General features: G+C 34.6%; 4 protein-coding genes across 5 annotated transcripts; 2 read left to right on the top strand and 2 right to left on the bottom strand.

Moving 5' to 3' along the window:
* Positions 1 to 15216: 15216 nt before the first annotated feature.
* LOC148771072 (uncharacterized) lies at positions 15217 to 16167 on the bottom strand. The gene has a single exon (XM_088817471.1). It carries the CDS (start codon positions 16165 to 16167, stop codon positions 15217 to 15219), a length of 951 nt encoding a protein of 316 aa, XP_088673597.1.
* Positions 16168 to 23155: 6988 nt separating this feature from the next.
* On the top strand, positions 23156 to 36997 carry LOC148771071 (uncharacterized). The gene is made up of 4 exons (XM_088817469.1): positions 23156 to 23264; positions 23407 to 23484; positions 23574 to 24209; positions 36810 to 36997. The coding sequence occupies exons 1-4, from the start codon at positions 23156 to 23158 to the stop codon at positions 36995 to 36997; spliced, it is 1011 nt and encodes a 336-aa protein (XP_088673595.1).
* A 7446-nt stretch (positions 36998 to 44443) lies between these two features.
* On the top strand, positions 44444 to 47760 carry LOC105972798 (uncharacterized). The gene is made up of 7 exons (XM_012997775.2): positions 44444 to 44954; positions 45208 to 45449; positions 45822 to 45944; positions 46088 to 46204; positions 46315 to 46488; positions 47007 to 47148; positions 47387 to 47760. The coding sequence occupies exons 1-7, from the start codon at positions 44663 to 44665 to the stop codon at positions 47560 to 47562; spliced, it is 1266 nt and encodes a 421-aa protein (XP_012853229.2). The 5' UTR covers positions 44444 to 44662; the 3' UTR covers positions 47563 to 47760.
* A 913-nt stretch (positions 47761 to 48673) lies between these two features.
* LOC105972797 (phosphoethanolamine N-methyltransferase 1) lies at positions 48674 to 53056 on the bottom strand. Of its 2 annotated transcripts, none has more exons than XM_012997774.2 (12): positions 52455 to 53056; positions 52197 to 52312; positions 51190 to 51327; positions 50959 to 51096; positions 50728 to 50871; positions 50349 to 50459; positions 50103 to 50244; positions 49708 to 49988; positions 49417 to 49578; positions 49231 to 49284; positions 49067 to 49141; positions 48674 to 48946 (listed from the first exon to the last, which is right to left on the bottom strand). In XM_012997774.2, the coding sequence occupies exons 1-12, from the start codon at positions 52468 to 52470 to the stop codon at positions 48848 to 48850; spliced, it is 1476 nt and encodes a 491-aa protein (XP_012853228.2). In that variant the 5' UTR covers positions 52471 to 53056; the 3' UTR covers positions 48674 to 48847. The 2 variants fall into 2 exon arrangements, with proteins under 2 accessions (XP_012853228.2, XP_088672944.1); XM_088816818.1 differs by having other exon boundaries at positions 52583 to 52667.
* Positions 53057 to 72089: the final 19033 nt, after the last annotated feature.

The following is a 72089-nucleotide window of genomic DNA, read 5'->3' as shown; positions in this document are numbered from 1 at the left end:
CACCCTCTAAGAGGGTGTTTGGCTAAGCTTATAAGATGTTTGTTAAGTGTATATTTTTACAGTTAATCGTACCTTTTAATTGGAGCCTTTGATGTGCTTTAACGATAATTGGTGCTTAAAATGTTGATTATTTGTATTTTAGGTATAAATTGAAGAATTGGAAAATTATGGGGTAAGAACTGCAATTTCGGAGAAAAAGTGGGCCAAAAATAAAAAAAAATCAAAAATCCGAAGATTTAAAGCCCGGACGGCCGTCCGAGTTTTAGCACTAAATTTGGCGCGGTCGTCCGAGATCACGAGGAGGCGCAGTGGAGGAAGTTTAATTACACAAGGAATACCTTCTTTTATTTTTTACACCCTATAAAGACCAAGCCAAACACACAATTGAGGATCTATCTTTTTCGACACGTAATCTAGGAGCAATAGAACGGAGAATCGAAGACGGAGAATTGACAAATCTTCATCAAAATTTTTCTTTTATCTATCTTTTCTTAATCTATTTCTTTTTATATTTTTATGATGTTTTTCTTAGAATACACGAGTAGCTAAGCTTTTAATCTAGGATTTTGTTGGAACCCTATGTGGTGATTCGAACCTATTTTTCTAATATTATGCAAGTTTAATTCCATGATTATTTCTTCTATCTGATCTTATTTAGCGCATGAACCTAGCTAATTTATGTTGCTATATGTTATTGTTAGAATTGATTGACAGATAATTAGAACAGGGATAGAAGAGCCTTCGAGTAGTTTTCACCGGATGAGTGTGTTAATTGCATGTATTATCGTAGACATACAGATAATACCTTAGGTAGCCGTTTACGAGACTTGTTATTTAATGTTTTATTCATACTTGGTTTGCAAAGACATATAGTGAATCGTTTATGAATAATAGACTCATAATACACGCGACAGCAGGTTATGAGTAATTTAGTGTCTCGGGTTAATAATCAGGAATCGTAACTTACATGATAAAGGTTTAATTGGGTATTGAATTATCGCATAGGGGGAAGATAAAATCCTAGATCCGTTTTTATATTGATATTTTCTCGTGATTATTTGCTTTCTTAATTAGTTTATTTTTATAATTGATTAAATCTGACAACTTTGCGTAGGCTGGATAAAAATCATAATTGTTAGAATTTGGTACTTAGGATTAGATAATTTGAGTATTCCCTGTGGGATCGACATCCGACTCTCACGAGTCCACTTTTACTACTTGTTTGTGATACGTGCACTTGTGTGTTAGGTATTCAGCCTAACAAGTTTTTGGCGCCGTTGCCGGGGAATACGGCTAAATTATCTATTTATTCTAATATTAAATTTGAGCAATTTTTCTTACTTCAGCCGTTTTACTTATTTTATTTAATTATTTTATTTTTTAGGTACTTTTTATGCGAAGAGAACACGACACGAACTTGCTACCTTTTGATCCCGAAATTGAGCGAACGTTTAGGCACGCCAGGAGAAATCAACGGTTAGCTCAAAACGTTCCCGCAACAATGAAAAAGGAAAATAATCACAGGGGAGATGACCAAGGACGCTTACTAAATGCGGCGGGAAATATCGTCAACGAGCAAGAGCAACAGCAGCTCATTAATCCACCACCTCGTCAACGAGCATTGCATGAGTACACCGTGCCGACACTCAATGGGTTTCAATCAAGCATCCAGCAGCCCCCCATTGAAGCCAATAATTTCGAAATTAGAGCGCGACTCCTTACTATGCTCCAAAACAATGGGTTGTTCAGCGGATTAGCTCATGAAGATCCGCATCTCCACTTGGTCAACTTTCTCGAAACGTGTGATTCGCATAAGATGAACGGAGTATCTCCTGAAGCACTGCAACTCCGTCTGTTCAAGCACTCTTTATAAGGAGCAGCCCGAGAATGGTTACAAACCCGTGCACCGCACTCCATCTCGTCTTGGCCCCAGCTAGCACAACTCTTCATGAACACATATAACTCCCCAACAAAAACTGAAAGAATCCGGAGAGAAATACAGAATTTCATACAAGTAGCCGGTGAGGCGTTATTCGAGACGTGGGAGCTGTTCAAACAATTAATTCGGAGATGCCCGAATCACGGATTTCAAGAATGGCGCCAGGTGCAAATATTCTACGATGGATTGCAAGATAACTCGAGGACCGTGCTCGACTCTGCAGCTAAAGGAATGTTCATGAGTTTGACCTATGACGAAGCATACGAATTTTTGGAGCGAATCGCTAGAAATAAATACATGCGGGCATTGGATCAATCAAATAGCAGAGCCATTAAGACAGGAGGAATTTTGGAGTTAGACGGGGTCACCGCAATCACTGCCCAGTTAGAAAAGCTATCAAAGCAAGTAGCAGCTTTGCAGACTCAACAAGTCCATGCAATCCAAGGTCCCGACCAGTGCTTAGAAGAAACAGAGTCTCTAAATTACGTGAATGACACCAACCGACAACAGAGAAACCCGTACTCCAACACTTATAATCCGGGATGGAAAGATCACCCCAACTTTGGATGGGGAGGAAATCAACATGGACAAAGGCAAGCACCACCTCAAGGTCAACCTCCTAGTTATTCACGGCCAGCTCCCGGTTTCCAAAATCCGCCTCAAGCTCCACCTCGAGGTGGAGATTGAGGCAAACATCTTAGCTCAATTTATGACATCCACTCAAGCCTCCATACAAAATTTGGAAACACAGATGGGTCAACTTGCAACCCAGCTAAATGCGAGGCTATCGGGAGCATTGCCGTCGAATACGGAAGATCCTCGGAAGAGCAACATCGAGCAGTGCAACGCTGTAAGTTTAAGGAAAGGGAGACAATTGGAGGAAGCCCCACGAAAAGAGAAGAGAAACACGGTAATCGAGAAGCCGAAAGTGATTGGGGAAAAAAAAGCAACTCACGAAGAACCACTATCATCAACAGTGAAAGCACGAGCCCCTCCAATTCCATATCCTCAAAAGCTTCTAAAGAAGAAACTTGATGCCGAATACCAAGGAATTTTGTAAAAGTTGAAGGAAATTCACATAAATATCCCGTTTATCAAAGAACTTCAAAAGATGCCAAAGTGGGTGAAATTCCTCAAGGATCTCGTGACAAAGAGGAAGAAATTGCAAGGGAACGAGATGATCCAACTCACGGAGCAATGCAGTGCAATTCTTACACGGCCCCTTCCACAAAAACTCGCCGATCCAGGTAAGTTCACTATTCCTTGTACTATAGGAGGTAAAAATTTTAGATCGCTCATTGATTTAGGCGCTAGCATTAATCTTATGCCTTATTCCACTTATAAAAATCTTGGGTTAGGTGAGATTGAACCAACGGCTATAACTCTTCAATTAGCCGATAGGTCTTTAGTTTACCCAAAAGATATTTTAGAGAATGTGCTAGTAAAAGTGAACAAATTTATCTTCCCTATTGATTTCGTTATACTTGATATAGATGAAGATAGGAAGATATCTCTTATTCTAGGGAGACCGTTTTTAGCCACGTTGAAAACTCTAATTGATTGTGCTAGTGGTGATCTTACAATGACGGTGCATGATCAAACGATCAAATTTAATGTTTTTTGTGCTAATAAAAATCCATGTGATTATACTGAGTGTTTTACTATTGATCTTATGGATTTTACAAATCATGAAAAAATTGATGTTTCGATCTTGGACCATGGGAAAGCATCTTTGAGTGCAGGAGATGATGGCGGAAAAGGGAGTCGGAAGGAGCAAGTGTATTTTGTGGACTCAATTTCAACTCCTCCTCCGAGAGATAGTCAAAAGAGTTAGGGTTTTAATGACGATGAACGTGCAAGGAGGATGTGGCCACCTAAACAACCAAACAAGCCTTTGAGGGAAGCGAGTAAAGATGGTCAAGTGACTTCGGTCACTTTCGCTTGAACAAACAGGCAGACAAAGTCTGGCTGAAGACTGTAAACATAGCGCTTCTCGGGAGGCAACCCGAGATTTCGTTTTTTATCTTTCTTTTATTTTATTCGTTTTTGTTAGTTTTTGTTTTTATTTTTATTTTTATTTTTATTTTTATTTGAAGCATGCAAACTAATGAAATAAGCAATTTTTTTTCAAGGGTCAAAATGCAATTTTTCACTTCACACGGCCGCACGAAAAAAGGCTTGAATCCCACACGGCCGTGTGAAAAAAACGGAAAAGCTTCTGTACAAATTTGGGTTGGGGCACGCCTGCGCGGAAAAAGTACTTAAATTTTGCACGGCCGTGTGAAAAGTCGGGGAAGCTACTGTACAATTTTGGCTTGGGGCGCGGCCGCGTGAAAAAAAAACACTATAATCTCGCACGGCCGTGCGAGAAACAGAAGGCTATTGCCCCAATTTAGCAATTCGCACGGCCCTGCGAAAAAGAATTCAAATATTCACACGGCCGCGCGAAACGAGGCAGTGGCGTATTAAAGAGGGGTTAACACAACTCCTCTCTCACACATCTCAACTCTTCCCTCTCCCTCTTACTTCGAACCCTAGCTTCACCTTTTCAAAATTTTCACTATTTTCTTGCAAAATTTCGCCTAAAATTCACAAACTACATACACATAACACTTAAAACACTTTGGGTTTTTGTTGATTTTTGCAGGGAGGGTCCAAGAAAGGTGCAAATTTCTCAAGCACTCATTCAACAAAGAACGCCCACAAGGTGTTTGACGATTTGCCCGAGTCAAGTTTGGGGGGAATTTTACACACCAAATCATCTCAAATCCCTTCCACAAGGCATACTCGACAACATGGGAAAAAGAGGACGAGACGAAGAGGGCACCTCGAAGGGCAAGGGAAAGGGAAAGAAAGCCGACCAAGTTCCAACTCCCGATGACGACGCATTTTGTGTTGAAGGCTCCAAAGCCCTTTTTGACAAACAAACGGTGAAGAAACTCGTAACGGAGCGCGCATACACAGTCACCTTACCGCAATTTGAACCATTGAATCAAGAATTCGTGCGACGAGGGTGGCACTCATTGCTAGAACCGGCGGATTCGATCAATTTTTCCTTAGTCCGCGAGTTCTATGCCAACACCCGTATCCACCAAACTTTGGATAGGAAGACGCGCACGGTTCGAGGAAAGAGAGCGGATTGGAGTGCCAAAGCCATTAACTCCTTCTACAGCATCCGACATGAGGCGTTCAATTGGGAACAAATGCAACTAGAGGTAACAAAAGATCAACTCGGCGAAGTATTATGCGATGGGCCCCTAATTTGGTCCGAATTCTCCAACGATGTGGAATACAAGTTGGAGTGGAAATGCATCCACCAAATAGGCAAGGCTTGCCTTACTTTCATATGCGGTAATCTCATCCCCACTCGATCGTGGACTCAAATGAACCATGAAAGGTGTGCTCTTGCGTATTACATTTTAAAGGGAACACCGATCAACATTGGAGAAATCATATCCGACGCTTTTGGATCTCCATGACCAACAACTCCAAAGGACTCTATTTCCCTTGCCTCGTTACCGGCTTATGCAAGAAAGCAAAGGTTCCAACCAAAACGACGGATATTGACACACAAATTCGGAAGCCGATTAGTAACCTTGCAGCTCGACAATTCAAAGCGCCCATCTATGGTGGCCAACAAATCGCTCCACCCGAGGGTCCAAGCACAAGTTCAGATCACCGTTTCCAAAGGCGAATGGAGCGGGAGTTGGTGATTACTCGAAATAAGTTAGCCACGGTGGAGCACAAAGTTAGCACAATCGAATCCCTTCAACGGTGGTCGGGGAAGATGCTCCAAGCTATTGTGCGCCATTTAGCATGTGGTACCCCCGAGTGCGCCGAACCAGACCTGGTGCCCGCACCGATTCTTGAGCCGGTACCCAAGCTATTGGAGGATGAGGAGGAAGGTGATGCTCATGAGCAAGGCGGAGGTGGTGAGCAACCCGACGATGGTCAAGACGATTAATCAGGTGTTTTCTATCCTTAAACTTCGTGCGAATCACATTGAGAGCAATGTGAATTTTAAGTTTGGGGGTGGTTAATTATTTGTTTTCTTTTATGTGCGTTTTAATTGTGCTTTAATTGATTGTTAGTTTGCATCTTTTAGGTTTTGTTTTAGTTGTCTTTTTATTAATTGTTTTCTTAAAATAAAAATAAAATAAAAAAGAAAGAAATTTTTGCTTGGGTCGATACATTGATGAATTATGATGATGAGAGATGATCAATGTTTGATGATGAGATTACTTGTTTTATTTTGATAAGGATTAGATATTTGTTTAGCTTTTGATTCAACGGAACGTAGAAACGAATTATTGCTAGGAATCACACCTTGCGCATTGCTTTGGTTGAATATTTTGTATTTTAAATTTGGAATTTATTTGTGCTAGATCATGCTTTGTTAGGTTTTAAAACTCACCTTAGGACATTTATGATACGAAGTATTGGGTAGTGAGTGATTTGGGATATGATTTGGGCCTTCTTTGAACCGTTTGAACCTTTCAAGCCGACCTTTTTATCAAAATTATCCTTAGAACCTTGATTTGAGCCTCGGAGAAAAAGTGTTATATTTCTTTTAGCCAATGTGTATAAGGTAGAATAGATGGAGATTCTTGAAAAATTAACCCTTGGAGTTCGGTCGAAATTTTTTATAAAGTCCTTAAAAAAAAAAAAAGAGAAGAAGAAGAAGAGACTAGAAGGGAGAAGTAAGGACTAGTTGTTGAATTGTTTTGAAAGCTTGATCCATTGTCTTAAGAGCAAAAGTGGAGACTTTTGAACTCTTAAGAATCGAGTTTAGTATAGTCCTTAGAGGTGAATTCATTGTTTCAAACGCCTATTTTTCAATTTTTAGCGTAATCACCTAAATTCAAGAAGGATAGCCACATATACCCATATTTACTACCTCGAACCAAAGAGCCTAACAATTGAAAGCCATAAAGTCCCAATGATCCCAATAGCTTAATGTTCAATACTAGTTGAGTAGAATAATTTGGTGAGTATTTGGAGTCAAATATATGCTTGTAAGTATAAATTCTTTCTATCTTTAATTTGCAAATATTGGATGCTTGAAGCAATTGTATGATTTGTGGTTTTTGGTGATGGTGAAGGACTAAGTGCTGTTGAATGTTGAGCTTGCGAATGCCTAAGAATTGTCATCATAATTACAAGTTCTGAAAACGTGAAGTTGATCAATTGATCTATGTAATGAGATGTTGTAGTCGAGTTATTTGCTTATGAGTAGATTTTACTTGAGGACAAGCAAAAGTTCAAGTTTGGGGGTATGTCAAGTGTATATTTTTACACTTAATCGTACCTTTTAATTGGAGCCTTTGATGTGTTTTAATGATAATTGGTGCTTAAAATGTTGATTATTTGTATTTTAGGTACAAATTGAAGAATTGGAAAATTATGGGGTAAGAACTCAATTTCGGAGAAAAAGTGGGCCAAAAGTAAAAAAATCAAAAATCCGAAGATTAAAAGCCCGGACGGCCGTCCGAGTTTTAGCACTAAATTTGGCGCGGCCGTCCGAGATCACGAGGAGGCGCAGTGAAGGAAGTTTAATTACACAAGGAAACTACCTTCTTTTATTTTTTACACCCTATATAAGACCAAGCCAAGCACACAATTGGGGATCATCTATCTTTTTCGACACGTAATCTAGGAGCAAGAGAACGGAGAATCGAAGACGGAGAATTGATAAATCTTCATCACAATTCTTCTTTCATCTATCTTTTCTTAATCTATTTCTTGTTATATTTTTATGGTGTTTTTCTTAGAGAACATGAGTAGCTAAGCTTTTAATCTAGGATTTTGTTGGAACCCTATGTGGTGATTCGAACCTATTTTTCTAATATTATGCAAGTTTAATTCCATGATTATTTCTTCTATCTGATCTTATTTAGCGCATGAACCTAGCTAATTTATGTTGGTATATGTTATTGTTAGAATTGATTGACAGATCGTTTTAATAATTAGAAAAGGGATAGAAGAGCCTTCGAGTAGTTTTCACCGGATGAGTGTGTTAATTGCATGTATTATCGTAGACATACAGATAATACCTTAGGTAGCCGTTTACGAGACTTGTTATTTAATGCTTTATTCATACTTGGTTTGCATAGACATATAGTGAATCGTTTATGAATAATAGACTCATAATACACACGACAGCGGGTTATGAGTAATTTAGTGTCTCGGGTTAATAATCAAGAATCGTAACTTGCATGATAAAGGTTTAATTGGGTATTGAATTATCGCATAGGGGGAAGATAAAATCCTATATCCGTTTTTATATTGATATTTTCTCGTGATTATTTGCTTTCTGAATTAGTTTATTGTTGTAATTGATTAAATCTAACAACTTTGCGTAGGCTGGATAAAAATCATAATTGTTAGAATTTGGTACTTAGGATTAGATAATTTGAGTATTCCCTGTGGGATCGACATCCGACTCTCACGAGTCCACTTTTACTACTTGTTTGCGATACGTGCACTTGCGTGTTAGGTATTCAACCCAACAATATTAAAAGAAGCTTATAAGATGTTTTAAAGATTATAAGTTCTTCTAAAGTGATTGGTAATTTTTTTTAAAAAAGATCTTTTTTTTTTTAAATAAGCTGTTGGAGAGCAAATAAGATCTTTTTAATGAGTAAAAATAGGAAATAATCTCATTATCCAAACACTCTAAAAATAATCCTAAAAATAAGATGTAACAACTTATCAGCTCTAAAAATATCTTATCAGACGTAAGAACTTATCAACTGTTTAAAATAAGCTTAGCCAACCACCCTCTAACTATATATGACAAACTGGATCTAGAGATCGTTGGCAAAGTGGTTCGAATTCGAATTAAATGATTGATACGCGTTTTCCTCACGTATAAATTACCGCAAGTATACAGTATCGCATTTTGCTGAACAGTGGTTCCGGATATCGATCCACAGGGACCTTGTAGATTCACATGCTGAGTAGTGTAATTATATTATCGTTATATTATCTAGCCGATCGTAAATATTTGGAATGGTGAGAAACCCTAATTTAAAAGCATGCAAGATCGTAAACATGCAAATATAGAATGTACGTAAATAAAGTAACGACAACTCTACGCGGGGGGACTTCGATTTAAAGGGGACTTCTAGGACCAAATCCACCTATGTATAATCAACAACGATCTACAAATCCGTTATCTAACGCCACATTCCTATTCGTTAACCCAGACGCTAATGTACTCTAACCCCCGTCTCCAGTGTAGTTAGAGTCTACCCACAGGTCCGACATCTCCGTTCAGAACCTGCTATTAAGAGAGCATTTAGGTCAAGTCCTTAAGGGCTACCCGAAGTGCATCACGTCTCCGTTTCCACACCCCGAGCTATGTTTTCCTAACTTCAAACAAGAAATCCTCTCTCGAGTTCATTCCTATTTAATATCAATCCGAGAGCTGATCAAACAATCAGAAGCATTTAATACAGGAAAACATAAACGAATTCGAAAAACGACAAATAGATAACAGAAATGACGATCGAAATCAATATATACAAGGCTTCATTACCCTAGAAGAAAATGTTCATAGTTCATAACAAACATAGTGTCAAAAGAATGTACAAAGGAAATGAAGAACAAAACGTAAAGAAATTGCGTAAGAAAAACCCAAGTCGAAACCCCCGTTGATGATTCCCGCGAAGAACTGTCGAAAACCGTAAAAAGTCGAAGAAGGAATGAAGAATGAAAGGGCCTTTCTATTTATAGTGAAATGCAAAGCTTCCTCAAGAAGCTTTGCAAAACAAAATATCTTTTTCTAAAGGCGTGCCTAGATCGCGATCTGGGTTGTTTGGATCGCGATCTGGCAGCCTCGGGGAAGTGCCTACCGCCATGCCAGATCGCGATCCAGAAATGTGTATCGCGATCTGGGTTTTCAACATTTCAGCACTGTAAGACCCCCCAGATCGCGATACGGATTGCTGGATCGCGATCTGGATCTTCAGCATTTCAGCACTGTAAACACCCCCAGATCGCGATCCAGAATGTCGAATCGCGATCTGGGTCTTGATTTATATTTGTTATGTGACAACCCCCAGATCGCGATCCAGAATGTCAGATCGCGATCTGGGTCTTCTTGGCCCCAAAATTGGCTTGAAAATTCGGTTTCGCTTTCAAATGGCTTCGACTCGGCAATGCACAGACCTCCCACTAGATTTCGGACTACACGAACACTGGCCCTTGGGATGGTCCTCGGTGGAACTCAGGAACAGGTCACGATACAGCTGGTCCTCTAGTGAAGTCACGGTGATGTCTAGGTCGTAAAGACTAATGGTGTACAACTATACCATAGATATCTCTACTCGATTATTGAGAACCACTTAGAGATTTCTAGGGTGAGGGAGTTCAGTGAACTTATCAACTTACGAGCACCCACTTAAGCATGCCGATATCGCAATACCGTTTATTGATGAGTTGCAGTACACATACACTAAGTGCTAGTCTCTTAATGGGAAAGGCCGATATCCTCATTGGTGGCGTAACCCTTCGACTAGGAACACGTTTAACAGTTATAATACTTAAGTAAATATCTCACGATCCTAACGATCAATTACTAGTACTTGTAATAAATGTAAGGACTATATCTATGCTTGTGACAAAGGGACAAAGATATAGAATGCCAAGGTGTTTTATCATTAATACGAAAAAGGTTTGTTTATTACAATTATAAATGGAAAGACCACAACCACAAGTTGGCTTGTTGGTCACCTACTCTAACATGTGCACGGGTCATAAACCCGCGGGTTCTATCAAAACCCGCCCTCGTCCCGTCAAACAACGGTTCTTGATTTTGAAGAACCAAACTTGTGGGTTTTCAACGGGTTTACGATAGGCGGGTCCATGGCGGGTTTGTAGAAGGACTCAACCTTTACGGGTCGAAACCCATTATCGTCTAAACCATTTTTGTTTTTTACATAATTTATAAGTTTTACCGGAGAATAATTAGAAACTAAAATGAATAACCTAAAATCTTAAATTGAAACCAAACATAAATAATATAAATGTCAAGAGTAAATAAAAATTAAAACAAGTCTTAACCATAAAATCCATTATAAAATTAAAAATAACTATTTCAGAAATTAAAAAGACAAAATTTAAATAAAATAAATACAACATTTTCAATCATAACCAACATCATTGAGCTTCATTTAACACCATTTTCTTTTTTTTTTTTTTTTTGCTGCCGTGTGTTGGCTGTTGTATATATATGCTTTTTTTTTCCTACATTTTCTTAGAGATTTTCATAATCTTTTTTTTTTTTGAACAGGAAAACAACTATTATATTAGGATTTCAAAACAAGAGTTTTGGTACAGAGAGTAGTTTTACAAGCCCGATGGTACATGTTATTACAGTCATTATATAAAATTTTGTTCAAAAAAGTAGGGCAGTTTTCAAAACTAAGTGTGGTATCGTTATTCATAGTAGTTCCAAGTTTTGCCAAAAAGTCTGCTGCACCATTTGTTTCTCTGTATCCAAAATCAACTTCGACAATGTCGAATAAGATTTTCATAATCTTTATAGGAATTACTTCCACAATTATAGTTTAGTGTATTTATGTATTTGATATACTAGAGATACTTTATTTATTCATTAATATTATTAATTTATTATACTATATAATGTAAACAAAACGACGTCGTTTTGTATGGCGGGGCGGGACGGGTTTCATGGGTATTAAAAAAAATTGAACCCGTCTTAGACCCAAGCTCACGGTTCTTCACCAGTTTAGGACCCAATCCTACGGATGGATATATCCGTCCGGTCCCAACGGGGCAGTTTTTTATGGGTTTGACGGGTGTAGCGTGTTTGATGGATCTGACTTGCTCACCCCTAAAGTAAACCATATCTCTTATAGGATTAGTACGCAAAACTTGAACATATGTCGTGATAGAAAATATTAACAATTAAATGTCATAAATTAAAGTACATCAACATTTTGATGCGGTCAGCATTTAACAATAATCTAACTCGAATCACCTCGAATTGATTCTTGAACCTGCAATAAATATTCAATAACCGGTATGATCTTGTGATAATCTTCTTCAATTTGGCGAAACAAGACGTTTCATGCGTAAGAGAAATACGAATTAGGGCGCCGGAGCCTGGTTCCGGCGAAAACCCTCCAATGCTTAAGTCAGTCCAGATTCAAAGAGAAGGATACCAGGAGAATACAAGAAGAAATATTCTGATGTGAAAAATGAAAAATTAATTATGTTTTGTTAATAAATTGAACTATTTATATACTGAATTTAATTATGGGCCTGAAATATGGTCTCGAGCTTTTAATTAATAATTGGGCACAAATATTATAATTCTCATACTTGGTCTTCACTAAACTTTTAGCCCAAATACTTCACATTTTACTCTTGTCCAACTAAAGCTTAGCCTAAAGTGTCTAAACCGGAAAAAATGACTGAGTATCGTCCCATAAGCCTTTGCAATGTTATCTATAAAATTGGTTCTAAAGCTACAGATAATAGAATCAAGAAAGTGTTGAGCGATATCATATCCCCTACCCAAAGTGCCTTTGTGCCGCAAAGACTAATTACGGATAATGTATTAGTGGCTTATGAGATTAATTACTTCATTAAAACTAATTCCCGAAAACGCTCTAATCTTATTGCTATGAAGTTGGATATTAGTAAAACATATGATCGCATTGAGTGTTTTTTCTTGAGAAACATTCTGTGTAGGTTAGGTTTTCCTATTGGTGTAATTGATCTGATTATGCTATGTGTTTCGACGGGTTTCTTACGCGTGTTTGTTCAATGGGTTGCAATGTGGTTCGATAGTCCCTTCGTGGGGGCTTAGGCAAGGTGTTAAGTGTATATTTTTACACTTAATCATATCTTTTAATTGAAGCTTTTGGTGTATTTTATTCATAATTGGTGCTTAAAATGTTGGTTTATTGTGTTTTAGGTACAAATTGATGAATTGGATAAATAGGGGGTCAAAACTGCAATTTTGGAGAAAATATGGGCGAAAAGTGAAGAAGTCAAAAATATGAAGAATTGTAGCCCAGACGCCCATCTGAGAAATACACTTAAATCTCAGACGGTCGTCCGAATTTCATATGTTAAAGAATAAAGTCTCTAGAATTGAGACGGCCGTTGTTAAGTGTATATTTATACACTTAATTGTACCTTTTAATTGGAACTTTTGGTGTGTTTTAACGATAATTGGTGCTTAAAATGGTTATTATTTGTATTTTAGGTGCAAATTGAAGAATTGGCAACTTATGGGGTGAAAACTGCAAATTCGGAGAAAAAGTGGGCCAAAAGTGAAATTATCAAAATTCTGAAGAATTAAAGACCGGACGGCCGTCCGGATTTTAAAGCTTATTCTCGCACGGCCGTCCGGATTGACGAGGTGGCGCAATGAAGGAAGTTTAATTACACAAGGAAACCCGCCCTATTATATTTTTGCACCCTATTTAAAGGCCAAGAGCACACAATTAAATCATCTATCTTTTATCTTTATCGTTTATTTTGATCTTTTTACAAGCAATCGAGGAGCAAGAGAACGAAGACGAAGACTTGACGAATCTTCATCCTAGTTTTCCTTTTTACTTTTCTTTTCTGATTTTTATGAATTTTCGTATTTTTATTATGCTTTTCGTTACGAACATGAGTAGCTAAGTTTTTATTCTAGAATTTTGTTGGAACCCTATGTGGTAATTCGAACCTCTTTTTCTACTTTTATGCAAGTTTAATTCTTCGATTATTTCTTCTATTTTGATCTTATTTAGCACATGAACGTAGCTAATTTATGTTGCTATTGGTTATTTTTAGAATTGATTGACAAATCGTTTTAATAATTAGAACAGGGATAGAAGAGCCTTCGAGTAATTTTTCACCGAATGTGTGTATTGATTGCATGTATTATCGTAGACATACAGATAATACCTTAGGTAGCCGTTTTCGAGACTTGTTAATTAATGCTTTATTCATACTAGGTTTGCATAGACATATAGTGAATCGTTTATGAATAATAGGCTTATAATACAGCGACAGCTGGTTATGAGTAATTTCGTGTCTTGGGTTAATAATCGGGAATCATAACTTGCATAATTGGAGATTAATTGGGTGAAGAATTATCGCATAGGGGGAAGATAAAATCCTAGATCCGTTTTATATTGATATTTTTCTCGTGATTATTTGCTTTCTTAGTTAGTTGAATTGTTTGATTGATTTAATTGACAAACTTGCGTAGGCTGGATAAAAATCATAATTGTTAGAATTTGGTACTTAGGATTAAATAATTTGCGTATTCCCTGTGGGATCGACATCCGACTCTCACGAGTCTACTTTATTACTTGTTTGCGATACGTACACTTGCGTGTTGGTATTTAGCACCCAACAGCCGTCTGGAATTATAGCTGAAAATACAGACGGTCGTCCGAGAATGAGTAGAGGCACAGTAAAGGAATTCTAATTGCACAAGGAAACTACCATCTTCTCCAAGTTTTCCACCCTATATAAGGCCAATTCAAGCACATAAATGGGGATCAACCTTTTTACGCAAATTCAAGAACAAAGAAGATCAACGAAGATTCAAGCACAGTTTTTCTTATTTAATTTATTTATTTTATTTTCTTTATCATAAGAATTAGAGTAACTAAGTCTTTATTTCTAGGATTTTATTTCGAACCCTATGTGGGATTTATGAACCCAATTATATGATTTTATGCAAGTTTTAATTCCGGATTATTTCTTTTACTTGTTTTATTAAGTGCGTGAAACTGACCACTTTATGTGCTTTTATGTTATTGTTAATCACATGAATCGGAAGATCGGGTTAATAATTAGAAATGTGGTAGAAGAGCCTTTGTGGTATTAACATAGAAATATAGTTAATCTCTTAGGTAGCCATTATTGAGATTTGTGCTTAATGTTGTGTTCTAGAATTAATTGCGAAGGAATACAATAATTGAATCTAGAGTATTAGAATCATAATACTTGCGGAAGCGGGTTATGATTAATTTAGCATCTCATGTTAATAATCCAAATTAAATACTTGCATAATTGAAGGAATTGGGGGAGTAATAATCACATAGGGCTAAAAATAAAATTTTAGGCTTGCTTTATGTGGTAAAATCTTCGCTTTTAATTGCTTTCATGCTTTTGACTTTTTTAATTTGCTTAATTTAGTTTAGTTAATTTAGTTTATTAATCCTCTTTCGGTGGTTCATAAAGTGTGCTTGCTCCCAATCGTCGTTTGTGGCTTGCGAAGTACTTGCAGCTGCTACTCATTCGGTCTGTGGCCCTCGAACTGATAATTGGGCGACCTGATTTGATAGGGTCGCTAATTGTGCTGAAACTGCGGCTAAAGGATCGAGCTGGTGGACTCCGGCCACCTTTTGTATACCACTTCGTTCGGACGGCCAATGGTAAGCATTCTCACACATTCGCTCGACAATGTCTCGAGTGTCTGTGAGAGTCTTGTTTTGCAATGATCCACCTGAGGCAGCATCGACTAAAGATCGGGCTGGTTGATCGAGCCCATTGTAGAATAACTCCATTTGATCCCACGGGTTGAATCCGTGTTGAGGGCATTGTCGTAATAAGTCCTTGAATCTCTCCCAAGCCTCGTGCATCGGCTCTTGGCTCATCTGTCTGAAGTTGCCTACATCTCTTCGTAGTTGTGCGGTCTTCGAGGGTGGAAAGAATCGTGCCAGAAAGGCTTGTGATAATTCTTCCCAACAAGTGAGTGATCCTGGATTAAGACTCAGAAGCCAACTATTTGCTTTGTCTCTGACAGAAAATGAGAATAGCTTCAACCGAATGGCATCATCAGAAACACCGTTAACTTTGATCGTGTCACAAATCTCCAAGAAATTGGCAAGATGGAGATTCGGATCCGCAGTGGCTGCTCCGGAGAATTGTTTCGCCATGACCATGTTGATTAGCCCCGTCTTCAGTTCGAAGTTGTTTGCGGCTATCGTCGGTTTCCTGATTCCCGAATAGTTCTCATTCACAGCTGGAGTTCGGTATTCTCGCATTGTTCGCTCGGGCGGTAGGTTCGGTGTTGGATGCTCGTGATCTCGTCCTGGCTCTCGATCGTACTCAAAGGCCAGGTGCTCTGGATTTCCTTGATCGTCGGCCATTGGTTCACTTTGTTGGTTGCGCGCGGCCCTTCGTCTACGAAATGTGCTTTCAATCTCGGGATCGTAAGGTATGATTTCCAAATTTCGACGCATGGGCATAAACAAAGTGATCGGTTAAAATCAAGGTAAAAATCGAAAGTAAAACATGCAAGAAGCTAAATTAATAATCAGATAATTGGTAACACTATCAACAAAGATAAAATCAAATTGGTCCCCGGCAACGGCGCCACAAACTTGATACGCGTTTTCCTCACGTATAAGTTACCGCAAGTATACAGTATCGCATTTTGCAGAACAGTGGTTCCGGATATCGATCCACAGGGACCTTGTAGATTCACATGCTGAGTAGTGTAATTATATTATCGTTATATTATCTAGCCGATCGTAAATATTTGGAATGGTGAGAAACCCTAATTTAAAAGCATGCAAGATCGTAAACATGCAAATATAGAATGTACGTAAATAAAGTAACGACAACTCAACGCGGGGGGACTTCGATTTAAAGGGGACTTCTAGGACCAAATCCACCTATGTATAATCAACAACGATCTACAAATCCGTTATCTAACGCCACATTCCTATTCTTTAACCCAGACGCTAATGTACTCTAACCCCCGTCTCCAAAGTAGTTAGAGTCTACCCACAGGTCCGACATCTCCGTTCAGAACCTGCTATTAAGAGAGCATTTAGGCCAAGTCCTTAAGGGCTAACTTCAAACAAGAAATCCTCTCTCGAGTTCATTCCTATTTAATATCAATCCGAGAGCTGATCAAACAATCAGAAGCATTTAATACAGGAAAACATAAACGAATTCGAAACACGACAAATAGATAACATAAATGACGATCGAAATCAATATATACAAGGCTTCATTACCCTAGAAGAAAATGTTCTTAGTTCATAACAAACATAGTGTCAAAAGAATGTACAAAGGAAATGAAGAACAAAACGTAAAGAAATTGCGTAAGAAAAACCCAAGTCGAAACCCCCGTTGATGATTCCCGCGAAGAACTGTCGAAAACCGTAAAAAGTCGAAGAAGGAATGAAGAATGAAAGGGCCTTTCTATTTATAGTGAAATGCAAAGCTTCCTCAAGAAGCTTTGCAAAACAAAATATCTTTCTCAAAAGGCGTGCCTAGATCGCGATCTGGGTTGTTTGGATCGCGATCTGGCAGCCTCGGGGAAGTGCCCACCGCCATGCTAGATCGCGATCCAGAAATGTGTATCGTGATCTGGGTCTTCAACATTTCACCACTGTAAGACCCCCCAAATCGCGATACGGATTGCTGGATCGCGATCTGGATCTTCAACATGTCAGCACTATAAGACCCCAGATCGCGATACGGATTGCTGGATCGCGATCTGGATCTTCAGCATTTCAGCACTGTAAACACCCCCAGATCGCGATCCAGAATGTCGGATCGCGATCTGGGTCTTGATCCCTTTTTGTTCTGTGACAACCCCCAGATCGCGATCCAGAATGTCAGATCGCGATCTGGGTCTTCTTGGCCCCAAAATTGGCTTGAAAATTCGGTTTCGCTTTCAAATGGCTTCGACTCGGCAAAAATACCTAATAAAACCCTGAAATAGAAATAAAATAAGAAACGCAATAATATATTCAAATAAAGCCGAAACTCGGACGAACGAAGACCAAAACTCGAAGATTTGATAAGCAAAAATCGTGCAAAACGAACACTTATCAATGATAACATATTCTCTTGCTCTAGCAAGTAAACTAGGGGTGTGCTGTTGGGAAGCGGACACGTGTACGTAGCGGAAAACAAAAATTTATGCGATTTAAACAAATTTAAAACACACAAACACATGCCCGATAATTGAAATCAATTAATTGAGTACCTTTGCGCTTCTAGCGAAGTTAAAAATAACATACATGCTTAATTACTTAATCGAAATTAAATCAACTAGCATGTTCGCATTTAAATCAAATAACATGCTCGCAATAAATCATGAATTTCATGTAAACATACAAATCATACAAATTCATGAAACATGCTACTAAAACGAATATGCGTAATTTTAATCTAATTAAAACATAATCAAACGAATACCGGATTAGAGAATACCTCTTGAAGCGTGAGGTAGGCGCACTAAGCAAAGCTAGATGCCTGCAAGAACCTTTTGATATAGTTAGCGTACAGTACGATCCCTTCGATTCATATATCCCCATTGAACTAGAGGCATTGGTTCATCGAGACCTCCTTAGTAGTTCAATGATTGTGCGATCGTTCTAAGTGTTGTAATCGTTACGTGCATGACTTAGAGAATCGAATTCTCTAATCATCACTTAGTCAGCTCTGGCCAGAGGCTTAGAAATTACAAACTATGAGAACACACAGGACATCCAAGACTATTCTAGCGAGCGAATCCCCGACTACAATGCACAGACCTCCCACTAGATTTCGGACTGCACGAACACTGGCCCTTGGGATGGTCCTCGGTGGAACTCAGGGACAGGTCACGATACAGCTGGTCCTCTAGTGAAGTCACGGTGATGTCTAGGTCATAAGGACTAATGGTGTACAACTATACCATAGATATCTCTACTCGATTATTGAGAACCACTTAGAGATTTCTAGGGTGAGGGAGTTCAGTGAACTCATCAACTTACGAGCACCCACTTAAGCATGCCGATATCACAATACCGTTTATTGATGAGATGCAGTACACATACACTAAGTGCTAGTCTCTTAATGGGAAAGGCTGATATCCTCATTGGTGGCGTAACCCTTCGACTAGGAACACGTTTAACAGTTATAATACTTAAGTAAATATCTCACGATCCTAACGATCAATTACTAGTACTTGTAATAACTGTAAGGACTATATCTATGCTTGTGACAAAGGGACAAAGATATAGAATGCCAAGGTGTTTTATCATTAATACAAAAAAGGTTTGTTTATTACAATTATAAATGGAAAGACCACAACCACAAGTTGGCTTGTTGGTCACCTACTCTAACATGTGCGCGGGTCATAAACCTGCGGGTTCTATCAAAACCCGCCCTCGTCCCGTCAAACACTGGTTCTTGATTTTGAAGAACCAAACTTGTGGGTTTTCAACGGGTTTACGATAGGCGGGTCCATGGCGGGTTTGTAGAAGGACTCAACCTTTACGGGTCGAAACACATTATCGTCTAAACCATTTTTGTTTTTTACATAATTTATAAGTTTTATCGGAGAATAATTAGAAACTAAAATGAATAACCTAAAATCTTAAATTGAAACCAAACATAAATAATATAAATGTCAAGAGTAAATAAAAATTAAAACAAGTCTTAACCATAAAATCCATTATAAAATTAAAAATAACTATTTCAGAACTTAAAAAGACAAAATTTAAATAAAATAAATACAACATTTTCAATCATAACCAACATCATTGAGCTTCATTTAACACCATTTTCTTCTTCTTTCTTTTTTGCTGCCGTGTGTTGGCTGTTGTATATATATGCTTTTTTTCCCTACATTTTCTTAAAGATTTTCATAATCTTTTTTTTTTTGAACAGGAAAACAACTATTATATTAGGATTTCAAAACAAGAGTTTTGGTACAGAGACTAGTTTTACAAGCCCGATGGTACATGTTATTACAGTCATTATATAAAATTTTGTTCAAAAACGTAGGGCAGTTTTCAAAACTAAGTGTGGTATTGTTGTTCATAGTAGTTCCAAGTTTTGCCAAAAAGTCTGCTGCACCATTTGTTTCTCTGTATCCAAAATCAACTTCGACAACGTCGAATAAGATTTTCATAATCTTTATAGGAATTACTTCCACAATTATAGTTTAGTGTATTTATGTATTTGATATACTAGAGATACTTTATTTATTCATTAATATTATTAATTTATTATACTATATAATGTAAACAAAACGACGTCGTTTTGTATGGCGGGGCGGGACGGGTTTCATGGGTATTAAAAAAAATTGAACCCGTCTTAGACCCAAGCTCACGGTTCTTCACCATTTTAGGACCCAATCCTACGGATGGATCTATCCGTCCGGTCCCAACAGGGCAATTTTTTACGGGTTTGACGGGTGTAGCGGGTTTGATGGATCTGACTTGCTCACCCCTAAAGTAAACCATATCTCTTATAGGATTAGTACGCAAAACTTGAACATATGTCGTGATAGAAAATATTAACAATCAAATGTCATAAATTAAAGTACATCAACATTTTGATGCGGTCAGCATTTAACAATAATCTAACTCGAATCACCTCGAATTGATTCTTGAACCTGCAATAAATATTCAATAACCGGTATGATCTTGTGATAATCTTCTTCAATTTGGCGAAACAAGACGTTTCATGCGTAAGAGAAATACGAATTAGGGCGCCGGAGCCTGGTTCCGGCGAAAACCCTCCAATGCTTAAGTCAGTCCAGATTCAAAGAGAAGAATACCAGGAGAATACAAGAAGAAATATTCTGATGTGAAAAATGAAAAATTAATTATGTTTTGTTAATAAATTGAACTATTTATATACTGAATTTAATTATGGGCCTGAAATATGGTCTCGAGCTTTTAATTAATAATTGGGCACAAATATTATAATTCTCATACTTGGTCTTCACTATACTTTTAGCCCAAATACTTCACATTTTACTGTTGTCCAACTAAAGCTTAGCCTAAAGTGTCTAAACCGGAAAAAATGACTGAGTATCGTCCCATAAGCCTTTGCAATGTTATCTATAAAATTGGTTTTAAAGCTATAGATAATAGAATCAAGAAAGTGTTGGGCGATATCATATCCCCTACCCAAAGTGCCTTTGTGCCGCAAAGACTAATTACGGATAATGTATTAGTGGCTTATGAGATTAATTACTTCATTAAAAATAATTCCCGAAAACGCTCTAATCTTATTGCTATGAAGTTGGATATTAGTAAAACATATGATCGCATTGAGTGTTTTTTCTTGAGAAACATTCTGTGTAGGTTAGGTTTTCCTATTGGTGTAATTGATCTGATTATGCTATGTGTTTCGACGGGTTTCTTACGCGTGTTTGTTCAATGGGTTGCAATGTGGTTCGATAGTCCCTTCGTGGGGGCTTAGGCAAGGTGTTAAGTGTATATTTTTACACTTAATCATATCTTTTAATTGAAGCTTTTGGTGTATTTTATTCATAATTGGTGCTTAAAATGTTGGTTTATTGTGTTTTAGGTACAAATTGATGAATTTGATAAATAGGGGGTCAAAACTGCAATTTTGGAGAAAATATGGGCGAAAAGTGAAGAAGTCAAAAATATGAAGAATTGTAGCCCAGACGCCCATCTGAGAAATACACTTAAATCTCAGACGGTCGTCCGAATTTCATATGTTAAAGAATAAAGTCTCTAGAATTGAGACGGCCGTCTGGAATTATAGCTGAAAATACAAACGGTCGTCCGAGAATGCGTAGAGGCCCAGTAAAGGAATTCTAATTGCACAAGGAAACTACCTTCTTCTCCAAGTTTTCCACCCTATATAAGGCCAATTCAAGCACATAAATGGGGATCGACCTTTTTACGCAAATTCAAGAACAAAGAAGATCAACGAAGATTCAAGCACAGTTTTTCTTATTTAATTTATTTATTTTATTTTCTTTATCATAAGAATTAGAGTAACTAAGTCTTTATTTCTAAGATTTTATTTCGAACCCTATGTGGGATTTATGAACTCAATTCTATGATTTTATGCAAGTTTTAATTCCGGATTATTTCTTTTACTTGTTTTATTAAGTGCGTGAAACTGACCACTTTATGTGCTTTTATGTTATTGTTAATCGCATGAATCGGAAGATCGGGTTAATAATTAGAACTGTGGTAGAAGAGCCTTTGTGGTATTAACATAGAAATATAGTTAATCTCTTAGGTAGCCATTATTGAGATTTGTGCTTAATGTTGTGTTCTAGAATTAATTGCGAAGGAATACAATAATTAAATCTAGAGTATTAGAATCATAATACTTGCGGAAGCGGGTTATGATTAATTTAGCATCTCATGTTAATAATCCGAATTAATTACTTGCATAATTGAAGGAATTGGGGGAGTAATAATCACATAGGGCTAAAAATAAAATTTTAGGCTTGCTTTATGTGGTAAAATCTTCGCTTTTAATTACTTTCTTGCTTTTGACTTTTTCAATTTGCTTAATTTAGTTTAGTTAATTTAGTTTATTAATCCTCTTTCGACTGTGTAGGGTGGGCTTGATAATAATTGCTAGGATTTAGCGTCTAGGATTAAATAATTAAATATTCTCTGTGGGATCGATATCCGGACTTAATTGTCCACTATATTACTTGTACGATACGTGCACTTGCATGTAGGTATTACAACCAACACAAGGCGACCCCCTTTCGCCATATCTTTTAATTCTTTGTATAGAGTCACTTATAGCAATGGTGCAACGGGCGACAGTGGGTGACTGCAAGGATTTCGAGTAGCTCCGACCGCTCCAATGGTCTCGAGTTTGTGTTTCGCGGATGATACACTAATTATTTGCCAAGAAAATGAGGATAGTGTTGGGACAATCCGACAAATTCTTCTCCAATATGCACGTGTTTCTGGCCAGGTGATTAACATGGAGAAATCGACAATTAGTTTATGTCCAGCTACACCACCGGAGACCCACAAATCTATACATGCTATCTTGGGCTTTCAAGTTGTGGGGAGTCATGAAAAATATTTAAGGCTCCCGGCGGCTTTGGGGAAATCGCGCAAGGAGGTTTTCCAATACTTGAGATATAGGCTATGGGACCGAATAAAGGGATGGAATTCTCATAACATCTCTAAGGCGGAAAAAGAAATCCTAGTCAAGACGGTCCTACTGGCAATCCCATCGTATGTTATGTCTTGTTTTCTACTACCGATTGATTTGGTTCAGGAGATTGAAGTCATTACGCGTCGTTTTTGGTGGGGGAATGACATGGATAAAACGACGCATTGGGTTGCATGGAACAAACTATGTAAACCGAAGGAAGATGGGGGCATGGGGTTTCGGGATCTTCGGTGTATTAATCCTGCTCTGCTGGCAAAACATGGCTGGTGACTTGTTACCAAGCCGGAGCTCTTACTGTCAAAGATTATGCGAGCTAGGTATTACCACAATGGGAACTTCTCGGCTGCGGTTGTGGGCCACCGGCCGTCAGCCACATGGCGAGCCATTGTTGAGGCCCTCGGCCATTTGAAAGAAGGTGTTTGGATGTGAATTGGGGATGGTACGAATACATTGGTATGGTGCGACCCGTGGATTCTCCATGATAACTGCCCAAAGCTTATCACTCCAAGGCCCGTGCACTCGGCTTTTCCTAATTTGGTATCGGACCTAATTGACAGAAATATGGAAGATTGAGGTTCTAGATAATGTTTGTTGGCCGGTGGACAAGCAACACATTCTTACTACTCCTATTGGAGGTGCGGGAACGAATGATCGAATTATATGGGGTTTCTCAATTTGGGTAATTTTACGGTTAAAAGTTGCTATCATAACATTATGCATGCAGTCGCCATAGTTTGCGGGTTGGAGATGACTTGTTCGGCTCAAAACAGTGGATTCCACTCTTATAACTGGAAATGGCTTTGGAAACTCGATGTGCCACCAAAAATTCGGGTATTCTTATGGAGAGCATGCATGGAAGCTTTACCGTGTAAAGTTGAATTGTTTAGGCGGAAGATTGTCTCGGGCCCGTTGTGCGATATTTGTGGAATAGAATCCGATTTCTCGCCGCATATTTTGCTTCACTATCATGGAGTTAGGCAGGTGTGGGAATATTTACCAATTTCTCTACCCACTAACAACATGAATCCCTCGGTTTGGAGTTGGGTGAGCAGATTGGCCCGAGAGCTTTCCGCAGAGCAGTTTCACCTGGCAGCAGTAGTTCTTTTGAGCATTTGGGATCGCCGGAATAAGTTGTTTCATGGTGATGAATATCGGACATTTGGGGAAATTGTGGGATGGAGTAGCACGTACATGGAATCATATCGTGAAGCTCGTTTGAGTCGTAGCATCGTCGACAAGCGGTTCCAGGCCATCTTGTGGTCTCCACCACCAATAGGGGCGATTAAAGTTAACATTGACGCGGCTTCTCCGCGAGGTAGTGATCAATATTACACATCTATGGTTGCTAGAGATTCACAAGGTCAAAGTGTGTGTTGGCAGAATTTTCGGCATCTTGGCCGAGTGTTACCTGCCGAGGGGGAAGCTCGGGCTGTTTTATAACCTACAGTTATGGCGTTAAGCTTCGGATGGCCTGACATTATTATTGAGGGTGATTGTATCCCGGTGATCGATGCGCTTAATGGCCGAGGTTCTTCATTTACTTCATTCGGCGCTATTATTAAGGTGGTTTTAGCTCGCTCTTGTCTCTTCTCTTCTATTTCCTTTTCTTTTGTAAGGCGTGATACCAATAAACTACCTCAAGGTATTGCTTCGCGTGAGAATTTAGATTCTTTGGAGGGTTGACCCTCCCTCCTTTTCTGGCCATGAGTGGCTAATATAATTATGTTTTTCCCGTCAAAAAAAGCTTAGCCTAATAATATCGAAGCATCTCTCATGGAAGATTGGGTGTTCATAGCCTTCCAATAAATAAATTAATTAATTAATTAGACTCCGATAACGGTCTTTAAATACAACCCCAATTAATTGATTCGAGCTAGTCTTAATTTCTAATTAATTATTTAATGTATCTGTTGACACCGAAATTTCGGTAAAAATCACCAATTAATGGCCAAATAAATCAGTTATTAATTGTGTTTCAAATCTAAGTTCATAATATATTTGGTCTTTATAAATGGATTAATCCTTAATAAGTAATAATTTTTTTTTATGGATTATCTAATTGGGCACAAATCTAGCCCAATAAATCAAATGGTAAGCATCAAGTCCATCGACCCCATACTACACAAGAAACCATAGCTCGTTCATATAAAAGGAGACTTCTGGTTCATGCAAAAATCAGACTCACACAGACACATACAGAACTCTTTGCTCAAGTCTCGAGCCTCCACCACTAATTCATACTCCCTCCTTCTCCATATATTTGACGTTTTCGCTTATTTCACACATATAAAGAAGCCTATTAATTAGTCTTTATTTTGATGTAAAATACCAAAATTACCCTTTAATCTAGAGATTAGCGTTTATCTATTTCTTCTCTCTCTCTCCATATTATTGCTAATTTATGCATGTATAATTGTAGACTCTTTGTAATCGCTCTCCTCACAATTTACTCTCCTTTAGAATAACAACAGACAACAGATAAAAATCCCCTTTTGTAGGCATTTTTTTAGCAACCTTAGTATTATTGGAGCAGTTGAATTTTTCGAACTTAGAAGAATTTCATTCGCGAGTCGCCACTAAAAAATCAAAACTAAATATTACATAATTTCATTCACCCGCTAAAAACAAAATATTAAATTTCAAATCCCGCTCAGAAGATCAGACGAAAATATTGAAACAAAGATTTTGAAACAGCTATTCTGAAAAAAACACTTTATTTTTTTTATAATCCCCGCTGAAAAACAGGATTAAAAGTTCCAATCTTTCACTTAAAAAATTTACAACCAAAATTATTCTATAAATATGGATTAACATTAACTTTCAAGTTTCAAAGTTAAAAAAAGAATGAGTGTACATTTAGTTGAAATGATTCCCATCCTGCAACAAAGTTTAAATCAAAATCTGTTGCATGTTTCTTGTTGGCGGGTACTTCTAAAATAGGGCTGAGATCTAAATTCATGGAATCTTGAAGATCGATGGAATCTTCAATTATTTTTTTGTCATCCAATAATTCCTCAATCTTTATTCTTCCTTCCTGCTGAATTTACAACATATTGTTCTTTGTTTTGATTTTCCTTTACCTTTTTATCACTACTTATGTTCAATGAACAAAAAGTGGGGAAAAAAAAAAAAAGAAAAGAAAAGAAGAAGAGAAGGACATTGATCGGCATCATATGAAGAATTTGAGAGATTGTCATTAATTTTACATTAAAACGACAGATAATTTGGAAAAAAAATCTTTGCTAAAACGTCAAATATATTGAGAAGGAGGGAGTACTATATTTGAATTCAATGTGTTCGTAATAGGAAATCGTTCATTCGATTCAAGAATAAGCTTTTTAACCCCTTGAATCATATTTAGTATAGGAGAGAACAATCAGGGGAATCGCAAAGATTGTAATCCGCATTTCGTTTGGTTAATAAATTCATTTGTTCCAGTATCATGATAAATTTAATAATTCATTAAATTAATAAATTCATTTAATAGATTTGCAGATTTAGAAAATTTGGGGTTTACAGTAGGGGTGGATTCGGTACGGTTGCCAAACATTTGGCTCACTACCGTGCGCCTACCGTACATTATGGTATTGAAAAATTTCATATCGTTACCGTACCAAAAAGTTCGGTATACCAATGTTGTATACCCTCATTATCGGAACGGTACAATCGGTACGTGGTACTCTACCGTATATAGTGATGTGTCAGATTAAATAACAAATGAGTTAACATGTATGTAAGTCTCAATTAAAAATAGTTCTAGTTACTCTAATATCTAATTTCTAAGAAGGCCCGAATGTATAATCATGAATAATTAACATAACTTGCTTCAAAGAAACAAGAATATAACCAAAATAAATGTAGTTTACTGAAACAACTAGGTATATCTTAGATACTTGATTGTACTTAATTATTAATACATACAATAAATACTTTACTAATACTATACATACATGTATATGTATGTAAAAAAACAGATATTCATACATCAAATATAATAAAATAGTTGGCAATAGGGAACATAAAATACAATTTAACATAATATTATATATGTCAAATTATAAGATTCAACTTGGTCGAAAAAAAAAAAAAAAAAAAAACCAAATACACTACCACTAACTTAAGGTAAAAATAATTGTTGCAATTCATAAGTTTCTAAGTAAAAAATATAATTACAAAAAACAATATTGAAGTAAATATCTTAATCGAATTATAAAATATAATTGTGGTACAGTACGGTATTACCAGGCCCGGCCCTAGGCTATAGGCAACTTAGGCCTTTGCCTAGGGCCCCTAACTTATAAGTATTATAATTAGGGCCCCAAAAATTATGTTTATTATAATTAGGGCCCCCAAATAAAAAATAAAATTTATATTTTTTTATTTAAGTAAAAAAATATTAATATATATGGCCTGAATTTTGTATAAATATAATATACTAATAACTAATTCTAATACGTGTATTTAAACTAAAATAAAAATATCCAAAATATTTAATTTTATATTAAAAAAATAATGTAAAGAACCCCATATTTACTTTTTTGCGGCTCCATATGGCTTTGAGCCGGCCCTGGGTATGAGCGTGGTATTAGAAATACAATACCACTATCGTACCATATTGTAATGGTACGGTACTGGTACCGTACTGTAAACAATGGTAACTGTTCTTTCGATAATTTTTTGGTATTTCTTGGTAGATATATCGTGGTATATGTCAATTAGCATTTTTTTTTCCAACCCTAGTTTACAGTATCAAAAAGAATGCCTAGCATGGCTACTTTACAAAGCAATGTGCAGACCCAAACGTACTAATCATCAATTATCCAAATCAAAAGAGACGTTTGGCCTTGAACAATTGGACTAATACAGAACCAAAATTATAAGTTGGTTCTTGACGTAATGTACAATACCTACAAGAACAAAATAAGTTGGGCCTTCAAATAAAGTACAACAACTAACGAATATAAGTTAGATTTCAGGTAATGTGAACGAACATTCATATACAATGTATTATGTATATATATTCAATTAAATTTCCATAAATTAATACATTTGAAATCAGTATAATCATATTAATTTAGTGAAATATTGAATTATTGATGAGTTAATAATATTAATTTATACATTAATTTGTGAAATAATAATTATTATTATTATTTTCAAAAATATATTTGCAAAAAGAAAATTATGGACGATCCTTCAGATGGTGAGATCACCCAAATTTTGATAAATCTAATCAATGAGTTGAATTATCGTAACAAAATGGGTATCAAAAATCACTCGAACTACGTACCCTAAGTAAAATAATTGATCCAAGTTTCTGTTAACGACTATCTTGTTTGAACCCCGGAGGAGATCTTTGAAGAAGATGATCCTGGCGGCGAAGAAACTTTTTAAGACAATCTCTAAGAGAAACATAAATATCAGTTCTGATCGTATATGTTTTGTGTCTTCGTTCATCCTATTGACCGGTTTATATAGAGTTAGGGTCTTTTTAGAGTCCACCTATAATAGACTTTTATCTTTCTTTCTTATTGGATATCTCTTCCTTGTATAACAAGTTTATTCATATTCGAAATTCATGTTTAATGCCCTATATTTTGAGAATCATATGGCAGTAGAAGATCTTTACTTTTCCTTTGTCCGGTCGGTGCGTCCTCCGAGTTAGGGGATCTTCTTATCCATAAGACACGAACTCCTTCGGTTACCTTTTCTTGGGCTATTCGCTTGGGATGGGCTTTCAAGTTGGCTCTTACCCTTTCAGTGATCTAGCTCTTTCAACATGATTTAGCCCGTTGCTAAATCACCCCCCATCATCTACTTCCTTCTAGTTGCTAGCATACCAAACAGCGTGGTTCACTAGGGACTAAAATGAAAATATTAGTTCTTTCAATTTCAATTACCTATACATACTATCGAGTGTCATAATTATGCATGAGGGGAAAAAAATATAACACTATCATTTGTGAGCCACTTATTTCGAGCGCGGATTTCAAGTATGCACATAGGTAATTCCCCGCCGCTCGAATGTGGCCAAGAGATCGTGGCCACATATTTTGAATTTCAAAAAAGCATTTTCTTTCTCTCCATGTATAGGTTATTAGATTACCTTTTCCTCTCCCTTCCGAGAGACCCTTCAATCGTATATCTTGAACGATCCAGATAAAACGCCCTTCCCATATAAAATTATGTTCATTCTCATTACATTTACTTTTTCGGCCATTGTTTTATTTCACAAGAGACCAATGTGTCTTCCCGGCAAGAAGATCATCTTCCGTTTGTCTTCTCCGGTGATCCTTTAACCCGAATACAAGACTCTCTTCCTCCTACCTTTTAGGACCCTTCTCCTCCTGGTATCCACATCTATTTCCCCTAGTTCTTTAGTCCTTTTACTATTTCTCTTAGATTACTCAATTTCATCTGGACAAAAGAAATGAGGCGTCAAGTTATTTCAATATCCCAAACTTTGAAACACAGAAAAAGGCATGAGATTAATACTAGCTCCTACCTAAGTCTATGAGGGATTTTGCAAAGAACTTACTTCCGATCGCGACTAGAATTGTAAACTTACCCGTATCTCCGAGTTTTGGTGGAAGTTGGCGAGTGATAATCGCGCTGCATTGTTCGGTTAAGGCTATCATCTCGTGTTCACCGAATTTTCATTTCTTAGATGCCATATCTTTCAAAAAAAATTACCCAATGAGGCATTAGTTCAAGAGCTCGAGTAAAAGGAATATTAATATGTAATTCATTCAATCTGTGTTTCTAGGTTTCTGATGGATGCTTGAGTTAATGCCATGAATTGAGCTAGGATCGTAGTAAGGTCTGCTCTTTGTGTCGGAGCTTGAGGTGGATTTTGGAATCCGGGAGCTGGCTGAGGTCTTGGTTGCGGTTGACCCTTGTGGTGGTGCTTGGCCTTGAATTTGTTGATTTCCTCCCCATCCAATGTTAGGGTGATCTCTCCATCCCGGATTATAGGTGTTGGAGTACAGGTTCCTCTGCTGTCGATTTGTGCTATTCACGTAATTTAGAGACTTCGTTTCTTCTAGGCACTGGTCGGGGCTTTGGACTACATGGGCTTGTTGGGTTTGCAGAGTTGCCACTTGTTTTGACAATTTCTCTAACTGAGCCGTTATAGTTGCGACTCCGTCTAACTCCAAAAGTTTTCATGTCTTCTTGCTTCCACTGTTTGACATGTATGGAGCCCGCATGTATTTGTTCCTTGCGATCCGCTCCAAAAGTTCGTAAGCTTCGTCATAGGTCAAGCTCATGAACATTCCGCCAGCTGCTGAATCGAGCACTGTTCTCGAATTATCTTGCAATCCGTCATAAAATATTTGAAGCCGGCGCCACTCTTGAAGACCGTGATTAGGGCATCTCTGGGTAAACTGCTTAAACTGCTCCCATGTCTCAAAATGAGCTTCATCTCATTCTTCCAGAACATTTTGTATTTCTATCTTGATTTTTTCGGTTTTAGTTGGAGAGTTGTATGTGTTCATGAAGAGTTGTGCTAGCTAGGTCCAAGATGATATGGAGTGCGGTCCACGAGTTTGTAACCATTCTCGTGCTTCCCCTTGTAGAGAGTGCTTGAAAAGACGGAGTTCCAGTGCTTCAGGTTATATACCCCGTTCATCTTATACGAATCACACGTCTCGGGAAAGTTAGTCAAGTGGAGATGCGGATCTTCATGAGCTAATCTGTTGAACAAACCGATGTTTTGGAGCATCGTGAGGAGTCCCGCTCGGATTTCAAAATTATTGGCTTCAATGGGGGGTTGTTGGATGCTTGACTGAAACCCATTGAGTGTTGGAACGGTGTACTCATGCAATGCTCGTTGGCGAGGTTGTTGATTAACGAGCTGGAGGTGTTCCTACTCGTTGATGATATTTCATTCCGCATCTAGTAAGTTCCCTTGGTCATCCCTCATGCGATTGTTTCCTCCCTCCATTGTTGTGAGAACGTTTTGAGCTAACCGTTGATTCCTTCTGGCTTTCCTAAAAGTCGCTCGATTTTTGAGTCAAGATGTAGCAGGTTCGTATCGTGTCCTCTTTACATAAAAAGTACATAAAACAAAAAAAATTAAACAAACATAAGTAAAAAAAAAAAAAAAAAAAAAAAACGGCTGAAGTAAGAAAAATTGCTCAAATTTGATATCAGAATAAATAGATAATTTAGCCGTATTCCCCGGTAACGGCGCCAAAAAGCTTTTGTCTTGAATATCTAACACGCAAGTGCACGTATTGCAAACAAGTAGTAATAGCGGACTCGTAAGAATCGGATGTCGATCCTACATGGAATACTCAAATTACCTAATCCTAAGTACTAAATTCTTATAATTATGATTTTGATCCAGCCTATGCAAGGTTGTCAAATTTAATCAACTAAATAATTAAACTAAATATGAAAGCAAATAAACACGATAAAATATCAATAAAAATGGACCTAGGATTTTATCTCCCCCCTATGCTATAAATCATCACTCAATTAAACCTCTATCATGCAAGTTATGATTCCTGATTATTAACCCGAGACACAAAATTACTCATAACCCGTTGTCGCGTGTATTATAAGTCTGTTATTCATAAACAGTTCACTATATGTCCATGCAAACCAGTTATGAATAAAGCATTAACTAACAAGTCTCGTAAACGGCTACCTAAGGTGATATATGTATATCTATGATAACACATGCAATTAACACACTAATCTGGTGAAAACTACTCGAATGCTCTTCTATCCTTGTTCTAATTATTAAAACGACCTGTCGATTCAATTCTAACAATAACACATAGTAACATAAATTAGATAGATTCATGCACTAAATAAGATCAGATAGAAGAAATAATCACGAATTAACTTGCATAATATTAGAAAATAGGTTAAAATCACCACATAGGGTTCTAATAAAATCCTAGATTAAAAACTTAGCTACTCATTTTCTCTACGAAAAACATCATAAAAATAAGAAAATACATATAATTAGAAAAGAGAAATAAAGGAAGAACTATGATGAAGATTCGTCATGTCTTCGTCTTCAATTCTCCATTCTCTCGCTCCTCTTGCTCTAAGATTGTCTAAAATTATCTCTAATTCGTGCTTGTCTTTGCCTTTAAATAGATGTTTGACTTGGTAAAAAGATCCGGATTTCCTTGTGTGATTAAAACCACAAAAGTTGTCTTCCGCGTGTTTTCACACGGCCGTGTGAGAATCAGTACAAATCTCACACGGCCGTCTCAGATGTCGAAGCTTAGTGCCCAACTTTTGCAGTTGGCACGGCCGTGCCAGAAATGAACTGTTTTTCACACGGCCGTGCCAATCCAAATTCAGCTTTCGATTGTTTTCTTCCTTTTTTGGCCTCTTTTGACCATTTTTTGCTCGTTTCATCCTTGAAACTCCCGAATCTTCAAATTGTATCTAAAGTACAACAAACCAATAATCAAGCACCATTAAATTGATAAAAGTTCACAAAAATCCTCGTAAGAAAGTATATATTGAGTGTAAAATCTACACTCAACAATATGCAAGTGACAAAACGAATTAAATGATATTATAAAAAAACAAGCATAGAAAAATTTGGTAGTATTATGTCTATTTTGAATATTTAGCTTATATTTGTTTTTGGTAATGATGGAACCCGCAACCAACCATATAGGTGCACTGGATAAACCTACACTCTCGTATAATAGCTTGCAAACCATACGAGAGACGTAAACCACACTAGACTAACCATGTGCGATAAGTTCCACCTAGCGACCGTTGGCAAGGGGATTCGAACATGGGTCAATTGAAACAGGCTCACCTGCTCCAACCACTAGGCCATCCCTTGCTGGAAGAATATTTAGCTTATATCTTATATTTTTTGGGGTTTATTGCATTTATCACCCATGTGTTTACTCTAATTGTTAAAAAAATCCACGTGTTTGAAATATTATAAAAAAAAAAAAAAAAAAAAAAAAAAAAAAAAAAAAAAACCTTAATTCAATTTTATAAGCAATCTACCCATTAAAATATACTATTTAGGAGGTTGTGAGCTAAAAAAACGTATAAGAAGAGTTTTGATTTCTTATATTTATAACACAAGAAGTTTTTAGCAATTTGGTATAACAGAGGGTTACTAAGTGCAATATAAAGTCTTCAACACGCTTTGTTAGCTGGCATGACTTGCAGTTGTTGGTTGATTTTTTAAAACTATTGAATCTCATTTCCTAAGTGTGCTCCCAAGATAAGAGTTCACTTTCTAAAGAAATTAGATCTTTAAATGAGAGCTCAAGTGAGCTCTCTAAGTTTTGTTCTCTCTCTCTTTTAAAATATAAATATTTAGTCGAATAAAAAATATGAGTACCGAATATTTTTTTTCATGTTTCAAGTTAGGGTAAATTACAACCACACCCCTGAGGTGTGGTCAAATTACGAAAAAACCTCTCATGTTTGGATAATTACAACTACCCCTCAACTATGAATCTTCTTACACGTCCACATTTATGGTGTCAAATTCAACATAATATTGTAGATTCTATGGAATGTTCTCTAGTTTGTACTGATTTTGTACAACAATGTAGTTTCTGACGCACCACAATCTGATATATACAGGCCAAAAGACACATCTTGTGATCATTTTGCTTCAAAATGTGGAGCTCAAATGAATAGGATAAAACTGGTACAAAATTGAGAATATTCCATATAATCTAGAAGATTCCACTAAATTTGGCACCGTAAGGGTGGACGTGTAAGAACACTTATAGTTGAGGGGGTAGTTGTAATTACCCAAACATGAGGGTTTTTTTTTTGTAATTTAACCATACCTCAGGAGGTGGTCGTAATTTACCCTTAAAGTTATTGTTTAGTAATTTCGTGCGTTAACGGTTTTAATTGTTTTACTTAGAAACCCATTTTATTGTTGATAAATAATTTTTAAAATATCAATTTTGATACCGTAAATATGTTTTTGTTGGTCAAGGACCTTCCAAAAAAACAAGTCCCATAATTTGAAGTTATCTTTAACATTGTTTGTAAATTAATTTAAACTAATTAAAAAAATAGATAATTGACGTATATGAAAAGTATCAAAGTTAAATTACATGGAACATCAATATAGTGATTAAATTATTATCCAAATTGAAATGTGAAGTGTTAGCCACATTTAGGGGTGAAAAGTAGGCGGAGTGGACCAGAAATGGCTTTTTCGGAAAATTTCCATTTTTTTTCGGAACTTAAAATCGGTTGTAATTTTTGTTTCACAAAAATTGGAATTCGAAAATCAATTCTGATTTTCAAATGCCTTAAAATTTGCGGAATTTCGAAAATTTCTGAAATTGCAATAATTTATAATCTCTTGAAACAAATTCGGACATAATGAGTATTTTCACAATGTTTTCCCTCTTTTTCGGAATCTGCTAACGAAATGCATGAAAATCCAAACAATAATTCAACAAAAATACAATAAATAAAATCATATGCAGAAAAAACAGTATGCAACACAGAGTATCTAATATATGTAAAAAATGCAACAAGTAGTTCTGATACCAATTAACTTTTTTAAGGTTTTTAGTTTATTTGGCACTTATTCTTATTTTTCAAATGAAATATAACATACATTATATTATGGAATTACAAAAATATTTCATAAAATTATATTATATATTTTGAAAAACAATCAAAATGTTCGTAACTAAAGTCGGTCGAATATCGGAATTTTCGGTAATTTTATATACAATTTCAATTCCGAGCCAAATTTTTTTTGGAAAAATCAAAATGAAAAATGCGATTCTAAATTCGGATATTTTTTAATCGGAATCGGCGTAATTCTAAAATTCCATTCCGACCCCTCTAACTACGTACATTGCATTTTTTATTTTTATTTTTCCTTTATTTTATTTTATGAGACACGTGTATATGAGGATGTTTTTTCATCCTCATATGTCTGATTCTTTTAAAATTATTAATGTGTGCTATTGAAATAATGTTTAGTGATGTTAATTATAAATGTATCAAGATTGCCAATACTAGCTTATCATCTAATCCAGTTAGTTAACTGCTGAATCTTTAGTGCATTAAATATTAAAATAATTAACAAGGATCATCCAATTAATTTGCTAAATTTAATGTTATCCATTTATCTATTCTTTTATTTTATGATAGAGTTTATTTATTATTTGCAGTATATATTAGACATCGTATATTAATGTACATTTTGGTAGAACTTTATACATAATGTACAAAATAATATATTTTTAGAAGTTAATTAAGGATAATTTAATATAAACTTAATAATTTATTCATATCTTGAAATTTTCTATTATACACATAAGTGTTTAAAAGAAACAAGATCCTTTTAACCATTAACGTGGACAAGATCCCGTATAAAGATTATATTAGTGGGTAAACATTTAAAATTTTATTGAATTTTATTCCAATATTTTATTTGATCATTCATATAACACAATAACTAGCAACTTATTTTATATAAAATTAATCATATATAATTTTATTTATTTATAAAACAATTAATAATGTGCAATTTTAAGAAATTAGAGGATAATCGGGTGGCAGATGGGTTAGCTAAGTTGGCTCATGAGCACAAAGAGAGGAAGCTATTTAAAGTTGTAAACGAACTTCCTCGTTATATTAGACCTATATTACTTCACGATAGGATTGGAATTCCTCAGTTTCGTAGATTTTCAAGAAGTAAATGAGGGCGCAAATTAAAAGCAAGGCAGGCTGGTGGAATTGGCAAGCAAATGCATTTTTACTAGCAACTTGGATGGGGGGTCATTCTAGCAATTCCAGCAAATATTGTGATAATGATGGTGAATAGGAAGAGCAGTGTTCGTCAGGTGATAATGGAAGTTGGCAAAGAAGATATTTTGGATAATTACATTAGTGGCAACAAATGGGGGCAATTATGCTATTTTCGTTTTTTTAGCTTTATTAGGCAGCTTTATAGTTTATTTCATTTTAGCCCCATTTTAGGGCCTTTTTGTATTAGAAAGGTTAGGGTTGCCCCAGACTTTTTATTACCATTGTAGGGGTACTCTTTTACCTTGTGTAGGCCCACAAGGTTTTTAACGAGGCCCCAAGTCTTTCGATAATAATGGAATAATAAAGTTTTTTCGGCCAAAAAAAAAAAAAATATATTTAAGAAATTAAATCTTAAATAGTGTAAATTATTCACTAAAGTAGTACGAATCACGTGTATTGCACGCGGTATTAAATAATGGGGTGACAAAAAATTCAAAATTTGATAACAAACATCTTATAAAATAATAGGCCTATTATTTAACGGGGAAAATTAGCTCGGGCGAATTGTAAAAAAAACCATGACAAGTGCATTAAATTAAAAGAGGTACATCCTATTTTTCTTCTTTGCAAATACACCCACTCATTCAAACTTAATTTGCAACTAAGGAAAAGTCATTTACATATACCAAAATTACCCTTAACTTCTTTTATATGCAAAGGGAAGTTAGCTGGAGATCCCTCAAAAATATTCTCTATAGCTACGCGCATTTTTTTCATTTTGCTAAAAGTCCTTGTGCGCCCCCTCTCTAACGGAATCGCTTAAGAAAACTAACAGTAACGGCGACGCGGTGATTTGCACAGCTTAATTATATTCATACGCAATTTCTTAGTTAAAATAGAGCGAAGAAAAACTAAAACAAGAATAGATGTTTCCCACAACATATACATAACCTACACAGACAACTTAGTTACACATTTTAGACAACTTATTTTCATAGCTTAGTTACACAGCTCAATTAAATAAGCTGAAGGACAAAAAATTAAATCTTTGGCCCGTACATTACCACCAAAATAACCATCACCATCACCATCACCAAACAATTCTTAATATTTTTTCGTTTTGGTTTCCATGATTATTAGGTTACAGCGGAGATGAATAAGTGTAACCAAAATCGTATGTAGGTTTGTTATCTTTACCTTATTATATTTGCTATATTTATTTCAGTTGCTATTCCTACTTCATTGTACTCACATGCTTCTGGTATTAAGACTCTCAGTGGGTCAAATTTCTCCGAATGGTATGAACAAATTCAATTCACCTTGGGTGTTATGGATTTGGACCTAGCGTTTCTTACTAAAAAACCTGGGGAAATAACGGATGCTAACAGTGAGGAAGAAGTTAAGCCTAATTGAAGCCTGGACCAGGTCCAATAGGTTTAGTCTTATGCTTATTAGAATGACCGTTGCTAATAACATTAAGACTTCTCTTCCCGAGGTTGACAATGCTATGGAACTGTTAACGGCTATTAAAGAACGCTTTAAATCAGCGGACAAGTCGCTAGCAGGGACACTCATGGCTGAATTGACTACCATATATGGCGGTGATAAGGGAATTCAGGAACACATCCTGAATATGACAGATAAGGCTGCCAAACTTGGAGCTCTTGGCATGAAAGTGGAAGAGTCTTTCCTTGTGCAATTTATCCTTAACTCACTTCCATCAAAGTTCGGCCCATTCAAAATCCACTATAATACTCAAAAAGACAAGTGGAATTTGAATGAGTTGACTAATATGTGTATTCAAGAGGAAGTGAGATTAAAGCAAGAAGAAATCACTATGCATTGGCTGCAACTCATGGAAATATGAAGAAAAAAGGGAAATTTGTGAAAAGTGGAAAGAAATTCGCACCAAACAAAAGATATGAACCTGGTGAAAGTAGTCAGGGTCATGGAAAGGCTTTTGTTGTCACCTGTTACTTTTGTAACAAAAAGGGACACATAAAGAAGGACTGTGAGAAACGAATGGCTTGGTTCGAAAAGAAAGGTATTCATCTTTCTTTTGTATGACATGAATCAAATCTTATTGAAGTTCCTTCTTACACTTGGTGGCTTGATTCTGGTGCTACAACTCATATCACAAATTCATTACAGGATTCCTTAGAACTCGGAAACTGGAGGAAAGTGAAAAGTACATCTATATGGGGGGAACCGTCTCAAATCTAAAATCGCATTTGTTGGCACTTATCGCCTCATATTAGAGACGGGTCATAAGATGGATCTTTAAAACACTTTTTATGTACCTTCGTTTTCTAGGAATTTGATTTCTTTGTCAAAACTGGATGTTTGTGGTTATTCAGCTTTAATTGGTTGTGAAAAACTCAGTTTTATGTTTAATTCAACAATAATTGGTTCTGGTATTTTATGTGATAAAATATATAAAATATCTTTGAATCGTGAGTTTGAACAATTATTATTAACCACTGATAAGTGTTCATTTTGCACGATTTTCACTTATCAATTCTTCGAGTTTTGGTCTTCGTTCGTCCAAGTTTTCGGTTTTATTTGTATATCTTATGTTTTTTTTTTTTGTTTTTTTTCATATTTTAGGTAAAGAGAAGATATTTTTGCCGATTCGAAACGCTTTTGGAAGCGAAGCCGAAAATCGAACCAAACACATGCAAAAGTGCATTCTCGCGGATTGTGGCAGTGTTTGGTATTTCAAGCATAACGATTGCATACGACCTCCGATTGAGCTGAAAGATAACTTCAATATTTACAACTTTTGTGAAATTCAAAATTGTCAAATTCGGGCTACAAAAGGGTCAAAACAGGGTTTGAAGTTGACGCAGACAGCCAGATCGCGATCTACTTTCCTGTATCGCGATCTGGGGGATCTTACAGAAGGTTTTTTCGTCAGGATCCAGATCGCGATCCACTTTCCTGTATCGCGATCTGGGGGTCTTAGAGAAGGTTTTTTTATCAAGAACCAGATCGCGATCCACCATTCCCGTATCGCGATCTGGCAAGGCGGTGCGCAGTTTCCAAGGCTGCCAGATCGCGATCTGGGCACAGAAATCGAGACCAGATATTTTTCTTTGTTTTCTTACAATAAATAGAAGGTGTCCTTTTCATTTTTAGAGCTCTCGGCCTCTTCTTCGATTTTTCTTTGGTTTTCGCCAGTTCTTCGCGGGAAGCTTCGACGAGGGTTTCGACTCGGGATTTTCATAAGCTTTTCTTTACGTTTAGTTTATGATTTCTCATGTTCTTCGTTTTGATGCTACGTTTGTAATGAACTGAGCGTTTTCTTTTAGGGAAATGAAACCTTGTGTATAGTGATTTTGATTTCCAGATCTGTGATCTATTTGTCGTTCTTTGATTCTGTTTATGTTTTCCTGTAAATCACCAAAAAAAATATTGTTGTTGTCATTTTTCTATTGAATAAATAAACCTAGTTGTGCCCGATTCAAGTTTTTGAACTTCATAATCAAAACTTACTTTTCGTCCACATCTCTACTCAAAACCCTTGATGATTGTGCTTTGTGTTTGATTACGGATTCTTGAGTCTATCTAATATTTCGGTGTAGAAACAACTAATTGAGTCGGTAGGGAATTCGAGTATCTTGAACCGTATGCTATTCTAAAATTTTAGGTCATCTAGTTTGTTTTATCTTTGGAATTAATTGCAATGCTTTGACCAATCCGGCAACTTTGTGGGTGTGTTGTCTGAAAACCCTCACGAGACACAAATCGTCCTTTGGGGGTACCCAGGGGTTCAAAAGCTTGTTGCATACGCTAAATGCAATGGTGATTCTCTACGTTAATGGCCTAGATTGAGTTTTTTGCTTTTGTAGTTTTTGTTTTTGGGTTGTTGTCTTTTTTTGTTTTGATTTACTCGGGACGAGTAAAGATCTACGTTTGAGGGTGTGATAAGTGTTCATTTTGCACGATTTTCACTTATCAATTCTTCGAGTTTTGTTCTTCGTTCGTCCGAGTATTCAGACGTCGGAATTCTTCGTGTGTCTTGGCGGACCGTTGTTTTTATTTTTGTTTCCTTTTAGCTTGATTTCATCCCCCATTGGTTCGTATGTCTAAATAAAGTTTAGGATAGTATAATTACAGTACTTGCTAGATTTAGGAACTTAATTCCCTGTAGATCGATATCTGGAATTCACTATTCTACAACTCGTTCGGAAGTTGGCGTAAAGCGAAGCCTAAATAACGGAAATTCTTCTATCTTGTGGCATAAACGTTTGGGGCATATCTTCAAGGAAAGAATCGAAAAAGATTGGTAAAAACTGGAATTTTGGAAAATTTAGATTTTTACTGTTTTTCAAGTGTGTGTGGATTGCATTAAGGGTAAGCAAACCAAACACAATAAAAGGGGTGCCACAAGAAGTAAAGAGCTTATTGAGTTAATTCATACAGATATCTGCTCACTACCTATTCCATGTTTTAGTGGAGAAAAGTATTTTATCACCTTCATTGATGATCAATCTCGTTATAGTTATCTCTATCTAATTCATGAAAAATCTCAAGCTGTTGACATGCTTGAGGTGTTTGTTATGGAAGTCGAGAGACAGTTAGATAGAAAAATTAAAGTTATACGATCAGATAGGGTTGGGGAATACTATGGTAGATATGATGAGTCGGGACAAAAGCATGGCCCATTTTCTAAATTCTTAGAAAAGCGTGGTATTTGTGCTCAATACACAATGCCTGGAACACCACAGCACAATGGAGTTGCTGAACGTCGTAATCGTACCCTTATGGATATGGTTAGGAGTATGTTAAGTAATTCAACTATACCCATTTCACTTTGGAATGAAGCCTTGAAAACCGCTATGTATATCTTAAACCGGGTTCCCGGTAAGGCAGTCCCAACAACTCCCTACGAGTTGTGGACTGGTAGGAAACCTAGTTTAAGGCATTTGCATATTTGGGGTTGTCCTGCAGAGGCTAGAATATACAATCCAAATAAAAAGAAATTGGACCCTAGAACAATTTCTGGATATTTTATTGGTTATCCACTAAAGTCAAAAGGGTACAAATTTTATTGTCCTAACCATACTACGAGGATAGTTGAAACCGGAAACGCCAAATTCTTAGAGAATGGTGAAGTTAGTGGAGTGTTGAATCAAGAAAGGTAGAACTTGAGGAAATTAAAGTGGATAGTTTACCATCTTATTTCCCTCGAGATAAAGTTACTCTTCAACCTATACAGAAGGTTGAAACAAATGATTCGCCACTCCATTCACCACTCCATGAAGATGTTATCATTGGCAATACTGTAAAACCACCACAACTGGTAGCTTTGAGGAAATCTCAAAGAGAAAGAAAATCTGCCATATCCGATGATTATGTGGTGTATCTACAAGAATCTGATTTAGTAAATGGATTGATGCTATGAATACAGAGTTGAAATCAATGGACTATAACGGTTTCTGGGATCTTGCCGAATTGCCTAAGAACAGTAAGAAAGTCTGTTGTAGATGGGTCTTCAAGACTAAACGTGACTCTAAGGGCAATATCGAAAGATTTAAAGCCAGGCTAGTGGCCAAAGGTTTCACTCAAAAAGAAGGCATTGATTATAGAGAGACTTTCTCTCCAGTATCTAAGAAAGACTCTCTTAGAATCGTTATGGCTCTTGTGGCTCATTAAGATTTGGAGTTCCACCAAATGGACGTGAAAACCGCTTTTCTGAATGGGAATTTAGATGAAGATATCTATATGGACCAGCCTGAAAGATTTGCGAAACAAGGAAAGGAACACTTGGCTTGTAAATTAAAGAAATCCACATATGGACTTAAACAAGCTTCTAGACAATGGTATATAAAATTCAATGATACCATTACTTTCTTTGGATTTAAGGAAAACACTGTTGATCAGTGTATATATCTAAAGGTCAGTTGGAGCAAGTTTATCTTTTTAGTTTTGTATGTGGATGATATTTTACTAGCAAGTAGTGATCTTGGTTTACTTCACGAAATAAGAATTATTTTTCCAAGAATTTTAAGATGGTTGATATGGGTGAGGCGAATTATGTTATTGGGATAGAGATCTTTAGAGATCGATCTCGAGGATTGTCTCAGAAAGGATATATCAATCGAGTTCTTGAAAGATTTAATATGCGGCTTTGTTCAACCATTAATGCTCCTATCACGAAAGGTGATAAATTAAATGAAAAGCAATGTCCAACGAATGATTTAGAAAAGGAGAAAATGAAGTTGATTCCATATGCATCAGCAGTTGGAAGTCTGATGTATGCACAGACTTGTACTAAACCATATATTAGTTATGGAGTGGGAGTACTTGGTAGATATCAAAGTAATCCGGGAATAGAACATTGGAAAGCAGCAAAGAAGGTTATGAGGTATCTTCAAGGAACAAAGGACTACATGCTTACTTATAGGAGATTGGACCAATTAGAGGTTATTGGTTATTCAGACTCCGATTTTGCTGGTTGTTTAGATAGTAGAAAGTCCACATCGGGCTTTGTATTTCTACTAGCTGGTGGAGCAATCTCTTGGAAGAGTGTAAAGCAAAGTATTATTGTTTCTTCCACAATGGAGGCGAGTTTGTAGCATGTTTTGATGCCTCGAGTCGTGCACTATGGTTGCAAAATTTTATCTTAGGGCTTAAGGCTGTTGACTCAATTGCTAAACCTTTAAAGATATATTGTGATAACACCGCATCCGTTTTCTTCTTTAAGAATGGGAAGTATTCAAGTGGATCCAAGCACATGGATCTTACGTACTTGGTTGTTAAAGAAAGAGTCCATAAACAATAAGTGTCAATAGAAAATTTAAGTACAACTCTTATGGTTGCTGATCCATTAACCAAGGGATTGCCTAGAAAGACATATGAGGAACATGTTATTAGAATGGGTCTTTTAAGCAATCCATGATTTGATGAGTTGTGATGACGTAATTGACACTTAATTTATTTAATCAAATATTTTTGTTTTCATGTTTCCAATTATGTGCACACATATTATATTTGAATTTAACAGGATTTATCCTAACAAGACAAAATTAAAGGGGCTATTATGGACTAGAATAGTAAGGGTTATTAGTGGCGTGATACATAGAAGGGAATATGATTAATGAATCATATGACCGCTATGATTCACATTAATAACTCAAACTAGTTCTAGTATTAAAGTACTCTATTTGCCTATTATGGTAATCATCTTAATTTTTTTTTTTTAAATCGTGATCACGTGTCAAATGTTTTGTATGAAGAACCCACCGAGTCAAATAATTTTTTAAACTTATTTTTCTTAAATAGTTCAATGGGCCAAGTGGGAGAACGTTAGTTTTATTTTTATTTAATGGCCCATTAACCTTTGTATTTAATTAATTAATTGTGTGTAATTCAATTATGGAATTAATACTCATTTTATGGTAATTGATTGTAACGAATAACGATTATGGCAATAAAAGATCATGATGGGTGAGATTTGTCTTCTGCCGTTACGAATCAATCGTGGCCCTCTTCTCTCGTCTATAAAAGAATCCACAACTCTTGTCCTCAATAACAGACGCAATTTGAGAATTCCATCACTGAAAGAATACTAGTGAGTTGTGATATTGGAGATAGAGAGAAGAAGGTGTGCCTACGAATAAAGTTCTCACAAGGAGATTCGGTGGAGGCTTGGCTTGTAGATTGCTATCATCCTTGTTCATCATCATCTCTATTGAAATCCATGGCGAACGGTATGTTGATAATCCCAATTATGTAATTATGTTCTTAAGATGAAATTGATTTCAAGATTCTGTTATTAAGGTTTTCCGCATAAAATAAATAAAAGTCTTTCATGCTTGCGTATGTGTGTGCGTGTGTGTGGATGCATATGTGTGTATATAGGTGTGTGATTATGTGTGTGCCTCTGTGTATGGCTGTGTGGCAGAACTTTTCAACGATGGCAGCGGCGAAAAGTTGGGTTGGAGCATATTTAACGGAATGCAACGGCGATGATGCTAGAATTAGATTGCCTTAATTAGTGAGGTAGAATGAGCTGGGAGAGCAAAGTGGATCACTGGCACACGGGCTAAATGGTCCTGAGATACCTTGATGATCTTGAGGATCCTTGATGATCTTGAAGTTCCTACGAGCAGAATACACATAAACTAAGCCGGGGGTTGATCCGGCGAAAACCCCTCCGACGCTCAAGTCAGACGCGTGGATAGTGGAGATAGTAGAGAGAATATTGGCAGTTGTATTGCTTAAATCATATAACGCACCTTAACAGATGAGATAAACCTTAATTTATACCTCGTTGATTGGGTTGGAGTTATTTTGTTGGGCCCAAACCTTATTTGAATTTGTTTGGCCTTTCGTTGTAGTGGTCTTCTAAATTGGGCTTGTGGCCCGATAGATAAGCCCGTTGGCCGGCCCAATAAGGCATATCAAACGAGGTTGGACGGATCTAACGGAATGTGAACAGGTTGAATAACACAGGATTTTTAGCAAATTGCAAAAGTTAATGTGTCCTGATTTGAAAGACAATTAGCGTTCAAGACCCAATTATCTTATATTGACCAATCTTATCTGAGCAACCCAACAAGTACACTAATATTTCCCGGGGCAGGTGATACAAACAGACCAATCTAATGTTACATTAGGGACTTTGAGAATTCGATCCCTTCATAAAAATAATCTCCAACTTTTCTTTATTATGGTCGGTTCGTAGTCCATTTCAGGTGTTCAGGCAAAAAAAGAACAACTTCCCAATGTGCTTCACATTGCATATTGTCTTTGTCCTAAAAGAAACAAGTTGAATGAAATTTCCACTCAAATGGTCCACTTCCCATGTGAATCACCTAATAAAATATCACAAACCATTTGTCCTTTCTAAGCCTTTTTTTTTTCTTTTTTCTCTTTTCTTTTTTATGGTTGTAATGACTTGAAGAAGAACATAGTAATCCTCCATGAGCAAAATTTTCATGTGCTCAATTATTGATTAATGATAATATCTCCCATTAATCCAAGAAAATAGTGACCATTTTCTTGCCATTGTCATACATAATTGAAATTATATAAAGCGAGTAAAACGACATATATACCGATTAATCGAAGATGAGTACATGCGTATCGTCTAGTTGGAATATGCCTATGGATCATTCTGCTGATGCAGTTTCAAAAGTTCAATGCTACTTCCACCAATATTCTTGTCCCTATAAGAGCATTACCACTCATCTCACCATCTTCTCAACCTCTAAATCGTTTACAATTAACGGAAAAATTCATCGACAAACGAACGCAGCTGCAGAGAATAAAAGCCTTAAAAAACCTTTATGGGAGAAACTTCTGCCGAGATCAAAGAAACTCAGGAGTATAATCTTGCTTAACGCCATCGCTGTCATTTACGGTATATATTCGTTTCTTGTATACTTTTGTAAGTTTATTTTGTCAATTTAATCGTTTTTTTTCTTGTAGTCGATTTCAATATAGTATAGTTTGTTTTTACTATCATCACGTTCTTGAGATGTTACCCGGTATACATATGTAGTTGCAATTTGAATGTGATTAATTTCTTGTATTAGATTATTATTTATTTCTTAGTAATTGTAATTGTATGTCCTAAATAATTAATTAATTGTGTCTGATTTTATATGTTGCAGCAAGTGACATTGCTGTAATAAAAGAGGTTGAAGCTTTCACTGATCCAGCATACTTCTCCGCCGTCCGATTTGCTGTGTCGGCAATTCCATTTTTGCCCTTCATCTTCCAGGCGAGGAACGATACTCAGACGCGTAATTCAGGGTTAGAGTTGGGATTATGGATTAGTTTAGGTTATCTAAGCGAAGCACTCGGGCTTCTCACGGCTGATGCTGGCCGTGCTTCGTTTATTTCCTTGATCACCGTAAGTATTTTAGTGATTGTTGTGTTGATCGTAATATTATTGTGATTGGATGAGATAAAACAATCAATAAATTTATTAGTTTCCCCGTTTGGTTGCCAAGATAAGCCACGATTAACTAAATAGTTAGACTTAATTTGATGTTTGGTATCCCAAATAAATTGCCGGGTCGACCCGCCAAAATTATGTAATTATGGCTTATACCTTGCCTTATCTTGGCTTATCTTGCCTTCTAGTGTGTTTCTTTTGTTGGACGTCGCGAGCTCTAATAAAATAATTGGGTTTCATTAGACTATTTAATCTTATCTTGGTTAATCTTATATTGCCAACCAAACGGGGCCTAAGTGTAAAATAACGTTGTCTAAAAACGGACAGGTTATTATAATTCCGATGCTTGAAAGCATGTTGGGAGAAATTGTACCTGCTCGGACGTGGTTCGGTGTTCTCATGTCTGTTCTCGGGATGTCTATGCTCGAATGCAGCGGATCGCCTCCTAACGTAAGAACCGTTTTCTTTTTTTAAAATTGGTTCAAGAACTAAACCTTTAAAATTTATTGTCAGACGAATCAATCGAAACAAGTTCAACGAATTTGTTAGCAATAGATTTAGAGTGTTGATGCATTTTGTTTTTTCTCCTTCAGATTGGTGATCTCTTCAATTTTATAAGTGCAATATTCTTCGGCATTCATACACTTCGAACGGAGCATATATCGAGGACAATAAGAAAAGAGAACTTCTTGGCACTTCTTGGATACGAGGTTAATTAATTTATGTTTAAATATACGATTGCCTAAACTAATTTGTCTTGTGTAGTTTGAATAATATCCAATTCATGAGCCATAACAATGATATATAATAATGGATTTAGGTTGGCGTAGTTGCTCTTATTTCGACAATATGGTGCCTAACGACAGCAAATCTTGATGGGATTCGAGAGATATCTTGGACGTGGGCCCGGTTTTCGGATTGGATGCTTGAATTTCCGTGGGTACCAGCACTTTATACCGGTGTATTCTCAACTGGTTTTTGCTTGTGGGCAGAGGTATATTCTAAGTCATTTTAAGTTTGCATTCGGATTTAAGAATTTGAAGGAAGAATTTCAAATCCATAATAATAAAACGAGTGATCGTGTTTGAATTGATTCATTAGATAGCGGATTTTCAAATCCTTAGGTCTAATTTTTAAGTTATTTTTTGCTTCCTTTTTTTTCTTTTGAGTGTATTTCACCATTTAGAATGATTCCGAATCCTTCGATTTTTGAATCATTCTACATTTTTACTGCATTCAACACCCCTGTATTTAGTCTAATTGTTAAAAAGTTTCTCGTATTATAAATATTAGCAAAGCTTCCGTGATGCAATTGTTTTAGCAAACTACCCCCTAAAAATCCACAATGTAGGGGGTTGTGGGCTACAAAAATTGCATCATATGATGTTTTTGCTAATATTTATAACACGGGGAGTTTTTTAACAATTCAGTATAACACAAGGGTTTCAAATGCAATAAACTCGTAATAATAGGAGTGAACCTAAGTAGTATATATACATATACTTTGTGAAGGTAGCTGCAATGCGCGAAGTCTCGGCGACAGAAACAGCAGTAATATACGGGCTGGAGCCGTTGTGGGGTGCCGGTTTTGCTTGGTTTCTCTTAGGTGAAAGATGGGAACTTGCTGGATGGATTGGCGCTGCATTAATATTGGGTATATTATTTTTTTTTTTTTTTTTTTGTATTTTTCCATATTTTGTTCATGCATATGCAAATAAATAATCACTACCTAAAAGAAAATTTAAGGATAAAAACGTCGAATTTTTAGGTAAAACTCTTTTTAAAAATGCATATCATCAAAGAGTTTAGAGAATCCAGTGACGATATCCTAATTAATACCGGGATATAATACCTTTAGCATACTTAATTGTGACGAATATACGTAATTCCAGGTGGAAGCCTAACAGTGCAAATGGTCGGAGGTTCGGGCGGTGAATCTGCCGGAGATGGTAATAGAAAAGAAAATAAATCACTAATTAAAAAATCATCACATGAAAAGGAGAAGCTGTCAGCTTCTCCTGTGAGGGTGACATCTTTTAGAGACAACTTGATGGATATATTCAAGTAATTAACACATCTCTCTAGTTCAAATTGCCAAGTAAATACTATAGAACTTAGTGTATATATAGTCTTACACAGACCTTCATTGGTATGGTATACATGTATGCTTCTTTTGTTTTTATGCTAGAAGTAGCTAATATAGTTATTCATGTAAATTATAATGGAATAGTTTGATATTAGAATAATAATATTTTATGGATTTAAACTTTGTTTTATTTCTTTTGCTCCTTTGAATGTAAGTGTGTGTAAATGTACTTAGTTGAGAATCGAAGATGGTAGACAATCCTTGGCCCAAATTTGTAAATCAAGAGAAAAAACATTGTTCGATGTATTTCAACAGGAGTCAGAGTCTAGGAGAGTGCATGATTTACACGCGTTTATATATGTTGAAGAATCCATACACTATAATATAGATGTGTCTGATTATGTGTCAATCATAAATGAAAATGGTACCCATTTTCATCCGATGTAACATCTATCAGACCCTTAGGTAATCAAGAAAAATTGCGCGCTCTCTCTCTCTCTCACACACGCAAAAGATGTCGCAACTGCAAGTATATACACTACAAGAAAAAAGGATATTAGTGATACCATATTTGCGACAGTATCAAATATTTTGTATGTTCTCACTATTAGATCATTTTGTTGTCGCCTAAACCATTTTATTTTCATTATAAGAAGTGACAATCAGTTCTTCATTGTCACTGTAGAAAACTAGTGATACCTATCGTCACTAAAGAGTGACAATATTTTGTATTCTATCATTAATAGATCATTTTGTTATCACTTAAACCCTTTTATCGTCAATACAACAAGTGACAATCAAATTTTTGTCACCTATAGAGAATTAGTGATATCCCATAAAAGAGTGACAATATTTTATATCATGTCACTAGTAGATCATTTTGTTGTCACTTAGACCTTTTTATTCTCACTACAGAAATATAGTTATACTCATTAGTTAGTGATATCCCATTAGTGACAATCAGAGTGACAACATTTTGTGCCTAATCATGTGAAAATAGTCACTAAAACAATTATTTCTTGTAGTGATAGTTGCTTGTATGGTAGATTAAAGTGCCTTGTCTAATCAAACCAAGTAAACATCTAAAACCAGATTGCAGGATAACTTCATCCTCACATATTATTACATAAATCATAGAAAATCCATTGTCGTCCAATCACTTAACAGATTTTATTACAAACACAAACAAAAGCCCATTTATTACTAACTTCAAACAAACACATAGAAAGAGGAGAGCTTCATTGGTAAAAACAACTTGCAAGACTTTTCACATTTTCTTGGCAATAAACAAACCCCACCTCTGCTCTCCAGACGAAGTCCGCACGAGCTTCGATTTCCAACCTCCAACTATATCATCGTAGTCTTCCTACATTATTGAAAACGAACATTCGTTCCACCGTTAGAAAAGGAAAAAATAACAACAAAAGAAAAATTGAGAAACGGGCTATTTCTAAAAATAGATGAAGAAGAAAAGAAAAGCATGTACTTGAGAGAAGTCCCTTATGAATGTTTCCTTGTCTTTCTCAACTGCATTCAATTCCTTCTCGAGAACCGTCATGAACTGGGAATCGAGAACAAAAACACAGTATTAGCTATAATACGCCATTCACCAAAATTTATATGAAAATAACATGCAAGGTCGGAAAGTACCTGATTAGTGCGATCCTCGGCAATGACATCATCAAAGCCAGCATCACGAAGCATCTATAACCACATAAGGGTAAAAACGTCATTTCCTGAGTTTAGGCCGAGTATTTTCCAAACTTGAGGGGGTTTAGGTGCAATTAGACCTAAATTCAGGGGCGGGCAGTGTAATTCAATCTATTCGAAACGTACCTGGCCATAAGCCTCTACATCATGTAAATCATATCCCCTTTGTTTGATGTACTCGGTAAAATCAGCAGAAGAGGCACCGGCATTTTTGCAGTAATCACTGATAAGGACTTTGCCACCTGGCTTCAGCCACTTGTAGAACGATCTGAATAGTGCAGGTTTGTCCTGAAAAAATATAACCGCAATTCGTATATTATAAGACGTCGAAAAAATCATTAATAGAATACTCCGAAGTTTAAACTGAAATTTGTGTAATAAACTAGCTTATACGAAACATTAGGCGAGAAAACTCACTTGAATGTGAAGAATAGTGTCGCGACTATAAATAACATCAAAAGTTCCGTCGGGATAGTCCTTTTTGGTACAGTCAGCGACTTCAAATTCAACGGCACACTTGAGACCAATTGCACGCTCGAGTGCAAAAGAAATCATATTAATGGATAAGTCGATTCCAACGACATGAACATCGTACTTTTCAGCCATGTAGAAATCACCTCCACCGATTCCGCACCCCACATCTAGAACTTTCTGCCCAGCTTCAAGCTCCAGTTTATCCACAAATTCTCTTGTCGTATCTGCTCGTTTAATCGGAATTTATAAGCCGTTAAAAAAAATTAATTCCGATTTAAATACTTGTAATAAAACATCCAATGATTCAATAAATAAATAAATAATTAATTAAAACAAACCTAATCCTCCAGTGCTGACATATCCCTCTCCAAAGACACGCTCGTAGCGCAATATTCCGCTACGTTTATATTGGACTGTGTCTAGAAACTTCTGGAAACCTCTGTCGTCGTCTGATGTCACCTTCTGCCAAACCCAGCAAATCTGTACACCACAAAAAATAAATAGGATGAACATTTTACGAAGGATTTTTTTATATGTGACGGGTTAAAATGTATGATGGGAAAAAAATATAGAATGAAAATTACCTGATTCTGATTCTTTTTGTTTCGTACATATGCTCCAACGCACTTCCAACCAATAAGAGCGAGTTCGAACGAACTTCCAGAACTATCATTCGAGTGGCATTCTTTAAACACCTGCAAGTATATAAATTCAATAAGCATAACCAACATACTCGAGTAAAACACGATTGTAAATCTAAATAGATAACACAATATTAGTTTCTTGTCACAATTTACCATACTGAAAATAATCATATTTTAGCTTACTTATTATTAATTTAAGTCCAATCACATCAACATGTCCCCATTCAAATACTTATAAAGTAATAATTGAATTATAAATTTAAAAAGAATATTAAAAAAATAAAAAATAAAAATAGAACACATATGTAAGGGTAGAAACCTTAGTATAAAAGCTCGGTTCACGGTAATGAGTAGGGTTACTCTTTCGTTTGTGATCGCCCGATTGGTGGAAACACGATTCTCTGAAGAATATGTAGCCACCAACTTTCAACCATTTGACCATTCTCTGCGCAAGCTTCTCCACCTGCACAACAGTGGACCAATATAAATTAAATTAATTTAAAATAAAATAGAAGAAAAGAAAATGTATCGGTCCTAAAGAAAACCGTACCTCTGCATCGGAGAGATACATCAAAAGCCAGTTTGAAAAAATCATGTCTAGAGATCCTTCGGGGAAGTTCAACTCCGGGGATGTGACATCAGCACACATGAATTCAACGTTTTTATGATGTTTGTTAATGGCTTCATTCTGTAACAAAATAAAAATTAGATTCAATGAACTGGCATATAACCCTATTTAATTAGATTACATAAGATAAACGTGTCGGAGTAGAAAACGAACCTTCTTGATTACGCTCTCGATGAAGTCCAAAGCAGTAACATGGCCAGCTTTTTTAGCCAATTCACCGGTGAAACGGCCAATACCAGCTCCAAGTTCGAGGATTGACTTTCCTTCATATGGTGGGAGCATAGCCAGTACCTAAATATCCGAACACATCACAGAATTAATGAAACAACTATAGCACGCGGAATCGTCAACTATTAGTCCAAATCAAATTTATTAAACACCTGAAAACGACATTGACAAAACGAGGAGACCGAAAGTACACAAAGCGTAAGTAAATCAAAGTTATTTGACACAATCTTATATATCTTTGTCTAAAGCCTCAAATCAACTCCGAATTAAGTAAAGATGCTCGAATTCACATAAGATCCAAAAAGGGTATGATCCAGATAGAAACTTAGTTTAATCACAAAAAATCAAAACTTTACTGTGGTAAAAAAAAAAAAAAAAAAAAAAAAAAAAACTGTTCTTTTAATTTACTCACATAAAAATCCTAGAAAGAAAAAGCAATAAAAAAATATTATAAAAAAATAAAAAAAGATCCCATCTTTAAGCATGACCATCAGTTGTCAAGAATATATCACAATAAGATCCCACTTTGGATCAACATCACTTGTCTAAGACAGTAATTATTAACAGATTAAGGCCTTGTTTGGATGCCAAGATAAGATTAACCAAGAAGATAAAAAAATTGCAATCATTTTTGGAACCAATTTAATAATTGGAATAGGGGATGTTCAATAATCAATAATACACCTAACCCAAAAAACCATAAGCACTCATTTTTATTTTTTAAATCTTAAATCGGGTCAGCCCGAAAAGTTATTGGACTAGCCAAAAAGCACCTGAGTATTGAATTAATCACGACTTATCTTACAAACCAAACGAGGTTGTATGGTAGCAAATAAACATGAATAAAAGAAGACACAAAATTCAGATTAGAATCTTGCTGAAATATATATGTGTGTGTGTATATATATATATATATATATATATAGATATACCTCAGGCCTCTCTTCTTTGTCGAGATCAGAGGCTTTGGAATCGAGCATCATGTCTTCCAAAGTAAGGTTGACGGAATGCTCAACCCAGTAATTCTTCTGAACCTCACGCTCTTGCTCTGCATAATCCAAAATCCACATTTATATAAATCAACAAAAAATGGCAGCATTGCATTGATGAATAAACAATATTGAAAATGGAAAAAAAAAAAAAAAAAAAAACAATAAAATCCCAAAAGAGTGTTTTGAGTCTTAGCATACCTGTAATGGCGGCCATGGCGATGGATGAATGAGCTGAATTGGGTTATGGGTCGGTAAAGAAGAAGAAGAAGATGGGATTTGTGTGTGTCTGAATTTAATTTATTTAAGAAAGAGAAGTAATTAAGAACCCTCAACGGCAATGCGGGATCTTGAAAATGTCCTGGATCTTCTATTACAAGATCTCCCCTTTTGATGCATTACCTGTGCTGTGTCTGTGTGGTTTATTATGTCTCAAGGAGGAGAAGTGGTGTATTTATAGGGGCCAAAATTTTGTTCAAATATCTGATAGTATTTAATTAATTCAGTATTAATAAAATTGAAGAAAAAAATGGATGATTCAGATTTCTGGGTGGTGACGACTGAATATGGGCGTGCTTTGTGTGAAAGACGAGAGCCTGGCTATGGATGCGGCGGGGGGTGGGGGTGGGGGTGGGGGTGGGGGTGAGGGTGGAGGGTGGGGGTGAATCATTGATAACCAATGAGAGAGTATGATTGCACGAATGGGGCCACTACCACGTGAAGCTACTTTTTTTTTTTTTGATGAATAATAATAAGAGATTCTTTACTACTATTTTCAGTGTGTTTTGTTATTTCTTTCCCCTGTGGTTGGTATCAAACCAATAATTGGTTCTATACTTTATTTTAAAATTGTTAATTAATAAATTAAAAGTAATTAGTTAGATCTTAGATGTTATTATAGGGCAATTTGACGAGTACAACCCCAAACATTTAATAGTTTGGCGTGTACACGCTCTCTCCATCTAATTTTTGGTTAGTTTTTTGTTAGGGTAAATTCCACTTTACCCCCTCGTACTCTGCCTGAGAGTCACTTTACCCCCTCGTACTCTCAATTTTATCGATTTACCCCCTTATACTTGTACAATTTCCCAATACAACCATTTCCTTCATTTTTTGTCAATTTTGACTCTAACGCCATTTGGTCAACTCTGTAAATTACAAAATTGCCACTGCCTATAACGCGTCGTTTCTCCTCCGTCAATATTGTCATTTCTTCGTCTCCCACCACTTCCCCTTCCAAGATATCCCCAAATTGAACCCCTAACTTAGTAAAAATCAAGACCCAAAAATTGATCGATTCGACCCAGTGCAAAGAAAAAAATATATGAATGTGTGAAACTTTTTCTTTTCTAATCTCGAGAGTCAAAATCGAAAAAATTCAATATTTACGTCAATATTTTGACTCTTGACCAAATGGCGTTAGAGTCAAAATCGAAAAAAGTTGACGAAGAGGGTTGTATTGGGAAATTGTACAAGTACAAGGGGGTAAATCGACGAAATTAAGAGTACGAGGGGGTAAAGTGGTTCTTGGGCAGAGTACAAGGGGGTAAAGTGGAATTTACCCTTTTTGTTATGATGCACGGAAACTTCAACTCACACGCGTTTCCACGTTTTGGAAATCGTAACTCCATGACACCTGCTGGAAACGTTTCTAGGTCGTTTTCGTAAATATTTAAAAGTTTTGGGGATGTTTCTGATAATAATGAAAAATTGGAAACGCGTTTCCACACAAAATAATTTCAAATTTCATTTTAAATAGTATGTCTTCTTTTCACTTCTAATGGTGCTTTAATATTTGGGGTTTTTATGCATAGATCCCTAACCAAGTATCTTTATTATTCTAGGTTTAGGGGTATATCTCTTTTACCAATAAGCCCATCTCTTTAATATTTATTATAAATAAAAGAAACATTCATGTATATGACAATATTACCCCCAACCATTTATACTCAATTCTTAATAGTAACCCCAATTTAATCAATTTGGACTTTTTTTTTCAAAAAAAAAAAATTGCCGCAGGATTCCGGCGTTGACTTTTTGATTTTTTTTTTCTTCCGGATTTTTTCGCCGGTTTCCGGCGTTGATTTTTTTTTTTTTTTTTACGTCCGCCGCTAAACGTTGACTGTAATTGTGCTGTCACTGACAGTAAATTAACGTAATTGTACTGTCGTTGACAATACATTTATGTAATTGTTCTGCCGTTGACAGTAAATTAACGTAATATTATTATTATTTTTTTGTTATTTTTTTTAATTTTGTTTATTTTGTTGACAAGTCAACGTAATTGTATTACTGTCGTTGACAGTAAAATAACTATAAACACAATAATATAACTATCAACCACATCAATATTATTATTTTTTTGGGTTTTTTATTTTGTTTGAATTATTCACGGAGTAACGTAATAATATTACTGTCTATTATTGTAATATTACTGTAAACACAATAATATTACTGTGGTTGACGGTAATATTACTGTTGTTATAGTAATATTGTTGTCAACCACATCAATATTATTATTTTGTTTGGGTTTTTTTGTTTATTTGAGTTATTCACGGAGTAACGTGATAATATTATTATCAACTATTGTAATATTACTATGGTTGACGGTAATATTACTGTTGTTATAGTAATATTACTGTGGTTGACAGTAATATTATTCCCGTCCTTGCCGCCGCCTCATCGTTGCCTCATCGTTGTCGAGATGTGGTGCCGCCTTATTCCCGTCCTTGCCGCCGCCTACGGTGCTGCCTGATTTCTAGTTAGAGAAGAAGATAAGAAGAAAATGGAGATAATACTCGACGAGACAACGACTGTTGGGTAAAAAAGATGTGGCTAGAATTTTATGGGTCAATTATGGATAATATAGGTATAACATCGAATAATTATTAACTAAATAATTAAAGTGGGTTTCACTAATATTGGAAAAGGAAGTGGATCCATCATAGAATACTCTAATGTATTGATGGTTCACACTAATAATTCCTTTAATTTATTTAGTATATATTATTTTTTTTGATCAATATACTTACACCTATATTCATATAACTTAGATTGTTATATATATATATAAGTAAAAAATAAGAGGTATCTAGCCAATCGCCCCATAAAAAATTACCATTTAATTTATTGTTGGGTCCCCTTATTATATAAGCATAGTACTGTCCCGTTTATTATATAAATAGAAGTCTCGAACATCATTTGGTGGCCATGGCCCCATGTATATTTAATTTTCCTAGTGCTATCACTATCATCATCATCCTTATTATTACCAGACCATACCTCTTCAGGAGTCTTAAACTCAAGAGATGAATGGGGAGAACGATTCACCAAATAGTAAGCTGTAGAAAAGGCTTCAGCAAAAAAAAATGCCCTTGACAAACCAGCATTAGAAAGCATACAACGTGCTCTCTCCAAAAGGGTTCTGTTTATGTGCTCTGCCACACCGTTCTGCTGTGGTATTTTCATGACTGTGAGATGCCTGAAAATTTCATCATTCTTGCAGAACTCTCTGAACTCACCCTCACAAAATTCCAATCCATTATCTTAATTCTTCTCCGGAGGGTTCCCTTCCCGAATGCGAAAAAATATGTATCACTTAATTGTCACGATATTTAACTAATCATTAAATAAATGAAGCAAGAAAGAATTAGAGAAAATAAGGTATACAAATAATAATAAAAATTAAAAAATATTTAAATGTAGTGGATTATGACTGTGATATATATATATATATATATATATATATATATATATATATATATATATATATTACAAATATATCATTATGGTTTCTTAGATTGCCTTAGCATTTTTTTTATATATATCATTAGGGATAATATTTCAAAAGTGAAAATAATGATTAGTTTAATGCACGACAATAACAATTATAATAAAATTTATTAGTGATATTGTTAACAACATTAATATTTATACAAATTTAATAATAGAAACTCATTTCGAAAAATATATATAAATTTAATTGTCATACTATGAAATTGATCATTAAATAAATGAATCAAAGAAGAGTTAGAAAAAATAAACTGGAAAATAGGAGATAAAAATAATAATAACAATTAAAATATATAGTGTTGTAGATCAGGACTGTGCTAGTCGAGATTTAGTGTGAATTAATTAGGAAAAAAAAAAGACAGCAAAATAGTATATATATATATATATATATATATACAGGGGCGGATCTAGGGGGTGGCCAAGTATGCCATGGACCACCCCAAGTAATGAAAATAAATTTGCCTTAGTGGCAAAGACCTCTAAGTTGTTAGATAAGGTCATGAGTTCGACTCCATTATGGTACAAAAAATTATTGTTTACTTTTTTTGTCTAAATTTCTTTTGAGCCCCTCTCCCATAAACACATTATATTATATCTATATTACTATTTAGTCCACCCAAAATTCAAAATATACAAAAAAAGTCCTAACTTTTTTTTTTTTTTTTTAGCCCCTCTCCCCAAAAACACATTATATTATATCTATATTATTATTTAGTCTACCCAAAATTCAAAATATACAAAAAAGTCCTAAATTTTTTCTAGTTTTTTAGCCCCTCTCCCCAAAAACACATTATATTATATCTATATTATTATTTAGTCCACCCAAAATTCAAAATATACAAAAAAAGTCCCAAATTTTTTCTTCTCCTAATTTATCCAAAAAAAAAAAAAAGTTTCAATTTTTTTTTCCCTTCTCCTAATTTATCCAACAAAAAAAGGTTCAAATTTTTTTTCCGGGGGCGCTGCCCCCGAACCCCCAAAAATTTAACCCCACTATACAGTAAATTCTTGGACCCGGCATACCCTGAATTTTCGTCCTGGATCCGCCACTGTATATATATATATATATATATATATATATATATATATATTTTTACAAATATGTCATCAAAGTTTCTTAGATGGGGCTTTTGTGCATTAGTCCTGGCCAACCATTTTTATTATTTTAGGTTTATGGGTTATATCTCTTTCCCTAATAAGCCCATCCCTTTAATATTTATTATAAATAAAAGAAAAAAAATATATATATATATATATATATATATATATATATATATATATATATATATATATATATATATATGACAAATTTACCCCCAACCGCTTACACCCAATTTTTAATTGTAACCCCAATTTAATCAATTTTGACAACAAAAATCCAATTTTGATTTTTTTTTTTTAATTTCAAAAATTATTTTTTTGCCGCCGGTCACCGGCGATGACTTTTTCGAGTTTTTTTTTTTTTTTTGTTTTTTCTTTCTGGTCTGTTTTTTCCGCCCCCGGTCTCCGGCGTTAACTTTTTTTAGTGATTTTTTTTTCTCGTGAAATTTGTATCCATTTTATTACGTTCGTTGCGAAACGTTGACCATAATTGTACTGCCATTACTAATAATTATACTGTCACGAACAATACATTAACATAATTGTATTGTCGTTGACAGTACATTTATATTGTACTATCGTTGACTGTACAACTAGATTCAACGACAATATTATTATTTTTTTGGGTTTTTTTTTCATTTTGTTTGATTTGTTGACAAGTCAACGTAATTATATTACTGTCATTGACAGTAAAATAATTGTAAACACAATAATATACTGTCAACTACATCAATATTATTATTTCTTTCGGTTTTTTGTTTTGTTTGAGTTATTAACGGAGTACGTAATAGTATTACTGTCTATTGTTGTAATATTACTGTAAACACAACAATATTACTGTGGTTTACGATAACATTACTTTTGTTACAGTAATATTACTGTCAACCACAGTAATAATAATTATTTTTTTGGCTTTTTATTATGTTTACCTTTGTTGAACGGTCAACATATTAATATTATTCTATTACACAATAATAATGACTTTTGTTGTGTTAATATTACTGTGTTAAACTGTAGTATAGTTAATTTTACTGTGTTTAACAGTATATAGTTAATATTACTGTCAACCACAACAATATTGATGTTGAAACGGGGGCAAAAAGATGTTAAAGAAAAAAAAGTCACTAAAAAAATCAACGCTGGAGACCAGCGGAAAAATCTGGAGGAAGAAAAAAAAATCGAAAAAGTGAACGTCGGAAACCTACGAAAAATCAGGAAGAAAAAAAAATCAACGCCAGAGACCGGCGGCGACGGACAAAAATGTCCATAAAATTGTGTTTTGGGTCAAAATTGAATAATTTGTGAAATTTGGTGTCAAATTGAGGTTGAATAATTACAATCAATATTTTATTATTTCGATTGTGTTAGATAGTAAAGATGCACTAGTTGAGTGGACGATGAATACGGCCGTTAGTTATGGTCATGAGATTAGATGTCCGTCTTTCCACAAATAACTGGGTACTTCACTATTCCTGTTGCTTTTATGTCACGTGAAGATGATGACACTTATACATGGACTTTAAGATATGTCAGGTAATATTTTTTTTATAAGGCTCGTGTGGTTCCACACGAACAGAGACATTGTGCTCGTGTGGTTTTACACTAGAATAATGTCTTTTTTCGCGTTGTTTCACGCGAGCTCTTACAAATTATTAACAAATTGACAAATATTTAATATTTAAAAATAAGTTGATTTTTTTTAGCGCTCGTGTGGTTCCACACGAACATAGATGTTTATCTTACGTGGTTTCACACGAGTAAAATGTCTATGTCGCTTGAAACCACACAAGCTCTAGAAAAATATTAAAAATCAACCTATTTTACGAAAATTCGATAAATTAACTTTTAAAAAAAACTAAAAATCACAAACTCAAGAGCTCACGTGGATCTATACAAGCTCAGTGGACTGAGCTCGTGTAGAACCACGCGAGCTCTACATTTGACCTATTTTTAATATTTTTAGGGTAAATTACACCCACACCCCTGAGGTATGCTTAAATAACTTTAAGGTCCCTGTGGTATCGCTAATTACACTCACCTCCTTGAAACGTAGTTATAAACTCTAATGGGATAATGCATTGGATAAGTTATTACGATAGAGCTCTAACGGACTATTGGTTTCAGGAAGTGGTGGAGACAACAAATAATTATGGGTGATTTAAGAAATATTGGGGGAGCCATGTCACCCCATAACTCCCCATAGCTCTATGTTATCTCCACCACTAGCTAAAAGTAATAGTGCATTAGAACCCTATCGGAATAGTGTATCCAATGCATTATCCCGTTGGAGTTTCTTACTACGTTTCAGGGAGGTGAATGTAATTATTGATACCATAGGGACCTTAAAATTATTTAAGCATACCTCAGGGTTGTAGGTGTAATTTACCCATATTTTTATTATATTCGTAATTTACGTAACGAAACAATCATTAAAATGTAAAAATTACGCCCGATATGTTGGCTTCTCGGTCGGGATTTGTGAATGTGCTCCAAAAGCTTGAGAGAGTTTGAGAGAAATTATGTTTTTTATATTTATCGATAAATAGCACAAAAAAAAAAGTACCTGCAAATTGTAAAATGTGTCTGTATAAATCATTTCAGATTAATTTATCATGTCGTTCCCAATTCGGACCAAAAAATATTATTTATACGAAGTTATTATTAACGGATCGACCGAGTATTAAATTAATAACGTTTCACTAAGTGACAGTAATTTCAGAATGAAGTTAACGATCAAAGTCAAAGTGGGCAAGCAAAAATTGGGCGGATGTGGTATGAAACAAAATATTTCCAGAAAATTAGATGGAGGGGTATGAAGAATAATTATAGTCGACCGCAATGAATCTCAAATATTTAGGTAACAACTATCTATTTACATTATGCTACATATACATATTTACCATTTATAAGTATATAAATATGGGCAAATGGCAAATAGGCCCATGACAAGGGACTTAAATGCACATTGGTAAAAAAAAAAAAAAAAAAACTTTCAAATAAATTCATCCCCATGTCTTTAGTTTAAAATACCCTCCATAATATATTTTTTATCAATTCCATCCATTATACTCTAACTTTCTTAATATTACACATTGACCCAGGATTTAAACAAATATATCACATTAACCCCCATTTTAATAATTTTTTGAATAAATATTTTTTTTTTCAGAAAAATCATTTTTTCTGAACTTTTTTCGCGCAGATTCCGGTGTTGACCTGCCTGTTCTCCGGCGTTGACTTATTTTTTTCTCTTTTTTTTGAAAACTTTTTTTTTCTGAAATTTTTTTCCGGCTGGTCAACCGCCGTTGACCGCCCGGCCTCCGACGTTGACTTTATTATTACTGTCTTGGCTACTAAATTACAATCTCAGACAATAATATTACTGGTTGGGACAGTAATATTATTTTTCTGAACAATAATATTACTGTCACAAACAGTAATATTATTGCATGAGACAGCAATATTACGGTCTTAGACTGTAATATTACAGTCGAAGACAGCAAAAATGCAGGCTAAGACGATAAAAATAATTAATAAAGTAATATTACTGTCTCAGACAGTTAAATTACCTTTGGAGACAGTAATTTAGCAGACAAGACAGTAATATTAATTAAAATAATTTTTTTTAAATAAAACAAATTTTCAGTAGAAAAAAAATGTCAATTAACAGTTAAATTACTGTCTCCGATAGTTAAATTACTGTTGGAGACAGTAATTTAGCAGCCAAGACAGTAATATTAATTAACATGTTTTTTTAAAGAAAAAAAAATCAATTAACACTTAATTATTGTCTCCGACAGTTAAATAACTGCTGGAGACAGTAATTTAGCAGCCAAGACAGTAATATTAATTAAAATATATTTTTTTAAGAAAAAAAAAAGTCAACTAACAGTTAAATTACTGTCTTCGACAGTTAAATAACTGCTGAAGACAGTAATTTAGCAGCCAAGACAGTAACATTAATTAAAATATTTTTTAAGAAAAAACAAAATTAAAAAAAAAAAAGTTAACGCCGGAGACCGGCGGTCTCCGGTGGTGGCGTGTCAAAATTAAAATTATGGTTAAAATTGGTTAATTGGTGAAATTGGCCTAAATTGGGGTGTAAATCATGAAATTGGAGTTGAATTGGGTTTTAATGAATTGAGGATAATTTCGGTATATATAAAAGGGTTTTTCCTTATTTGGAAATAAGTTTGAATGAGCTGGAAATATTTGAAAGACAAAAAAATTGGATGTTTCTTTTTAAATTAAATGCCCTTGTCATGGACCTATTTGTCATTTGCCCTACAAATATAGGTACATCCACATTGGTTGTGTACATAGATCAATAATATAAATCGACATGATGTAACATTCATCGAGTTTAACATAGAAATAACCATAATTACTGATAAACAAATATTTGTAATTTAGAAAATATGTATACAACTTATATTTTTTCAAAAAAAAAATTATTTATTTATTGTCTTTTTTTTAATGAGTTATTTGTTTATTATTGATTAAGGAAACTTCAATCACAAATAGTAACTATAATTGGGTATATCCAACTCCTATCAATAATTTACAAACCATACGAAAGAGATACACCCTATCAAGCACACCATGCACAATGAACACATAATCAATCTCGGATCGATACATTGCACTCTTCTTACTTTACCAAATCGACCAACTTTATAGATTTTTCGCTAAAATATTGTACATAGGTTAATAAAGGATATATACAGACTACGGTTAAATTTTTTTAAATTAATACAGTTGGAACTAATAAAATTCTACTAATTTAGTGAAATATTAAATGTACTGAATTAATAATTTAATATATATTAACCGAGTCAAGTCCGAAAGAAAACGTTATTCAAACAAAATTATTAATTTATCAAAATTTTAGTAAATATTTATTTACATATCAAAATTCTAGTAAATATTTATGTATGGGTGGAGATGAAACGTGTATATAACAGTACACACGTGACATGGCAATAGTTTTAGTGGGGATTCTGGTTTTTTGTCGCAATCCACAGCCATGTGCAATTGGTCTGAATTATTCAATTTTGTCCTGTTTTGATAATCAGTAAATAGTGGGGACAAATAAATATTATTTTATTAGATTCCAAAATCTCATGATATTTATGTTTTTTGTATTATTATTTTATGGGTAAATTACAAACATCCCTGAGGTATGGTCAAATTATAAAAAACCCCTCTTGTTTGGATAATTACATCTACCATCAACTATGATTTTTTCTTAGACCTCCACATTTATGGTGCCAAATTCAACATAGTCATCTAGATTCCGTGAAATGTGCTCTAGTTTGTACTCTTTTTGTGTAAAAAATATAGTTTCCGATGCACCACAAACTGATATATATACAAGCTAAAAATCACATATTATGATCATCTTGCTTCATAATGTAGAGTTTGAATGGGATAAAATGGGTACAAAAGTGATAATATTCCATATAATCTCGAAGATTCCACTAAATTTGATGAGTTGAGGGGGTGGTTGTAATTATCCAAACAAGAGGGGTGTTTTTGTAATTTGACCATACCACAGGGGTGTTTGTAATTTACCCTTATTTTATTTGAATTAGGTGGACACTATTCCTAATTACTTAATTACGGTCCATTTTCATCAATCTCAATGACATAAACTACTATTCTTTAACGAGATGCATCGATGCTAGGACCAAGTTGATTTAGATCGCATGTATTTACATGGACTTAGTAGTGTATTCAAAAGTTTTTACAAATAGATTATGAGTCTATTCGTTTATAATCTACTTTTAAGTGTTTGCAAAATAAATTTTTGTTTTTGCTTCTTTTAACATAAGCAATTTTAAGCTCTAATTTGTTAAGCATTTATGATCCTACTTTATCTATTTAAGTTTATTTACCAGTAAATTTGCAAACGCTCCCAATTTTTACAAATAAGCACTTAACACCAACTTACCTCACAATCCATAACTCATGCTTTTAAATAAGGTTTTACAAACACCACCTTAGTAATATGTTTCGTCATTAGTTTTAGGGTTATTGAAACATAACCTTCATTATGAAATGTATTAGAACTAAGGTGGTGTTTGCAAATACTTTTAAAAATAAATTATGATTTTTTTTCCCGCAAATAATCTGTTTTTAAGTGTTTGCAAAATAAGCTTTTACTTTTACTTCTCTTAAAATAAGCTGCTTTAAGTTATAATTTTAAAAGCACTCATGTACCTGCTTTTTCCATTTTAATTGATTTTCCAATTAATTTGAAAACACCACTTAATTATTCCTCATTACTTTTAATAAGTCAACCCCTCAATTTGTGATCTATCAAAATTACCCTCTTAGAAAAGATACCCCCTCCCTCCCCCCTCCCTCCCCTCAAGCAATTCATACAAAAAAAACATCTCCCTAAACCACCGCAATTCTGTGAAAAATTCTTCCAATAAAATGTGGTCCAGTATCTACCACCTTCGTTGGGCTGCAAAACTACCTTAGTGTAACAGTATTATTACTGTTATATTATTATGTTGATCGGTCAACATAACAAAAAAACAAAGTAAAAAAATTAATATTATTGTGTTAGATGGTAGTAATATTATAATATTATTGTGTTGACTGGTTAACAGTTGAAAAAAGTTTGTAAGAAACAATTTACAAAAAAAAAAAAAAAAAAAAAGTCAGCGCCGGAGACTGTAATTGGTCGCCGGCTAGGGACGGATTTGTTTTATCAAAAAAAGAAAAGAAAAGAAAAAGTCTAAATCAAAATTTTTGGTTAAATTTAGTGAAATTGGAGTTAATTTAGAGTTTACACAGTTAATTGGAGTTAATTTGATCATAAATAATATTTAAATTGCTTCTAATTGTAATACATGTTTTCTAATTATAATACATGTTAACGAGATGAACTTATAGGCAAGAGAGAAAAATATTACATAAATTCAGCTAATAAAGATGAGTGGTCTTATGTGCAAAAGAGAAAAAAAATACTTAAAACCTCCTCACAAAAAACCACTTAATATAATCACCAACAATCAACTAACTGTCTGAAAAAAGAGAAGGAAAATGACAACACTCGCAATAGGAAAGGGCAACCAATTGCCACATATATGATACGATAAAACATTGTAAAAAATCTCAAATTTTAATATATTTTAGTTCTAAGTTTCAATCATTTAAATCGAACCTTGTATTTTATAATAGAATATTATATCATTTTATATTGTACAGTCACTATGGAATCTAAAATATCATACGCAATTGGCTTGAATTATTCATTTTTGTCTTCTAATTCTATACCGTAGATCCCCACACACACACATATATATATATATATATATATATATATATATATATATATATATATATATATATATATATATATATATATATATATATATCAAAATTTTGTTGTTTGACAAATTTTTAGGATCTATCTTTATTATTGAACCAAGTAAATACGAATTCGATCAAGGATAACATGAAAAAAGATATTCCGACTTATATAATTTTTTTATACATAGTACCATGGCCGGAAAAATATGTTCATTATCTTATATTTCACAATGTTTTCAAAATCGGATCGGCTGGTGCGACTGGTTAAATCGGGAACCGGTAGCCTATCCGGTCTAATCCAACTTCAAAACCCGAAAAGTGCAAAAAGCCGATTCAATCGATTACGAAGCGGGCAAGCCACAGTTGAACTGGCAACTACCGGCCCAAAAAAAACCAGGTTATGCAGAAAAAAAAAAAAAAAAAAAAAAAGAAAAGAAAAGGAAGCGAGAAAGAAACTGAAAATTATGCTTCTCTTGGTGAGTAGAGGAAGAAAATAAGGAAAAAGAAACAAAAGTAAAAAGAAAATAATAGAAGCTGGAAGAGATGAATAGGGACATGGCCGGCTCAAATTCATATGGGGCCCTAAGACAAATAATTCTTTTGGGATCCTTTAAATTAATTTTTTAATTTAAAATTAAATATTTTTTTGGTATTTTCTTATTATTTGAAGTGGAAATGTTAAAATTATTAGATCTTATGTTATATTTTCTACAATTTGGCTTTTATATAAATATTTTTGTTTAGTCTTATGAAAATATAAAAAAAGGGTAAATTACACCCACACACCTCTGAGGTATGCTTAAATAACTTTAATGTCCCGGTGGTATCGATAATTACACTCACCCCCTTGAAAGGTAGTTATAAACTCAAATGAGATAATGCATTGGATACGTTATTGCGATAGAGTTCTAACGAACTATTGGTTTCAGGAAGTGGTGGAGACAACAAAGAGTTATGGGTGATTTAAGAAATATTGGGGGAGCCATGTCACCCCATAACTCTATGTTATCTCCACCACTAGCTAAAAGTAATAGTCCATTATAACGCTATCGGAATAATGTATCCAATACATTATCCCGTTAGAGTTTCGAACTACGTTTCAGGGGGTGAGTGTAATTATCGATACCATAGGGACCTTAAAATTATTTAAGCATACCACAGGGGTGTGGAATGTAATTTACCCTATAAAAATATTTTAAATTTGAGGGCCCTAATTTATAATACACATAATTTAAGGATTCTTATGAATATTACAGATAGTTTGGGGGCCCTAGGCATAGATAGGCCTAAGTTGCCTATGCACTAGAGCCGGCCTAATTTATATGGAAAAGAGGGAGGGGGATTCTTTTTGTAAATTTTTTTGTTATTTATTATTTATTTACTTATTTTTTTTATTAATACATATAAAATTACTATCTAGAAGTACATATGTGGTAATTGAAATAAAATTATTTAATATACTGAATGGGATTTAGGGTATATTATAGGGGTTATTTATATTACTCTGAAATATATGTTTGATATATTAATTGATATTCATAAATCATAACTATGTTGTAAAATTTAATTTTATTCTTTTTATATTTTAGTTTTATCGTGAATGATTGATGAATTAAATTAGAGTAAATTATTCTCTTGTAAATTATTATTTTTGTAAATTATTAAATTAGTTGTATAATAACCATCTTAAATTTTGTGTAAATCATAAAAAATAAAAAAAAATATAAAGAAACCCGGTTCGACCTCGATGAATTGGTCCAGTCGTGAAATTTGATTGTCCGTTTCTATGGCCAGTAACATTAAATTTCATTGGGACCCTTTCATTTATTTATTGAAATTATTTAATATGTTTATTATTTCTTATTTTCTCGATCAGTTTTCGTTTTTGGTGAGACCACAATATCTCAAGTTGATCACATTTTGTACAATAAATATTACTCCCTCCTTCCCTTAATAGTTGTCACTTTTGTTTGTTGCACACATATTAAGAAACTCAATAAATATGCATAGATATTAGCAAAAAGTATAGTAAATCACTAAAATGCCCATGCCATTAATTAATTTTTAAATAATTATATTTCAATTAATTATGAGTGAGGAAGGGCAAAATTGAAAGATTGCAATTAATTATTCATTGGAATAGTAAAATGACAAATAATTTGAAATATGAAAAAATGGCAAAAGTGACAAATATTAAGGGAAGGAGGGAGTACTATTTTCATCAGATACGACATATTTATTTATTATTATTTTTTAAATAATTGTTCAGGCAAGTGGCAATTCTTTCATCATGAAAACTTATAATTATATTAGATGTACTTTATTTATTGTGGCTCTGCTATGATTGTTTGTTGTCGCGAAAAAGAAAATCAAAATAAGAATCTTGAATATTTATATTTATATTTAAATATCTAATTGAGTAAGATATCCTTGAATTAATTAAAAACAAAATCGATAAAAACTCGAATCTCGATATTGGGAAGATGTCTAAAAATCCCCAAGAGTAAAAAATTGAACTTAAGTGTAAGAATGGTCGTTAGTATGTTATGAATTACGATTCGGATTTAACGACTCATTTCAAGTTTTCAACTTATCAATTTGAATCTTATGAAAAGATCGATTCAATTCCATCAGTTCTTTTACGAGTTAGTGCAATTTTATACGATTCAAAATATAGGGAGTGTTAAATTCCACACTAAGAGTTACTAAATCCTGCAGACCTGACTCCACCGGCTCCACAAAACTTCAAAATTTATTTTTCCCCATCAAAAAAATAAAATCGATCTTAATTCGGACATAAAATAAAATTAAATAGACAAAGATAGAATGATTACCTTGATTGTAGAATAAATTCGAGAAGATTTTCTTCAAGATCGAATCTCGAATTATAGTAATGTTTTTATGATGTTTTTATGCAAGCATGAGGGGAAAAGAAGAACTTATTTGGGGGAAAGAAAAAGACCTATTTTTTTTTCTTTGGACCTTTGAGATTTTAGAGAGAAGAAAATTTAATTATGTGCACGATCTAGTAATTTCCGTGTGGGATTTATCATTTCAGCAAAATATATCTTATTTTTGATGTTTTATAAATAAATTATTAATAAAAAAATGATTTAATTTTTTTATAAGTAGTCTTTGATTTTTAGCTTCCTTTACGGGCCCACTTAGTAAACAAATGACTGAATTACACCTCCCTATCATACACAGTTTTCTTTTTACTTTTTATTTTTTTATAATTATTTAATTTAATTTAATTTAATTTATTATATATTTTAAACTTATTTATTTATTTGTTTGTTATTCATTTATTATTTTTTATTATTTTTTATTTGATTTTTTTAATAAACCATTTTTTTGTTTGATCTTACAATTCTAAACCAAGCATATATATAATTGTTTTTGTTTTTGCAACTAACAACTATCTTTCACCTCTTAATGATTAATATATTGTTTTTTTAATGATTGATATATTGTTTTTGAAGTGTTATTGTTGTTTGTATCATAAAATGTCCACATATACTTATATATCTATTTATATATAAAAAAAATTAAAAAGAAATAACACTCTTACGATTCACGATTTAAAATTTATATATTTAGGAAAATGATTTTCGATTCGACTCAACAACAATGAGTCTAAGTGTACATAGTTTATCTTAAGACTCTATTTTAATTTTAATCGTAATAATTCTAAAACAAAATTATAAACAAAATTTAATTTTATTTCCAAACCATTTTTCCTAAAAAAATCAAACTTGAAAAAAATGAAAATGTATATGAGTGCTGGGACCGTTAAGAAAACAAGAGGCGACCTTTCCAACGAGTGGAAGGGTGATGAAAAGTGGGGTTTGATGGATCCAAGACACTATATTTTATAATTTACATTATTATTAGAAAATTAATAAACATATATAAAGAAATATCATTGCCAATTTCTTGAATGGTGCAATATGCTTTGACAGAGACCTTTCTAATTTGTATTAGCTTACTACACCGTCCATTTCTATTCAATTATTGGTACCGAAAGAGAGAGCATTTTTATTAAATTTAATTTTCTAAGTAATTCAATTATTCCATTAAGAAATATAGTTTTTGTTATTATTATTTAAATAAGGTTACAAGAGCTATTTGTATTGATACACTTTTTTTAGTTTTTTTTTTTATATCTAAAATGTAAATATATGGATCAAAATGTACAAACTACGAAGTACTATGGTATACTGGAGTAGAGCTGATGAGAGTCGCGTCCAGCTATGCCCATTCACAAATTATGAAATTACCTAGGTATAGGGGTTTGAACGAGTGGAACTCGAGCCGAATTTGTTTGTTTAATAGACTTGAGCTCGAGTCCATTTTTTCGAACTCGAGCTCGAGCCAAACTTATCTTGGGCTTTTCTTATAACAATTATTTTTTATTATTAACAATTAATTAGATTATAATAAAAATATTACAAAATAAACAATAAACTGTAATTATATATATATATATATATATATATATATATATATATATATATATATATATATATAATTTATATATTTTTTTTCTATATTATTTCTATAATATTTTTATTATTAGACATTATTTAAATAAAAAATAATATATAAAAATAAAAAAAATAAGGCTCGCGAGCCGGCTCGTGAACCACGAATAACTAAAGAAACGCTCGAGATCGGCTATGTCCATACACAAATTACAAACAACAATGTTTTATTTTTTGCCAAAAGACTTTATTATTCCATCAATGATAGGAGTTTTGGGGACTTGTTATAACCTTGTGAACCTACAAAAGAAAAAAATAGTACCCATACAATGGCAATAAAAATCAGAGGTAGTCTATCTACGATATTATACAAAAGCCCCAAAATGGGGTAAAAATACAATACTCTAAAGTTATAAAAACTAAAAGAGCTGAAAGTCCTATAATTGCAAATGAACCCCCAGCGGGGGCGAAAGTGAGTCTACGCGAAAAATGCAGGTCCCCATGCAATATTCAATATCTTCTGACAATTACAAATACACCCCCACCGCCATTTTGTTTAATTTCAGAAAGCACCACAGTGTGTAGACTTTTGCTGCCCACATAATTTTAAATCAAAACCAACAGTAACGAGATTTGATGGACGAAATGATATTTTTACCAATGGTTAGTCGAATTCCATCTAGATGTGAAAATTAACTTTATATTCTAAACGAAATTTTAAAATGAGCTTTTGAGTCAATATTACACTACATTTTGAATACTATTAGAATATTAAACTTATGCTTTTAATTAATTGAGAAACAATCAATCAAATGCATTGAATGCATTTGTTGAAGTGGTGGCAGTACTATCTCGTCAGGCGGCTCCATGCCGGAAGAATCAATAACAATTATGGGTGGCAAACGAGCCGAGCCGGCTCGACAAAGGCTCGAACTCGAGCTCGAGCCCACGAGTTCGCGCTTCGGACGAGCCCGAGCCCAGTTTTAGTTGTTCGACAGCTTGCGAGCCGGCTCGCGAGCTGCTTTTTTTCTTTTATATTATTATTATTATTATTATTATTATTATTATTATTATTATTATTATTATTATTATTATTATTATTATTATTATTATTATTATTATTATTATTATTATTATTATTATGAGATGGGAGAAAAATTGGACGAGAGAGGAATATGTTACTATTATAGGTTTGAAAAGTGAGAAAAGTATGAATATTGTATTTCTAGCTATTGAAAAAATTGTTAAGAAAAATAGGAATTTCCAAGTGAAAATTCGTAAACAAACATAATCCCGGTTTTATGTATAGTATAAATGCTGGAAAGTGGTTTCAAAACATAAACAAACATACTGGTAATGTCCAATATCCACTAAGCTTGTGAAGTGGATCAATTACAATGCTCATATCCAAACATTTCAAGGAAGCATTAAATGGGTTGATTTAAGAAGAGGTTGAATTGACAACACTTGAAGGCCCAACATGAGTTCAAATCCAATTACGAGCTTATTCTAATTTCAAATGAGTCCAAATAAGATTGAATGGAAGTTTATCACCAAGATATCAGTTATGGAAGAGTCTTATTTATGCAATCTCATTTATCAAGGCTTTGGAATATTTATGATTTGTGCAATCAAGGATACACACATTTTTTTTATCATTTTGAGAGTCCGTGACTTGTGCCATTTCAGCTTTAGAAGATCAAGACAAGGACTTAGAAGTTTCCTTAATTTAGATTCAGTAAAGGTTAATGTGGCTGATTTGTGGCTAATTTGATAGATGAATAAACATCCAATGTTCTTAGTTTCTTTCCATAGAATAGAGATTATTGAACCCTATATAAATGGGCTGAGTTGTAAACTTTCAGTCATTCGATTCAGAATTTATTTGTGAGTTATTAGTATTCTTCTTTTTATCTTGAAGCTTTTAAACTTATCAAATTATCTTGTGGCGTTCAAACAATAAGACTTATCGTCAAGATTCTTGAATTCTTGGTGTGGCGTCTTCGTATTTATTGTAGCCTTGGTTCGTGATTTGCTATCAAGGTTCGTCAAACTTTTTTCTTTTGGGGATCTTGGGGTTCAAAACCATATATTGGTATTGGATTTCGTCACATTTTGGCGTGATTTATAGCACACCCCCCTCCTCCCCAACCCCCGAGCACGACTCACCCATCCTTTGCTTCATTAGTTGCTAACAAATTTGTTGATATGAAACTACGTATTCAACCAGTTTCTTTGGCTACAAGTTCTCCCGTCTATATTGGCAACTCTCCCACTGTTCTATTTTCTCCGGTGGAGATGGACCAACTAAACAACAAACAGACAATCATGTCTTGGTTTCGACGAGCCCTGTGATTTGCAGCAGCCCTAAACCGGGCAACACCATTGCCATTGTTAACATGCTACACTTCTCCTTGCTGAACCTGCTCTGGAATTCTATTGGCACAGTCATTTTTGTTACATACCAGTGTCGAGATAGACATGCCACTTGGGGCATAGTTTGCCATATTGGTGTATCTTTCTTGAACCTTGGCAACTTAAAAATTGAAAAAAAACAAAATCCTTGTTGATTTAAAATTTTATAACTAAAACTTGATGTGAAAAAAAATCTAAACTAAATATATGAAAAAAAAACCCATGAATAATAGGATGTTGTCATACATTTATAAATCTGAAAATCCATAAATCTGTATGTCAAACTAACTAATTTTATAAAACAAATTTGCTTGTGAACGTTTCAATCTAGTAATATGAATGCATGGCTTAAAGATATATGTTAATGGGAGAATATGTATTTTGATTTGGGGCAGAAATCAAGGAAAGATGGTTTTGAATTTGAATTTGGGAATTTTGAATTTTTGGAGGTTTTAAATAAACTTTAGGGTTACACAAAATTAGGATTTTAAATTGAATTAGGGATATACATCAAAAGTCAAACCTCCACCTCAACATTTGGAGATGGAACATTAATGGAGGGGTACAAACTGTCCCAGTTTGTAGTTGATGGGGAATTTTGGGTCGGACCCTAGAAGTAATTGGCATGTGGCCGCGAACGAGTTTGCGAAGGAAATCGACCACGACTTGACAAGTTAGGGCATGTTGGCAAGTCAAGAAAGGCAGTCCGATGAACGGG

Source organism: Erythranthe guttata, chromosome 4 (assembly GCF_056151865.1).
Source record: "Erythranthe guttata isolate IM_541 chromosome 4, IM_541, whole genome shotgun sequence".
Classification (NCBI taxonomy): Eukaryota; Viridiplantae; Streptophyta; class Magnoliopsida; order Lamiales; family Phrymaceae; genus Erythranthe; species Erythranthe guttata.
Note: the sequence above shows the minus strand (reverse complement) of the source record. Positions and strands in the feature narration are given on the sequence as shown.

Bases quoted from the DNA above. Each gene is read 5' to 3' on its own strand.
- LOC148771071 (XM_088817469.1), top strand. From the start codon at position 23,156: ATGCGAGCTAGGTATTACCACAATGGGAACTTCTCGGCTGCGGTTGTG. The intron at 23,265-23,406 runs GTGTTTGGATGT...CCTAATTGACAG, and splicing joins CCTCGGCCATTTGAAAGAAG to AAATATGGAAGATTGAGGTT. The intron at 23,485-23,573 runs GTGCGGGAACGA...TTATGCATGCAG, and splicing joins TCTTACTACTCCTATTGGAG to TCGCCATAGTTTGCGGGTTG.
- LOC105972797 (XM_088816818.1), bottom strand. From the start codon at position 52,652: ATGCATCAAAAGGGGAGATCTTGTAATAGAAGATCCAGGACATTTTCA. The intron at 50,460-50,727 runs GTTTCTACCCTT...ATATACTTGCAG, and splicing joins AACCGAGCTTTTATACTAAG to GTGTTTAAAGAATGCCACTC. The intron at 50,245-50,348 runs GTAATTTTCATT...TGTGGTGTACAG, and splicing joins ACAAAAAGAATCAGAATCAG to ATTTGCTGGGTTTGGCAGAA.
- LOC148771072 (XM_088817471.1), bottom strand. From the start codon at position 16,167: ATGCGTCGAAATTTGGAAATCATACCTTACGATCCCGAGATTGAAAGC.
- LOC105972798 (XM_012997775.2), top strand. From the start codon at position 44,663: ATGAGTACATGCGTATCGTCTAGTTGGAATATGCCTATGGATCATTCT. The intron at 45,945-46,087 runs GTAAGAACCGTT...TTTCTCCTTCAG, and splicing joins GCAGCGGATCGCCTCCTAAC to ATTGGTGATCTCTTCAATTT. The intron at 46,489-47,006 runs GTATATTCTAAG...TACTTTGTGAAG, and splicing joins GTTTTTGCTTGTGGGCAGAG to GTAGCTGCAATGCGCGAAGT.